At 37.2% G+C, this 72,089-nt stretch overlaps 5 protein-coding genes across 7 annotated transcripts in view; 2 read left to right on the top strand and 3 right to left on the bottom strand.

Annotated features, from left to right (window-relative positions):
* Positions 1 to 133, top strand: part of LOC140957199 (calmodulin-7-like) — a 3,770-nt gene extending 3,637 nt beyond the window's left edge. Inside the window, exon 3 of the mRNA XM_073414337.1 lies at positions 1 to 133. This exon is cut by the window's left edge and continues 134 nt beyond it. The gene's annotated coding sequence lies outside the window, so the exon portion shown is untranslated.
* A 17,744-nt stretch (positions 134 to 17,877) lies between these two features.
* LOC140957498 (protein NRT1/ PTR FAMILY 4.3-like) lies at positions 17,878 to 20,589 on the top strand. Its single transcript, XM_073414793.1, has 5 exons — positions 17,878 to 18,144; positions 18,260 to 18,477; positions 18,568 to 18,990; positions 19,445 to 19,569; positions 19,644 to 20,589. Exons 1-5 carry the CDS (start codon positions 18,069 to 18,071, stop codon positions 20,461 to 20,463), a joined length of 1,662 nt encoding a protein of 553 aa, XP_073270894.1. The 5' UTR covers positions 17,878 to 18,068; the 3' UTR covers positions 20,464 to 20,589.
* A 650-nt stretch (positions 20,590 to 21,239) lies between these two features.
* LOC140957233 (uncharacterized) lies at positions 21,240 to 23,094 on the bottom strand. Its single transcript, XM_073414364.1, has 3 exons — positions 23,043 to 23,094; positions 22,466 to 22,580; positions 21,240 to 22,251 (listed from the first exon to the last, which is right to left on the bottom strand). The coding sequence occupies exons 1-3, from the start codon at positions 23,092 to 23,094 to the stop codon at positions 21,240 to 21,242; spliced, it is 1,179 nt and encodes a 392-aa protein (XP_073270465.1).
* A 13,360-nt stretch (positions 23,095 to 36,454) lies between these two features.
* LOC140957535 (CBL-interacting serine/threonine-protein kinase 3-like) lies at positions 36,455 to 40,098 on the bottom strand. 3 transcript variants are annotated; one of them, XM_073414848.1, is made up of 15 exons: positions 39,873 to 40,098; positions 39,283 to 39,467; positions 39,137 to 39,199; positions 38,909 to 38,980; positions 38,546 to 38,653; positions 38,316 to 38,396; positions 38,129 to 38,182; positions 37,892 to 38,017; positions 37,727 to 37,816; positions 37,515 to 37,637; positions 37,318 to 37,428; positions 37,110 to 37,223; positions 36,952 to 37,008; positions 36,784 to 36,858; positions 36,511 to 36,699 (listed from the first exon to the last, which is right to left on the bottom strand). In XM_073414848.1, exons 2-15 carry the CDS (start codon positions 39,451 to 39,453, stop codon positions 36,625 to 36,627), a joined length of 1,320 nt encoding a protein of 439 aa, XP_073270949.1. In that variant the 5' UTR covers positions 39,454 to 39,467; positions 39,873 to 40,098; the 3' UTR covers positions 36,511 to 36,624. The 3 variants fall into 3 exon arrangements, with proteins under 3 accessions (XP_073270950.1, XP_073270949.1, XP_073270948.1); XM_073414847.1 differs by having other exon boundaries at positions 39,283 to 39,584; positions 39,873 to 40,074; XM_073414849.1 differs by lacking the exon at positions 38,909 to 38,980 and having other exon boundaries at positions 36,455 to 36,699; positions 39,283 to 39,584; positions 39,873 to 40,080.
* A 22,749-nt stretch (positions 40,099 to 62,847) lies between these two features.
* On the bottom strand, positions 62,848 to 64,954 carry LOC140957227 (uncharacterized). Its single transcript, XM_073414361.1, has 2 exons — positions 63,888 to 64,954; positions 62,848 to 63,760 (listed from the first exon to the last, which is right to left on the bottom strand). Exons 1-2 carry the CDS (start codon positions 64,952 to 64,954, stop codon positions 62,848 to 62,850), a joined length of 1,980 nt encoding a protein of 659 aa, XP_073270462.1.
* Positions 64,955 to 72,089: the final 7,135 nt, after the last annotated feature.

Below are 72,089 nucleotides of genomic sequence, written 5' to 3'. Positions count from 1 at the left end.
TCTTCACAATCGTGGTTTTCTGAGTTTGTAAGGATCTTCACTGCTGAAAACCATGCATATTGTATCAACAGAGAGCTGGGGCTTGTATATGTTTAGAATAAATAATGGCAATAAACAACAGTGGTTTTTCTTTTTTCCTTCTAGAAAACAATACTGTACGTTACACGTTTCATATCAACATCATGATTGTTAAAGCAACCTAAACCAAATCACCATTCACATTCAAGGATTAGAATTACCTCTTGAGAGGTTTGTAAAGAACCACGGTCACGTATTTGGACTGGAACCGATGAGTTAGACCAAGAGCGACAACAGGTTGACCCGACCATCCTCAAACTCTACTACACTATCGAGGTTACAGTACTGTTGCTTTTGTTTGCTTGGAAAAAGCTATAAATCGCTGATGTTTATGAAGGAAGCAACTCATGAACACAAAATGTTAATGGAAGAAATAGATGTATGAGCTAAAATGTGAAATGTTCAGTGACATGGACATCGAGAAGATTACAGAGATAGTCCATCTCATCTGGTTCACTGGGGATACATCTCACTTTAACTTTGCCATCCACAATGAATAACGATATATGCCAGGATCAAGAGAATGGAGTCTGATATTTGGAGTATTTTCCTACATGGATCCATGAAATGTTATAAAAGTTAAAGCCATCTTAAAAGTATCACTACAAAAAAACGCTAATTTAGACGGTACAACAAATTCAGTCGCTAATTTAGTGACGTGAATTTAGAAAACCGTGGGCAAATTAGCTACTGTTTCAATATCCCGTCACTAAAAATAGCGACGAAGTATTCAAACTGTTGTCTTAATTTTGAATTAAATGTCGTCTAAATTTTGAATTTTTTAAATTAAATGTCGTCTTAATTTTGAATTTTTAAATCATATTCAAATTAACAACGTTTTTGAAAAATATGTCGCTAATTAGTGGCATTTTTGAGAAGTCTGTCGCTACTGAAAAAATCATCGCTAATTGGCTATATATACCCCATTTCCCTTTATTTTTTCATCGATTTTCGTTGTTTCTCTTTGGTATAGACAAGTTCTTACTTTTTTCTTCAAATTTCATGATTTTTAATTACTATAACTTGTGTTTTTATNTATATATCTAGTGTATTTTAATTGGATAATGTTAATGTAAATTTACATGTACTATATATGTAGCAAGATATATCTAATTATGTGTATGATTTCAAATACATTATTCATTAACTTGAATATTTATTCAAATATAAATGGTAAAGTATGTTGCACGTGTAACCGTAAAAAATGTCAGAACAAAACTTTTTAATGACGATATAGTTAAAGTACACTTAGCACGATATGGATTTATACCTGATTATTATTGTTGATATTATCATGGGATGAGTACGCTCATCCATCATATCAAAATATTAATCTTGATGCTCCGTTTTCTTTGTACCGTGTTTTGAACGTTATAAATGATTGCACCTGATGATTCTATTGTGCTCGATAATAATTTTCAAGAAAATTTTAATTTCGAAGAAAATTTTGAAAATAAAAATGACAACTTTGATGAAGAACACTGACCATCAAACCATGTTGATGAGGCTTCAGAAAGTCCTAATAGCTAAATAAAATCATTGTATGAGATGATCAAATCAGCTGAGAAGGAAATCTAAGATGAAATCCACACGGTCACTCTTTGTTGTCCATTTTGACGAGTTTATTAAAGATGAAGTATGAGTATAATATGTCACAAAGGAATTTCAATGACGTGTGTCAATTAATGTCAGAGATATGTCATGCTAATAACTAAGTTCCTGAGAGTTTTTACGCTACGAAGAAACTTATTAAAGAACTTGGACTGCCCGTCGAGAAGATTGATGCATGTAACAATAATGTCATGATCTATTGGGGTGTAGACAATGCTTTGAATGAGTGTAAGATATGTTAACATCCGCTATAAACCCAGTAGACGTAGATGTCAGAATGCAAATAAGCAAATTCTATACAAGAAGATGTATTACTTTCCAATCACCCATAGTCTACAAAGGTTATAATATGTTTCAACTGCTACAACCACACATATGCAGTGACACCACAAACACCATTATGATGGTGAAACAATGACACACCCATTGATTCACTAGTGTGGTGTCATTTGATGCCATACACCATCTTTTGCATCAGATATTCAAAACGTGATATTATGACTATCGACTAATGAATTCCAACCTCTTGGTCAAAATGGTCAACAATATTCATCGTGGCCTATGATTCTGACGTCATTGGAAACTTAATTTCGGTTGTTTGACAAACTAAGTGTTTAATTTATTGGACTAAACTGATCAAGAAGTTTGAAGTAACTGAACTACATAAATCAACTGACAGTTGCCTAACTGAAGATTAATGTGCAGTTTATCGTAGGCAACTGAAACCAGCTGAACTGAACTTACGAAGTCAACTGACTGATTAGTTGGAAACTGATCAGTTGATATATTCAGTTGCGAGCTTACCAGCGATTGCTTATCAGTTGATCATTAAGCTGTACACGTCATCAGTTGGAGAAAAGGACATCCAACCGACAACAGTACAAAGCAGACTGCAACTCATAGTGGAATGCCGCATTTCAGAGCTTACAGTGTACGAATGTCAGAGGAATTTTGACGTGGCAATCAACAGGTATAAAGATTCAAATTATATTTAATGTTACCATTGAAGAGAAGCCTAGAAATAGGTGAGAAGAGCAGTTGAGAAATATATCTATCGATCGATCTGTCTATTCTCTTAAGCTTTCTGTTACCCTGCTGAATTTATTGCTCTTACTCAAGAATAAAAAAGATCACACTTATCAGATATATGTGTAGCATTTGAGGCTACCTTTTGAGCTTATAAGCACAAACTATTTTGTTGTTTATTTGATCTTTAACTAGGTCAGTTGTGCTAAGTTCAGTCGAAGAACTGTGAGATATTTCGTAAACTAAGAGTTTCAGTTTTGGCAGTGTTAAGTCCAAACTGAAGTGGGTATGTACAAGTTGTGTATCGATCAAAGTCTTTTAGTGCATATCCTATCATTGTGATAGAAGGGGTGATGTAGGAGCATTTGAAGTCTCTGAACATCCATAAATCTTTGTGTGTTCTTACTTCAGTTATTTATCCTATTTTTCAGTCAGTTTATTTCCGCAACTGTTATCAGTTAAACTAATTGTCATTGACTGACGAGATTCCTAGTTTCAGTTTGTCACAAAACTGACACTTCATTCGAAAAGATTATAAAATCTTGAGTGTTTATTCAACCTCCTTTTCTAAACGCATCTTAACCAATCAACCGATCTTAACAAGTGGTATCAGAGCCAGGTTGAATCTTGTCTCAGAATACTCTTATTCACAAAACTGATCAACATGTCTTCATTTAAAAAAATACCGATGTTTTCCCGAGAAGACTTTGACGACTTAAAAATCAGAATGCAGGCTCATTTAGCTCCATAAGATGACGACATGTGGTATGTCATTACTGAAGGTCCCATGAAGATCCTAAAAGCAAATACAGAAGTTGCCATTACTGATGAGACACCTCATCGCATAGAAAAGCCCAGAGATGAATGGACAACTGAGGATAAGAGGAAAGCCAACCTAGACAATGTGGAAAAGGATATCTTATACAAAACGCTGGATAAATTTACTTTCAGCAAAATCAAAATGTGCAAAACTGCCAAAGAGATATGGGAGAAACTGATTCAACTGTGTGAAAAAAACGAGCAAACAAAAGAGAACATGCTATCAGTTGCTGTTCAGAAATTTGACAATATCAAGATGAAGGCTGGAGAATCCATGCACGAGTATGATGAGAGGATCAATGGTATTATCAATGAGCTGAATGAATTTGGAAAAGTGTATTCGAACAAAGAAGTGGCACTGAAGGTGGTCAGAGGTCTTCCCAAGGAATGGGATGTCAAGACCATGGCAATGAGAGAGTCAAAAGATCTTAACAAGATCAAACTTCATGAATTGTTTGCTGATCTAAAGGCTTACGAGTTTGAACTACAAACCAGAGAAGGAAAACCTTCAATACCAGCTGCCACAACTGCTTTAACTGCTGTCAGACTAGAAACAACTGGTTCAGTTGACAAATTTGCTGATCAACTGAGCAATGATGCTATGTCATTGTTTGTCAAGAAATTGGAAGGTTTATGAGGAAGAATCAAGGAAACTTCCAGAAGCAATATGAGAAAAATCAGTCCAAAGAAGAATCCTATGCTTGCTACAACTGTGGCAAATCTGGTCATTTCATAGCAGACTGTCCTAAGCCAAAGAAGTACAGTCGAGGATCAACTGAAAAGGGAAAGAAGCCCTATGAGCACAAATGAAGGACCAAGGATGACAAGAAATCATCCAAAAAGAAACATGAAGTGCTTTTGGCTGAAGAGAGCAAATCTAAGTGGGCAGAAACTGACAGTGACGAGTCATAACCAGAAAGCCCAATCAGTTCAAGTGAAGATGAGGAGGAAGTCAAGTGCTTAATGACAGATGATGCTGAACTGGAGTCAGTAAGTGAACAGGTATTTTACTTCAGCTCTACTGATTCCACTCGTGAGGAACTCATTACCACATTACATGACATGATAAATGAGTATCACAAACTTGCTCGATCATTTCAGAAGGTTAGAACTTAGCAAATTGATCCCATGACAACAAAACAGAAATTGATAAGTCAGTTGAACTGTTGAGTCTAAAAAGAGAGATTGCACAGCAAAAAGCTGAAATGATTGAAAATCAAGCTTTGATATGTCAGTTAAAAACAAAAATTTCAAAATATACTGAACTGATTCAATCTTAGAACAAGTCTTCAATTGCATTGACTGAAAATGCAGAATTCACAAAAATCAGTTGCTGATAAAATTGGTTTAGGCTTTAACAGTCATGATGAAAATTCTGCAAGTGATACATAGCCAAGGTTGAATGAAAACAAAGGAAAGTACATTACCTTTTGTAAAATCAACTATGGTAAATGAATTCTCAGAACCAAGTAAACCAGCTGTTCAATTGACTGAAAGTAAGAAAAAAGGCAAATGGTATGGAATTGGATATAGATATGAGAGTTCAATTGATTCAAAAAACTGGTCACCTAAACGATTCAGTCCAAAAATCAGTACTCAAGGAATGAATATTACAATTACTACAAATGTAAGCCAGTTCAGAAACGATATCAAAAGAGCAGTCAGTTGAAAAAAGATACAAATCATACTGTTTTTTCCTCACATCACACACACATTGCCAAGAATTCGAGAAAACCCATTTGGAACACAACAATTGGGAAGTCAGTTAGACTGGTCCAAGTATGGGTTCCTAAAGGACTAATCTGTTTAGGAACCAAATGAATATGGGTACCAAAATTATATACTGTGTGTGATTGCAGGTAACAGGTTCAAACAAAGAATCAACTTGGTATCTAGACAGTGGCTGTTCGCGGCATATGACAAGAGACGCAAATTTGCTATCTCAACTGATCAAATATACTGGAACAAACATTAGTTTTGGAGACGACACCAAAGGTAAAACTGTGGGTAAGTGTAAGCTTATTCATGGTAACTTTACAATTAAAGATGTTTTGCTAGTTGAGAATTTGAAGTATAACTTGATAAGCATCAGTCAGTTATGAGACAATAATTTCTTAGTTCAGTTTGACAGACACACTTGTTCGGTCAGAGACTCAACTGATGAGGTCATCTTAACTGGAAATCGTTGTTGAAGCACTTACAAAGTCAGTTGGACTGAACAACCTTATGCACCAGTTTGTTTCATTGCTTCCAAGTCTTTTAAAAACTGGTTATGGCATAAGAGGTTGAACCACTTAAACTTTAAATCTATTTTCTATCTGAGTAACCATGATCTTGTAACTGGTTTGCCCAAAATAGATTTTTCAAAAGAAAAAGTTTGTTCAGCATGTCAGTTTGGTAAACAAGTAAGATCTTCATTCAAAAACAGAGGTTGTAAATCATCTTCCCGATGCTTAGAACTGTTACATATGGATCTTTTTGGTCCAATATCAGTCATGTGTTTAGGGGGAATGAAATACACCTTAGTGGTTGTGGATGATTTTTCAAGATTTAGTTGGGTTATTTTTCTCAAATCTAAAGACCAATCTGCTGCACAACTGATTAAGCTCTTCAAAAGACTATTAAATGAAAAATCAGTTGGGATTAATCGAATAAGGTCTGACAGAGGGACTTAATTCATCAATCAAAATCTTTTAACTCTTTTAAAAAATACTGGAATCAAGCATGAGCTCTCAGCAGCTAGAACACCTCAGCAAAATGGTGTAGCTGAGAGAAGAAATCGGACCCTTAAAGAAGCTGCTAGAACAATGCTTGCTGATTCTGGTATTTCTCATATATTTTGGGCTGAAGGAGTAAACACTGCATGTTACACTCAGAACAGATCAATGATTAATAAGAATCATGTGAAAATACCATATGAGATCTGACATGGAAGAAAAAGTGGGGTTTCTTATTTCAAAATATTTGGCTGCAGATGTTTTATTCTTGATAATGGTAAGAATAATTTAAAAGCCTTTGATGCAAAATCTGCAGAGGGAATATTTTTTTGGATATTCTTCAGTTAGCAAAGTATATAGAGTTTTTAATAAAAGCTCTTTAAATGTTGAAGAATCTATTTATGTTGTTTTTGATGAAACTGTGCTAACTAATAAGCCAACTGATCCAGTTGAGCTAGTTGATCGTTTTACAGAGATCAGTTTGGGGGATGATAATGAAGAATAAAATCATATCAAAAGAAATATCTTTCAAACACCTGAACCAGAAATACTAGATCAATCAGTTGAACAGGAACCTGCTCCTGATAATCAGTTGGTGGAGCAATCAGATGATATTTTGTTACCAACTGATACAACTCCAACTGAAACTGAAAACATTCAGTTGCCAACAGAAACACTTGCTGATATGAAACAGCAAATACTGAACTCAGATGGAAGAAATCACATCCTCTAGAATTGGTGATAGATAATCCATCTGACCCAGTAAGAACAAGAAATCAAATGCTTGATTTGTTCATTCATTCTGCTTTTGTCTCACAACTGGAACCAAAGAAAACTGACGAAGCTCTTGTCGATCCTAACTAGATAAATGCAATGCAAGATGAGCTAAATCAGTTTACCCATAACAATGTATGGAACTTAGTTCCAAGACTAGTGTGTAAAACAATTATACGTACAAAATGGGTATTCAAAAATAAACTGAACGAAGATGGTTCAGTTGCACGCAACAAAGCAAGACTTGTAGCACAAGGATATAGGCAGGAAGAAGGAATTGACTATGATGAAACGTATGCACCAGTTGCAAAATTGGAAGCAATCAGAATGTTCCTTGCCTATGCATCATTCAAGAACTTTAAAATTTATCAGATGGACGTAAAGGGTGCATTTCTGAATGGTCAGTTGCAGAAAGAAGTTTATGTTGAACAACCACCAGGTTTTATCAATCACTCTTTTCCTGATCATGTCTATCATTTGAACAAAGCTTTATATGGTCTTAAACAAGCTCCAAGAGCTTGGTATGAGACACTTTCAAAACTCTTAACTGATCATAATTTTACTGTTGGATCAGTTGACAAGATTTTGTTCAAATTTTCTAAGAATGATCACATTTTACTTGTGCAAAAATATATGTTAATGATATTATATTTGGGTCAACTAACCCCAAATTATGTGAGAAATTTGCCAAGTTAACATGACAAATTTGAGATGAGTATGATGGGTGAACTGACATTCTTTCTCGGACTACAAGTGAAGCAACTGGACAATGGTATTTTTATCAGTCAGACCAAATACACGAAGGAATTGCTCAAAAAATTTGGCATGGAAACATGTTCAGCTGTCAGCACTCCCATGAGTTCATCAGTCAAACTGGACAATGATCAAGGGGGAATATCAATTGAGACGACACTCTACATAGGTTTAATAGGTTCATTATTGTACTTAACTGCTAATCGTCCTGATATTGTATTTGCTGTTTGCATGTGTGCTAGATTTCAAGTAAATCCTAAGCAATCGCAATTTTCAGTTGCCAAAAGAATTTTAAAATATCTAAAAGGCACTCAAAATGTGGGATTATGGTACGCTTAAAACTCTTCTTTCAATTTAGTTGGATATTCAGATGCAGACTATGTNTGGTACGCTAAAGACTCTTCTTTCAATTTAGTTGGATATTCAGATGCAGAATATGTAGGATGTAAGCTAGATCGTAAAAGCACCAGTGGATCTTGTCAGTTTCTAGGAGACAGACTGATCTTATGGTTCAGCAAGAAGCAAACATCCATTGCCACTTCCACAACTGAAGCAGAATACCTTGCTGTTGGAAGCTGTTGTGCCAAACTGCTCTGGATTCAGCAACAACTGATAGATTATGGAGTTGATGCTAAAGAATCTCCAATATTTTGTGATAATAATACAAGCACGATTGCAATAACTTACAACCCAGTTCTTCACTCAAGGACCAAGCACATTGATGTCGGGCATCACTTCATCAGAGATCATGCTTTGAAGAAAGCTATCAGACTGGAATATGTGTCAACTGAACAACAAGCTGCTGACATCTTCACCAAACCATTGCCAGAGACTAAGTTTTCTCACTTTAACAATATACTTGGTTTAATTGATTTATTTTAATTATATCAGTTTTATTATTGCTTTGTCAATTGTTGTTCATACAGTTTGTCATTTGTTATTTAAATGTTTATCAACTGATGTTAGTTGGAAAATTATTATATANTTATTTAAATGTTTATCAACTGATGTTAGTTGGACAATTATTATATACAGTTCGTTAACTATTTATTAACTGATGAAAATTAAGTTTTGCAGAAGATGAAGAGACTCAAGTCAATTGAATCTTCTTTTGACTTACTAAGACTAAGTTTTTCTTACCATTTCTCTTAATTATATGCATTTATTGAGGGGAAATATCGATTTGAAAAGTTAACTGAGAAGACAATAGTCAGTTGGTCTTCAACTGAACTGACTGATTTTTTAACTGGTCATTCAGCTGCTGATCTAACCGATCTTCTCCGATAAGCTAACTAATAAATCGAATAATATTCTATATTAAATGATGTGGCTGTTTGTCAAAGCATTAATTGATTTCTTTCAACTAATAGTATCTTGGAACGCGAACCCACGTAATCCATGAATTCTCTACATATGTTTTTTCCACACGCACACACGTTTTTAATTCAAATTTTCCTGGATTGACACGTGTCCAATAATTTGAACAGTCACTTACATCAGTACTATACCCGCTCCACTTCAGTTTTTCTCCTTACGCTTACTTCAAATTTACAGAGCAAAAACAAATTAAAGTTTTCTTTCTCGCAGAAAAACATTCAATCAAACGGCAAATCAGATCCCAGCTCATGTCATGAACGCAATGGCAATCAACTTTGATTCAGTTATAACTGTATCAGATGAAGCTGTGAAGAACATCTTCATCAAACTGGGAGCAGTTGGTCTGAAACAATTTTTGGAATTATCTTCCCAAGAAATCTATACTAAAGAGATTCAGGATCTCTATGCCAACATCTATGTCACTACAACCGGCAGTATCTCAGCTATTGTAAATGGTCAGCTGCTGATCATTGACGAGGATTTCTTCTGCAACATATTTCAACTGCCTTCTGATGGGCTAGTTAATCTCACTGAAGTAAAGGCATCTGACATTAAGGAGATGCAAACCCTTCTTTCTGTTGATGGTCGAAAAATCAAAGTTTCCGATCCCAAGAAGGAGCTGAAACCAGAGGTACAATTGCTGGTATATATTGTAGCCAAAGGGCTTTTAGCAAAGGCTGGATCCTTTGCTTCACTTACTTTTGAAAAATTTCAAGCTATGACTGCTATCATGGCTGGCCGGAGACTGAACTGGAAGAATATAATTTTCAACATCTTAAGGAATATGTTTCAAGTGTCCAAGCAATCAAAGGGTTATGCGGTGCAGCTCAGCTATTTGCTGAAATTTAAAGGGCTGGAGACTGATGACTCTGAAAAATCATCAAAACTGAAAATCTTCAATGCCAAGAATGTCCAGCCACCAAAGCAGAAACCGGACATGTCTCCTGAGCAGTTCTTGAAGGTAAAGAAGGAGATTGGGACACAGGAGTCTCCCAAGTAAGTTCAGAAAAATAAGACTCTTAAGAAGAAGACGATCAAGCGCAAGTTGATTATCAGTGAAACTGACTCTGAGAAGACTCCATCTCCGAAGGTCATCAAGAAGCCAATAACTTTGAAGACAAAACCTGCTACTGTAGTTGGGACCACACCAACTGAAAGAACGATGTAGTCGGAGGCTCAACAGCCTATCAAGGCTATCCCTCTAAAAGCTATTTCAACTGAATCCTCAACTGAGGATCAGTTACCTCTGTCTGCTGTTCTACCAAAGAAGAAGGTCACCGAATAAGGTGAGAAGAAGAAACTTGATGGAGTTAAGGCTCCATTGATCACTGTCATTGGCTACACATCTCTACCTCTTACCAGACCAAAGGGGCTAGTGATCAGAGAATTAATTGATGCGACTACTTCTGGGTTGAGCATTCCTCATGCCCTGACTAACTCAAAAGTCAAGGGCAAAATACAAGAAGAGCCCAGGCCAACCAATGCCATCCAAACGCACATTGATCTTATTTGGCTAGAGATCAATGAATTTTCAGCAAACAAATTCAAGACTTATCATGAATGGGTAAATTCAAAACGGAAGTCTTTGCCAAGGAGCTACAGTAGAAGTCAAAACTGAAGAAATTTGTTGATTTGGAAAATGTTGTTATGAAGGTAGTCAAGGCATCTACCATTGTTCAAGCTCTGGAGCGAAAGAACTATTTCTTCAATCAACTGAGAGCAAAGAAGCTACAGAAAATAGTTGCTCAACTGCTACTAAACTATGGTCCTACCAGTCCAATTGCATACAATGACATAGCTGTGCATGACCAACTGGACTCGGATCTTCTCTCATTACAGATGAAGATCAAAAGTTGGGAAATGGATCCAGAACTGATCATTCCAGAAGCCTCTCAAGATTTATCATAAGAAGATCCAGCTGAAGAATCAGTTCAAGAGCCCTCCAAGGACACAGTTGCTGAATCTTCTCAACAAAAAACTGAATGGCCAGCTGAACAGGCAGCTTTTGAACCAACTGAAGAGGCTCAGATGCACTCAGTTACAACTGAAGAAGAGCCAGCTGAATAGCCAGTTAATCAACCGACTGAAGAGCCAGTTACTCAACAAAATGAAGAGCCTTCTACTACTCTTGTTCTTCCATCTGTCTCTTCTCCTCCCCAGGAATATACAACTGAAAATATTTCAAAAATGGTGACGCATGAAACCGAAGCAACTTACGGCACTATGGTTGTCTTTACTCAACAGGAACAGGTGCCGATTCCAGAAACTTCCAGAACCATGTCTCCTGGTATTTCAGATACTGATGCCCTATTTGAAGAAATTCATAATGTTCAGACCAACATCGTCAGTATGATGAATTCTATTTCTGAAATAAAGTCAACTCAACTTGCACACTCTTTGAAGTTAACTCTAACAATGAGTTTACCACAAACAGACTACATCTCATCAATCAGACCGTGTCTTCTCTTCTTCTCCAGATGGAAGAAATCAAGAAAGAAAGACTGTCGACTGAATCTCATTTTCAAACTCAAGCATTAGTCGGCAGACGCTTTGATTTTCTTGAAAGCAAAGTCACCAAAAGGATTGATATGCTGCAAGACATTGTGATGAATAATATGACATATATCACAGTGGATGTTCGAATTTTATCCAAAAAAGTTGATGTGCTTGACAAAAAGAGCAAAATATGAGAGATAGAAGAGTTCAAAGATCAGAAAGACAAAAGAAAGAAGAAGAAATGAAGATCAACTGACTATAGTTATTGGTTGAAGACTATGGCAGGAAATCTTTAGTTCCTGATTTTCTCTTTTTTTGTACGAATCTGTACATTAGAAAAATTATTTTATCTACAATAAGTTCGAAAATATTTTTGAGTTCAGTTGATCAGTTCATACTTTACAAGTTTTGTCAAACATCAAAAATGAGGAAATTGTTGGAAACTTAATTTCGGTTGTTTGACAAACTAAGTGTTTAATTTATTTGACAAAAATGATCAAGAAGTTTGAAGTAAACAAATTACATAAATCAACTGACAGTTGTCTAACTGAAGATTAATGCGCAGTTTATCGAAGGCAACTGAAACCAGCTAAACTGAACTTACGAAGTCGACTTACTAATCAGTTGATATATTCAGTTGTGAGCTTACCAGCGATTGCTTATCAGCTGATCATTTAGCTGTACACGTCATCAGTTGGAGAAAAGGACATCCAACCGACAACAGTACAAAGCAGACTACAACTGATAGTGGAACGCCGCATTTCAAAGCTTACAGTGTACAAATGTCAGAGGAATATTGACGTGGCAATCAACGGGTATAAAGATTCAAATTATACTTAATGTTACCGTTGAAAAGAAGCCTATAAATATTTGAGAAGAGAAGTTGAGAAATATATCTATCGATCGATCTATCTATTTTCTTAAGCTTGATGTTACCCTGCTGAATTTATCGCTCTTACTCAAGAATCAAAAAGCTCACACTTATCAGATATATTTGTAGAATTTGAGGCTACCTTTCGAGTTTATAAGCACAAACTGCTTTGTTGTTTATTTGATCTTTAACTAGGTTAGTTGTGCTAAGTTCAGTCGAAGAACTGTGAGATATTTTGTAAACTAAGAGTTTCAGCTTTGGCAGTGTTAAGTCCAAACTGAAGTGGGTCTGTACAAGTTTTGTATCGATCAAAGTCTTTTCGTGCATATCATATCCTTGTGATAGAAGGGGTGACGTAGGAGCATTTGAAGTCTCCGAACATCCATAAATCTTTGTGTGTTCTTACTTTAGTTATTTATTCTATCTTTCAGTCAGTTTATTTCCGCAACTGTTATCAGTGAAACTTATTGTCGTTGACTGACGAGATTCCTAGTTTTAGTTTGTCACAAAACTGACACTTCATTCGAAAAGATTATAAAATCGTGAGTGTTTATTTAACCCTCCTTCTAAACACATCTCAACTAATCAACTGATCCTAACACCATATAACCTTCCCCCTTGGATGTGTATAAAAGAAGAGTACATGTTCTTTATTGTGATTGCACCTGGTTCGAGTAACCCAAAAGATAAACTTGATGTCTTCTTTCAGCTACTGATTGCAGAACTTCAATCAATTTGGTCTAATATTGCTGATACATACGACATTCACACCAAGAAAATTTCACTCTCAAATTTGCGTTGATCTGGACAATAAGCGATTTCCTAGCGTAGGCGATGTTATCAGGCTGGAGCACAGCTGGAAAACAAGCATGTCCTCACTGCATGTCATATTTAGAGGCGTTCACTCTGGTAGGACCTCATGGTTCGACAATCAAAGTAAGTTCCTATCTGAAGATCACCCACTACATCGCAATAGGCACGTGTTCGTTCGCGGTAGAAGATTGTTGCATTTCACCCCTAATGTTAAACGAGGTGATGGATTACTTACTGAGTTGGGCGATTTTGGGTTTAGGCCTTCATATGAGGTTTAATATGATACAAGAAATAAAAATTGGGTAACTTGATGAAATGTTAATGGAGAAGAAGTATTTTTAACATTACTTCAGTGATTCATTAATGGCAAGGGAAAAAACTAGGCAAGTACAATTTTAGGACGTCTAAAAGAGGTTTGCTAATAGAAAAAAATATAAAATTGGTACTTGGCAAGCATTGTTTCAATGAAGTACATGGATAAAGGCAATATAAGAAAGTACATCATGGATATGTCTCATCTTGCTTCAAGGTTAAAAGCATGAAGCTTGATCTCTCTGAAGACTTGCTGGTGCATTTGGTTTTGATATATCTTCCTTCACAGTTCAATCAGTTTAAGATGAGCTATAACTGTCCGAAAGAGACTTGGTCTTTGAATGAACTCATCTCACACTATGTTCAGGAAGAGAAAATGTTGAAGCAAGACAAGACAAAAAATGCCCATTATACCTTTACATTAAAGGATAAAGGAAAGAAAAGGAAGCTACATATACATAGCCTCCGAAGAAACAAAAGAAGAATCCTGGTGATTTTCAAATTACTAGTTGTTTCTTCTATGGAAATGATGTGCATATAAAGAAGGAATGCACAAATTATCACGCTTGGTGTGCTAAGAAATATATTCTTCTTAATATGATTTGTTTTGAGGTTAATTTAACTTCAATACCTAGAGACACTTGGTGAATAGATTCTGGTGCGACAACTCATATCAGTGTTTCTATTCCCTAGATTACTGAAACCAAGTGATGCTGAAAGATTCATCTATGTTGGTGATAACAAAAAAGTTGAAGTTAAGAAAATAGGAAAATTAGATTATTGGTAAATCTGGACTTTATTTGGATCTTTTTGAAACATTTGTTGTACCGTATTTTATATGGAATTTGATTTCATTTATGCAATAGACAAATTCGATTATTCTTATTCATTTGAAAATGAATATTCAATTTGTTTTATGATTCAAAATTGGTTGGTTCTAGTTCTTTATCAGGATACGATAATCTTTATTATTTGGATGTTATTGCTTCAAGCAGTCATCTTCACGGTGGTACTTCAAATTTCATCAAATGATCATCGCGTTTGGTTTTGAGATGAATTTGGTCGATGATTATGTGTACCATAAATTTTGTGAGAGTAAACATATTTTTTCGATTCTATATGTTGATGATATCCTACTTTCTAACAACGATATAAAGTTGTTGCATGACACCAATAAATTTCCAACTAAGAATTTTGAGATGACATATATTGGTGATGCATCTTTTATACTAAGTATCCATATACATCGTAATCTCTCTCGATCTATGTAATATCCAAGCCTGGTGATCGGTACGGTTTAAGATTTCGTATGTTTATTGACTCCTTGGTTAAGTTTAAGTATAGTTTTGATGTTAAGAGTTAAGATTTATGATTTATAGTATTGTTGTTATAGATGATGTGTGGTGATACTGTAGTGTTGTTGCGATTAAATTCATGATAATTTGTATGTTGAGCCAATTGGTATGAGGCCAATTGGAGTGGTTAGACAAGACATAGAGGCGTANAAATGTTTTATTGGATTGATAGATACATAGTCAGAGATTGCATGCAATAAGTTGATCAACGACCATAGGCTTATATCCCTCAGAGTTATCGATTCATATCGATGGGATAGAGGCACAGAGACAGAGATACTATATAGATATCAATCCAACAGAGAAAAGAGAAATACCATCGTTATTGTTATTCATTCTATGATATTCGTGTTTCAGAGTTGATGGTATTTTAATGTTTTCAAAGCCACGTTTTACAGAGTATGGTATATGTACATTGCTATGTAAGAGTTCCACTTGCTGAGTTTCATACTCATTTCAGTTATTCATGTGATGCAGATAAGAGTGACGGGCCGGGACGTTGATTGGAGCCGAGGTCATATGTATGAAAGATGGAAGGAAGAAAGATATTATGATATACATGATCAAAGTGACATTTTGTATTTTGTTGTATCATTTTATTGATCATGTTTTTATACTTTTGGTTATATATTGAAAATGTATTTTGAATACTACCTTCTTCCCTTCAAAGAAAAATTTTAATTCCGCTGTTATTTTATTAAAATCGGGTCAGAGTGTTACAATCTATTCTTGGATTATCTCAGAAATTATATATCAAGAAAGTTCTCAAGCGATATGTGATGCAAGATTGTAAACCAATGGATAATCATGTGGCTAAGGGACCCAAATTTAGTCTCAAACAATACCCCAAGACTGATTTTGAAGAAACGAAAATACAGAAGATTCTATATGCAATTGCAGTGAGGATTCTGATGTATGCTCAAGTTTGTACACGTCCAGAATAATGTACGTGACAGAAATGTTGGGACGATATTTAAGTAATCCAAGAGTAGGACATTGGGGAAAAAGGACATGCAAAAGATTCTCTATGCATTTGCAATAAGGAGTCTAGTATATGATCAGGTTTGTACACATCCAGATATTACGTACGTGACATAAATGTTGGGAAGATATCTAAGTAATCCAGGAGTAGAACATTAGAAAACAGTCAATAGAGTTTTACGGTATTTACAGAGAACAAAAGATTACATGCTCATATATCGGAGGTTGGATCATCTTGAGGTCATTGTGTATACCGATTCCGATTTTGCTAAATGCCAAGATAGTATGAAATCTATGTCAGGCTACATATACCTCATTGTTGGAGGTGTAATTTCCCGAAAGATTGCAAAACAGAGTCTCATAGCCTCTTCCACTATGACAACTGAGTTTGTAGAGTGTTATGAGGCAACCAATCAGGTGATATCGCTGCAAAATTTTGTCACAAGGCTACACATTATTAATTGAGTGTTATGTCAATCGAGGATACTGAGTTTTAGTGAGAGTTTGTTATTTTAAATTTTTTTCAATTGTAGACATTTTCAGTTACAATTATATAAAATTATTTTATGTAGAAATAAATTTCAAGTTAAATCACACTATGATTATGGTTTAAAGTTTGATCTCAATGAGTTTTAAAGAGGACCAGTTGAAAATAAGCATATTAGAATCACATTGCATGAAATTTCTATGCTACACATTTACTTCATAATCCATGTTATTCATTTGTGTAGGCATATGTGACCATTGATGGGTCGAGTTACCTTACGTGTGGTGAATACTGCTTTGATCCTATGTTGATATGATTCATAGACCGGATTGATTATAGATATATTTCGAGAATGACAACAGTTTTGAGCTCAAAAATTTATTTTTCATAAAACATAATTATAAGGTTACACATATAACACAAGTGTGAGATTGTTGGATCAATTATATTTATATGAGCTTTTATGTGAATAATTATGTGTTGTGAGTTTTCGATTAAGTTAAGTCCAAAATAAAACGATCAACTAATGTTTCGGGTTATTGGGCTTTAATGTAACTAATATGTTGTAGATCTTTAATGTGTATAGACGAAAGTATAATTTTTATGATGAACTAAAACAATAATATCATAAGATAATGATATACATAATCAATATATGGTTCATGGTCTCCGGATCATACATTATCACATTTCTTATTATCTACCTCCATTATAAAAAAATTATTCTGAAGAGAAACTGAATGATTCTCTTTAAAAAAAGAACGCGTAGATCTTGAAGAGATTTTCACCAACACTATTATTCTTGGTGCTCTAGACCCGACTAAAAGTTTGGATACGAAATGTAAAAGTGATTTTCTCAGAAAAATATTTATTTATAAAAATGTAGGTTTCGATGAGATGTCACTGTGTACACTAATGTGTGCACCGATGAGATGTCAGTCACATATTGAATTATAATTTTAATATATTTTATTACATCCACTAGGCGAGCACCGATGAGGAGTCACTCATCTATTGGATAAACTATTTTGATATATTTTATTATATCTAATAGTTGTATGTCACCTTATCGGTGTGTATATATATATATATGTATTCAAATAAAGTTAGAAAATGTGGACTTTTTTCCACAAATGAAAAGGCTCTTTTTTCCCCTCATTTATATCCAGATATTGTTTTTTTTCCCCTTAAAGATCACTTCGAAAATCAAACTGATTAAAGTAATTTTACAAGTTATACGTATTCAAGTGAGTTTTTGTATCAGACTGACCATAAGTTTAATTTAATCAAAGGAGACAATTTTATTCAGTCTTTGACTTCCAACGGATATCTTTTGGACAACAAATGAACTTACACAAAATTGAAAACAGAAACAAGAATGGGAAACAATACAAATGAAGGGATATTCGTGCAATGTAGATAACTTTAATTGACATTTCAACCAGTGTCATGTTCGGGCAAGACAGAAACAGTAATCTTGTCTCGGAAAATAAGATATAGTGTTTATAAATATAAATACACACACACACACACACACACAAAATATTCACACGAAACCATTTATTCAACAAGAATTTAGAATTCACAACTTAAGCTCCATGGATTTTCTATACAAACTGAATTACAACAAGTCCAGAAGACGAGGAGGATTCAGGGCTTGCATTTTCGTTTTCGGTAAGTTATTGCTTTATTCTTTTGCTGAAAAACTGTACAAAGATTTTGAGTAAGATCAATCAACGGACACTTTTATGTTCTTTTATGAAAATAGAAATTTTGCAATTTGGTGCAGTTTTAGGAGCCTTGGAAAACATAGGATTTGTGGCAAACATGTCCATTATGGTACTATACTTCCACCATGTTATGTCCTTTGGTATTTCGACCTCGGCCAACACGCTCACCAACTTTTTAGGTTCAACTTTCTTTCTCACCATTGTGGGAGGTTTCATCTCAGACACTTATCTGAATCGACTGTACACATGCCTGATTTTTGGATTTCTTGAAATTACGGTAAAAAAAAAAAATTTATCACTCAATAATTCCTCAAGAAAAATGCACCCCTAAATTTCTTGTCAGATTATTCTTGTTTTTGGTCCACAGGGACTGCTCCTAATTACAATCCAGGCGTACTACAAGAATTCACAAGCTGATTCCGGAGAAAAATCGAGCTGTGTCAAAGGTGGTGAAGCGTTCATGTTTTATACTTCTGTGTGCTTGCTAGCTTTAGGATCTGGTGGAGTGAAGGGGTCTATTGCTGCACTTGGGGCGGATCAGTTCGATCGGACGGACCCAGAATGGGCAAGGTCCGTTGCAAGCTATTTCAACTATTATCAGTTTAGTGTTACCATTGGATCACTATTAGCAGTTACAGCAGTTGTGTGGATTGCTCTGAATAAAGGTTGGCACTGGGCTTTCTTCACTGGTTTAGTAACGGCGCTCATTGGTTTCATCGTTCTTGCACTTGGAAAGCCTTTCTATATGTCCCAACCGTTAGCAAGCAGCTCCATTGTTAAGATATCACAGGTCCGAATCAATTCCACTCAACCCAAAAATTTACTTGCGTGTAGCAAGACAAACTCCAAGGAAACAGGGGTGCAAGACAAATTTAGGCACATTAAGTGTTGTAGAGGTGAGGTGCAAGTGCGTTCTAGAGGATAATATATCAAAATCTAAAAAAAGAAACAAAATTTTCCAGAAATACCAAAAAAATTGCTTTATAAACTATGATGAACTATGACAATAAGTTATCATTGATTAAAAAGTGAAAAAGTATTTCACTTCGGATTTCCCAACTGCCTTAAGTGCACATCGAAACTTTTAACGTGTACAGAGGCTCGTGCCTCATGGCCAAGGCACACACGCTCAGGTAAAGGGCCAAACTTTAGCTTCTGTCTAGGCTCAATGGTAGAGAATCACTGCACCTTCGAGCCTAGGAGCTCATCAAATTTTTGTTGATTATGATTCTGGTGTATTTTAGGTCATTATTGCTGCGATTCAGAATAGGAATCTGAAATTACCCGAAAACCCTGGCATTTTGCATGAGATTGCCAAGAAAGAAAGAGATATTTCTGAAGAAAAACTTCTACACACTAGACAATTCAGGTACACTCAACTTTTTACATAGATTCCTCATAGAGGTTTTGGTTCGCTTCACTGATAATGGTGTTAAAAATCAGGTTCCTAGACAAAGCTGCTGTTCTCTGGGACGGAGTGAATACTCAGCCAAGGAGAGTTTGCACGGTTACACAAGTTGAGGAAGTCAAGAAACTGATAAGGATGCTGCCTATCTTTTCCAGTACAGTTATAATGAACACATGCCTGGCACAACTGCAGACTTTCTCTGTACTCCAAGGGTACATAATGGAACCTCATTTGGCCACATTAAATATCCCAAATCCTTCCATACCGGTAATTCCGATAATGTTCATGGTTATTCTACTTCCACTCTATGAATTTTTCTTCATCCCATTAGCCCGAAGATTGACAGGCCATCCAACTGGGATAACTCAGCTCCAACGTGTAGGCGTTGGGCTTGTTCTCTCAGTCCTTTCAATGGGAATTGCCGGTTTGGTTGAGGTAAAAAGAAGGGATCAAGCTCTCAAGAATCCATTAAAGCCCATTAGTCTTTTCTGGCTTTCCTTTCAATATGGAATCTTCGGGATAGCAGACATGTTTGTAATGGTTGGACTGATGGAATTCTTCTATAAAGAAGCTCCATCCGGAATGAGGTCTCTTTCCACTTCTTTTTCGTTGCTATCACTATCTTTTGGGTATTTCTTTAGCAGTATATTTGTTACCATCATCAATGCCATAACAGAGAAGGTTGCAGCAAGTAAACAAGGCTGGCTGGAAGCAAAAGAATTGAACCATAACAAGTTGGATTATTTTTACTGGTTTTTAGCCATCCTTAGTAGCCTCAATTTTGCTATCTATCTACTATGGGCATCATGGTACAAGTACAGATCAGATGTTAAAGAAACAGATGAACAGTATTGATCATGTGTTCAGAAGTAAGGATATCCATGAGTTCTTGAACTCTGCCAGAAAATGTTTAATCCAATTTGGGGCAGCTGCAGCTGAAAGATGGAGTTTCCTTTCTTCTATTTTCTTCAATTATGTTAATAATCTACGGGAAAAAAAAACAATATATGGGAAGGCTAATCATATGACATCAAGGAACAACAAGTACCAGATAATCAATAAAAAAATCAGATGAAAAAGTAACGAGGTAACAACTCCTATAAACTGTTTTGCCCCAATCTAAGGTTTAAAAGAACGAGTAGTCATCAGAAACCTCATACAACACAAAGAGTTCATCCACTGCACAAAATTTGATCCTCTAATTAATAGCTACATACCTGATAACAGTTTCCAAGGCCGTGTAAGCCTTGGTAATGGTTTTTTTTTTTTTCCATTTTGTACCAAATGCTAATTCGTGGTTTCTCGCCAACTTCCAGAACCATCTATAATATACACAAATTTTGGTAGTTCTGTATGAAACAAGTTTAAAATCCAGCTTGTGTTGCTCCAACAGAAACAATTAACAATGATTTCAGATGTACTCTCTGCCGAGCTGCCATGCCAAATAGCTTGCTTTTGCAATCAGACCAACACTGTATCACTCTCTGATTGCCACGAAAATCGCATTCAATAGTGCTAAGTCAATCCCTTTACTTTGCTCTTTGCAATTGCGAGTGTTCGTGCTAAAATTTTAGGAAAAGAATAGGTCTGTTCTCCAAATGATACGATGTCAGAAAATAATAATCATAACATCAAATCCTATGACGGGTGAAAAAAACGCCAACACAAGAAAAATCGCCATCGATGACCCACATATCTAAATGTTCAAGTTGCCTTTGTATTATATCCAACTTTGTTTCAGATGACCAGTATACGAATTTATTTTCTGTCCTAAATGATGTGGTTGAGTTAGCATGAACAATTCCTAAACTCAAGCCAAGGTGCAACGCATCGATGTCATCAAACTTGATTCTCTGCTGCTCCAGTAATTTCTCGACCATATCTAACATAATTCTGTCATGAGTCACTGAGTCCTTTAATAACGCATCAAACAGCGAAACAATCTTGTCTACAAAATCGTCAAACCAAATCTTCAAAGTCAAGGACGAGCTCCTGACAAAAAGAAGTCCAGTGGTCTTACCAATAAAAACATCATTTGCGCTGACAAATGAATCATAAAATGAATCACCGGTACGAGGAAGCATATTTTCTTCGAGCACCCAGATATTATAACCAAGATCCAAACTCTTTCTAGTCACATAAGCACTCACTAAAATCTCTTTGACAAGTTCGGCCGTTGAATCCTGAAATGTGATAGACTTGGCAAGGTTGTTAACCTCAGAAAAGTGGCTTGCATCAATCACTGGATGACCCCTTCTTGCAAGATCTAGCAAGACATGAGACATTGGGCCAACAAATACATAATTTCGAACATCCAGCTTCTCAAAGTGGCCGACCATATTCCTGATAACCGCCTCGTGTACTCTATATAGACTTACTAATATAAAAGATTTATCATTCTGAACAGATTGAAGGATAGGACCAAGATTGCGGGAACTATCCACAATTCTATTAGTAAGCACCTTTCTAAAGCAGAAATCATACCACTTTAGCTCATTCAGCGGATATAGCTTCAACAAGCTAAAATCACTATAATTTTCATCCACTAAGTAAGAATCTGGCCCCGCTGTTTTCCAATAATTGACACCTGGATCCCTATGAGAGATGCTCAGTGCTCTCTCATGAAGAAAATTTGTATAAATACTGAAGTACCCATGAGACTAATTAAATTTAAGAAACCAGGGAGTCCAAATTTTCTCTCCCAACTTTTTGTACCAACTGGTTGTCACCTGATTCAGCAATAATGAAAATTAAGGACAGAGAAATGAAGGAAAAAAAAAAAGCACAGTGATTAATATAAAAGGTTACCATTCCCTCCAAAAACGGTTTCATGGTTTTTGATTTTTGTGCGTCATACCACAGACGGAACTCTTTCCAAGGTCTTGGGAAAAGAAGCTGGCCCCAAGTGCCAACCAGCTGATACAAGAAAATACAAGTCCCATCATCCAATTGCATTTTGTTTCCATGTTTACCTGACCAAAGAACCATAACACGTCAGGTAAAAACTCTAACCACCACCCATACTACAAACATATTCACGGGCATAATAAGAGGCGCGGAGGACAGATGAGGCCCCTAAGAATCATTAAGTGCATTACTCATCTGATCTGTTTCTTAAAGAGGGTAACATACAATATGGACCAATGAAGGCACCGTCATGCATTGAAAACGAATTTAAAAAATCCCAGTAAGAGGATATATATTTGGAATTTTGATCTAATTATAATAGCTAAATCAGCTTCAGATGACGAAGACTGTAAACACTATTTTTAATTTGCCTACAGTTCTAGTGGAGAAACAATATATTTAAGTTACAGCATTCTAATTCTGTTAAACTTTCTGATCCGCTAAACTACCAAAACCCACTTTAAGTTAATGTCCTAATAAGAAACCGCAAAAGATATTAAACAGGATAGACATTACCTGGCACAAACCTAGGCCGCTGCAGCGATGCACCGTAAATCTAAGGACTAAAATTGGAGGCATTATAGTAATAATTCATAATCACAGCCTAAGAAACCTATCACGAGAAACAAATACAAAATATATCATTACGACGCAACTTCGATCAAATACATAAATGACAGCAAAATGACGCGTACAATAAATAAACAGTCAGCAAGCAGGTCAAATAGAAAACCTATAGTAGAGTGGCGAAACCTCCAGATCATCTTCAACAACAAAAGCAAACTCTTGATTGGAGATGGGCCACCAGGCTTCAATCCATTGCGCCTGAAGCCCAGTATTTGCCGTTCGATAATGCATCAACTTTTCTCCACAACTCCAATCAAACCCATCGACAAAATCGAGAATCTTCCGGGAATGGTTCAATTTTCGGTCCAAATTCACAGACCCATTAGAGGAATCTTGCAGAAAATGATCGACGAATATGTGCAAGTGAACTTTATCGTTGATATCGTAGTGGCTTTGGAGAGGGAGGTGAGGCAGCGGGAGAGAGATTCCAGACGGTCGAAGGTGAGGACTTTGATGATAAAGGTGAAGTTCTGGTTCGGGTTCAGGTTTGGGCTTGGGTTTTGACGCAGCAGCTGTTGGATTTGGGGCTTGGGATTTGAGGGGGAGAGAGAGAAGATGAATAACATCAAGAGGGAAACGAGGAGAAGCATGAGTAGCAGAGGGATCGATTTGCGCTTGTGGGGAGCAGGCGCCATTGCAGCCAGCAGTTCTGCGAGTGAGAATGAATAGAGGAGAAGCAAATGGGTTGGAGAAACACGTTTTACAAAAGTGTTACAAGTTTTTTACTTGACATAGTTTAATTTCACAGTTAATATTATTTTATCTATTTTTTTTTATCAATCTATCATTCTCATTAAATATATTAAATAATTTTTTATTCTATTAAAACATTTATTAAATAAAAAAATTTATTGTAAAATTTAATTTTTCAAAAAAAATTTTTATCTATGTAAAAATACAAATATATATAAGCTTAAATATATAAAACGGACGCTGCACAAGGTTTATTACGAAGTATATTATAATCATGTCCGTTTGTGACATAATTTAACCTAAAAATTTATTTTTCATAGTTGAGTCTCTAGAACAACTTTTTTTCTTTTTGTGAAAAGAAATTTCTGACATATATGTTTTCCACATAATCAAATATCAAAGTATTCAAAGAAGATTTTCATAATATATATTGATTCATATTATATTTTCGAAAATTTTCATTATCATGTTAATATAGAATTAGTAATTTTATAGTTAGCGATATTTATTATTTCCTTTGTTTAAAATCTAAATAATATTTCACATTAATTTATTATTTTTAATATTTGTTTCAGGATGACTGTAACTAGGTCTGGTCTATAAGATTTCAGTGTCGTGCATTTACAAAAGACACATATTTCGAATGCAATTTCTTATGAAATTGTTGAAGATATAGGCTGCGTTTGGTTGCAGGATAAAATAAACTAATGATTAGTATGTAAATGATAAAGAAAATGATTGTCGTAGATATGTAATATATGGTAGTACATTTGGTAAGATTTTTAAGTGTAGGATAATTTTGAAATTTTTGATGAAAGAACAAAATTGCCCTTCCTCTTTTTTTTTCTTCTTCCACTCCGGCGGCGGCGGTCCGGCGACGGCGTCGGTCCGACGACGGCGGTAAGTCGGCGGTCCGACGGCGGCGATGGCGTTCCGGCGAAGGTCCGGCGGTGCGGTCCGGCCAATGTCCGGCGGCGGCGGGCCGGCAACAGCGACGGTGGCGGAGGTCCGGCGAGGGCGGCGATGGCGTTCCGGCGAAGGTCCGGCGGTGCGGTCCGGCGTATGTCCGGCGGCGACGGTCCGGCAACGGCGACGGTGGCGGAGGGCGACGATGGCGTTCCGGCGAAGGTCCGCGGCGGCGGTCCGGCAACGGTGACGGTGGCGGAGGTCCGGCGAGGGCGGCGACGGCGGTCCGGCAGCCGAGGTGGTTCAATAGCGGTGAAGGAAGAAGGGTAAAATTGGAAAGAGAGTAGGGGTAGAGGAGGGATTAATAATCCTACGGAGTAAGGAGGTATTATTTTATCACACGTAATACCACCTAATCACTCATAAGAAGGATTGAGCTGGTTAAATAAAAATCGTACCAAGCGCAGGATTAGGTGTGATAAAATAATCTATCACACCTAATCCGCCCAACCAAACGCTGCGATAGTGTACGTGTTAAGCTTTAATAGAATCTTATTTGAATGTTGTGTAATGATTTGAGTTCAATTATCAATAAAATATCATTCAAACATGATTATAGTCTCATTACTTAAACATGATTATTAGTAGCCGGTTTGGAAAGATCGAATAGCAGTTCAGAACCACCGGTCGGTTCAAATCTCCCGAAGGTGAGTTCAAAGCTTCCGAACCCATGCAGCCTGCAAAGTAGTAACACATCCAATGAACTTTGGATACGTAAGAGTTCGATTCTTTTGAACCCAAGAATGGACCTTCTGATCTCCATCGTCCGGTGAGGTGTCAAAGCCAGTATGACNAATTTTAATTTTTCCGCAAATTTTCAAGTAAGGATTTCTAGGCCTTTACAGACACATGCGCCTAGAAGCCAGTTCAGATCTTCCAAATCCACCTATAAATAGGTCAAGAAGGATTAATTTTCTCCTACCATTTACAAGCTTCACCCTCAAATTCTAGTGTTTTGTGATAATTTCTAGCTATTTCTGAAGGCTCGACAGGTTGCAAACTTTCTTGGAGTGGTCGGAAACATAAAATTGAACCCAAAAAGCTATCGTCCACGAAAGATTGACTACGGACGAAGGTATGATCCAAGGGCCTTAATTATAATTAGGGGATAGAGTTTTAAATTATAGGCATGAATATAGAGTAATAACAATTTTTTGGTTATGATGTTTAGGCTTGGAGCGTAGGAATTTCCAACGATAGTAGAGGTCCGTAAGTACTGAATGAAATATCAAGTTGAGTATGAATTCTTACGTGTGGTATTTTACTTCTTATATTAATCACGTTTACTCTCAGTTATATATGTGACATTTCCATATTATGTTGATATTGAATATCCTTTGAGATAAGCTTTGATCTAGTAAGGGCCACTCAACTCTGATTCTTGGACAATTGGGTACTGGGAGCCACCCACTGATGCTATGACGTAGAATGATACGCAATCAAGCGCCTCTAAATTGAGCATTGATTCCAATTTGATCCTTAATCATCAGTTTGTTATTCATGCATGTAAATATAGGTTTGTATATTCATCCATTACGTACTAGGTGATTAGGTCGCTCACGTCCTTGATTTTATCTTATACACCATATTCCCACGGGGACGAGACAGGTCTCGGGTTGGGCGAGTCAAGTGGACAGAGCAATGTTTAGAGGAGATCGATGCTTCCAAAGAAGGTTTTCAGCAGCTTTTATTTTCGAGTTTATCAACAAACATCTATTTGGTTGTATAACACTTTAATCAGGTTTTACCAATGTTGTAGCAGAGATATTACAAATTATTTTACGATTTCCACTTATTACAAATTTTAATATCTGATTACTCTGATGATGATTATATTTGATTTATTTAAGCTTTATTATCGCATGATATTTATTTTAGTGTAGATGTTTCGGGTAAATGCGCTACATATAGATGGTATCAGAGTATGCAAAAATTTTTGGGATATAGATTACTATTTTGGGATTTAGAACTTTCCTTGGTTTCCTTTCAGATGTCAGGATGAGGAAACTGCGGAGAGGGCAGCAGTCGTGGTAGTGTTAGACATGGTCGTCAAGAAGACGAGATTGTTTGTAGCGCCCTTACCCGAGCCACTACTAAACAGACTAATAAGCATGCAGCATTAAATCTTATTAACAACAATTAAACATCGGAAATCAAATAATTTAATCATCTTAACAACTCAAACGAAAACAGAACAATAACAGCAGTCTTAAACATTAATACAACCATATCGAAAACATAATTCTGAACAAGAAAAGATAAACCACATAAAACCTCCACTTGATCACCACCGAAAACCCAACTTCTCTAGCCACTGCCTTGGTCGTCCGAACCGTCCAACTTAAAACCTGCCCCGTGGAATGGGGTGCCCAAGATGAAAATAAGGACGTGAGCGATAATCGCCCAATACGGGAATGTACGAGTATACAAACTGATATGATGCATGCAAAAATACAATATGCTCGGATATCAAGGATCAAGTCAAGAATCTCATGCTCAGTCTAGAGACCCCTGAGTGTGTAGTCTCTGATCTGCTCTAGGCATGGTTTGGCTCCCACACTCATCATCAAGACGTGGACCTACAATGTCCAGGTTATCAGAGCTCACGGGTCCCATCGGACAATGTAGCTCTCGATGTCCCATCGTCCACAATACAGAATAGGGGCTGAGCGGCCCCAACAAACGAGGTATATCTCAAAAGATATTAGGCTCAACATGATATGTCATGCATAATATGCCAAAACAGTAAAACATGTATCATGCAACAGATAAATATGCAGCATATAAGTGTGTATAATATGCTTGGATATCTCAGTCAATACATCATGTAGCTCACTAAAACAATCTAACAGAAAGCTCTGAACCTAGACAATACCAACAATATGAAATCACTGTCAAATCAGATCCTGAAATACCAAACATGCTTCAAAGTTCTTCCTAAAGGCTTTAGGATTATATCTGTGTCCGTTGTCAGCCCGCTGATGATGTCTCGATCTTAGTTCACCGACCCTTCCTCGAATCGACACTAGCTCCGAAACATCCCGACACAAAAGTGCCCTAGAAACTGGCTAGAAAACCTAAGGTATAAGGCTAGAAATCTCTCTAAATGATGTGGTGTAGGAAACAAAAGAAATCAACTTTCATTTATAGGCTGCATCCGGACTATTTTAGAAATCCGAATCAATCTTATCTGCCACATGTTAGAATCTCACTTGTCTAGTTGGATTTCTCGGGATAATGTAATCTGAATTAGATCAAGTTGTCTATTTTAAATTCGGTGTATCCCAACAGCTTGATCCCGAATTATCAATTCCTTAATAATGTTTAATTATCAACCTTTTTAATCATATTTTAATTAATAATTCATTCAAAATAAAGATTCGGGTCATTACATTGTTCATGATAGTGAGGGCTCAAGAGGGCACCACCAAGAGCATCACCATCACGAGCTTAGGGAGAACCAACGCCAAGACCGTGTCAATGTCACATAATTTGTGAAAGTTGGATCTCCACCACTTATCAGTGAGTAAGGTGTAGATCTGGCTGATGTATGGCTGGAACTTATAGAGCAGTGTTTTCACACAGTCGGCTACTCTGATCCAGCAGCAACATGGAGATGCAAACTTCATGATTCAGGGGAAGGCCATAAAGTGGTGGAAGGTCACCTCGGCTACTCTGATCCAGCAGCAACATGGACAATTAAAATGGGAGCACTTCCGCCTTTCTGGCCACTACTTTGACCGTAATGGAAACATTTAAGATATATGAATCACTAATATATGAGTACAATAATGGTTGAATCAAGCATTTTTAATAATAAATTTAGCATTTAGATGTGATATAATAATCATCCGGCCTCCAAAAATTGTCACTAAATAATATCTAAGTAAAATTTGGGTGAAATCAAACACTTTGAGTGAGTAATTTGAGTATTTAAACGTGAGGACACCAACGACCATCCAAACTTCAGAAATTCGGAACGAATTAGTATGTATGAATTAGCAATACCTATTACGTGAAGATGTCTAGAGCATCTGTATTCATTATAATTGAATGCAAGTGAAAAGATCGAGCGAGCAAGCTCTGTTTACATGCACGTACATTTATCTACTAAGAAGCTAACTATCTTCTAACTGTCATCTAACAAGCTAACTGACTATTAACTTATATCTGATATACCCCCCTCAAGATGTACTATAAATGTTTTTGATAAACATCTTGGAGAGTAAATTCGAAAGGATAGTAGATGGTAAGGGCTTTGTAAACATGTCCGCAAGTTGTGAGTTGGAACGAATTGGTAGCAACTTGATGGAGCCATCTAGAACTTTAGCGCGAATGAAATGACAATCTATTTCGATGTGTTTGGTCCTTTCGTGAAAAACTTGATTAGATGCAAGATGGATTGCTGATCGATGATTAAAAAACAAGGTTCATGTGGAAGGCGTCGAGATATGAAAGTCACGTAGTAATTGAGTGAGCCATATAATTTCACTGGTGGTGCTGGCTAAGGCGTGATATTCGGCTTCAGTGGATGATCTGGAGATTGTGGCTTGTTTCTTTGTTTTCCAAGAGATCAGGGCATCACCAAGAAAGACACAGTAGCCTGTCACAGACTTCCGTGTATCAGCACAAGCTGCCCAGTCAGCGTCAGAGAATGCACACAGTTGAGTGGATGAACAAACAGAGAAAAATATGCCTTGGTCAGAGGCTGACTTGAGGTAACGTAAAATGTGTTGCACAGCTCGTAGATGACTTGTACGAGGCTTAGATACATACCGACTAAGTTTGTGGACTGCAAAAGTAATGTCTGGACGTGATAATGTGAGATAAAGAAGTCGCCCAATGAGACGACGATACTGTGAGATATCCTCCAGCAGCTCACCATCACTGGTGTTTAGATGAATGTGTGGTTCCATTGGTGCTGAAGCCGGCTTACTTGCTAGAAATCCGGTATCCTCTAATAGCTTTAGAGTGTATTGTCTTTGTGAAAGACATATACCTTGTTGGGATCGTGCTATTTCTAGACCAAGGAAGTATTTAACTGAACCTAAGTCTTTGAGCTTGAACTGTCCTTGAATGAATATTTTTAAAGATTGTAAAAGATGTGGAGATGGCCCGGCAAGAATAATGTCGTCCACATATACAAGCAAGGCAATGAATGAGGATCCTGCCCCTTTAGTAAACAGTGTATGATCGGATTGAGATTGAACAAATCTGGATTTAAGTAAAGCTTGGGAAAACTTGGTATACCATTGCCGAGAAGCTTGACGAAGACCATAGATTGATTTATGAAGTTTGCATACAAGTTTTTGAGACGAATGGCTGTGTGGAACTTGTTTAGTGTATCCAAGTTGTAAATCCATGTATACTTCCTCCGATAGGTCACCATTGAGAAATGCATTGTTCACGTCCAATTGAACAAGATTCCAATTGTGACTAGCCGCAAGTGCTAACAAGACTTTGACAGTGGCTAATTTGGCCACGGGCGAAAATGTTTCAAAAAAATCTACACCCTCCTGTTGAGTGAAACCTTTGGCTACAAGTTGAGCCTTGTGTCTTTCCACCGAACCATTTGATGAATATTTAATCTTGTAAACCCATCGACAGCCGATGGAATGCTTTCCAGCGGGTAATGGAACAACTGACCATGTTTGGTTAGCTTCCATAGCATCTAGCTCTTCACTCATTGCTTTCTGCCATTGAGGAAGCTTAACAGCTTGATGAAAAAATTGTGGTTCAAACTGTGAAGATACATTGAGCACCAGCTGGCGATATGGATGAGATAGCGAGTCATAAGATATGCAAGAGCTCAAAGAATATGATGACTTAGAATGTGAAGAAGTGTTCAACTTCATTAAGTTGCAATGATAATCACGGAGATATGATGGAGGTTGTGTATATCTGGATGATGATCGATGAGGTACTTTCACTGACTGTTCAAGAAGTGGAATATGTGAAGAAGAATCAGTGCTCGAATCAGGTAAGAGTTGAGCTTCAGCTGATGTTGGAATGGCTGTGTCAATGTTCGGTGGGTTCATTGACAATGGCAGAACCACGCTAGGGAATGGATCAATGTTGACTGTTGAAGTAATTGACAGAAATGAAAATATGTCTTCATGAAATATAACATCACGGGACACATAGATTTCTTGTCTCTTGATATCAAGTAGCTTGTAACCTTTAATACCTGGGGGATAACCCAAGAAGACACAAGCACGAGCTCGGGGTGACAGTTTATCACGATGAGCAGCAAGAGTGGACGCAAATGCGAGGCAACCAAAGTTGCGCAATGATGAGTAATCAAAAGGTTTCTGGTATAGAAACTCATAGGATGACTTATTTTGAGTTGTGGGGGACGGTACCCGATTGATCAAGTAGGTTGCTGTCAATACACACTCTCCCCAAAGTTTATCAAGTACATGTGATTGAAAGAATATGGCTCGAGCAAAATTAAGTAGATGCTGAGGTTTCCTTTCTACTACTGAGTTTTGTTGTGGTGTTTGCACACACGAGAACTGATGTAAGATGCCTTTTTCAAGGAATAATTCTGTGAATGCAAGCTCTTTTGCATTATCAGTGCGGAAGGCTTTGATCTTCTTAAGGAACTGAGTTTCAACCATGATGCAGAATTTTGACACAAATTTATATGCATCTGATTTGTGTGGAAGTAGAAAAACCCATGTGAATCGGGTACAATCATCTACCAAAGTTAAGAAATAACGTTGATTATTTTGTGTTGAAACGTGGTATGGTCCCCATACGTCGCAATGCACAAGATCAAAAGATGAATCAGACATGTTATTGTGAGCTATAAAAGGTAGTCTCCTTTGTTTAGCTAATGGACAAACGAAGCAAGGTTTACACTTATCAAGACTATGTGTGTTGTATTGTAAGCGATCCTTTAAGGTATCCATGACTCTAACAGACGCATGTCCGAGGCGACTGTGCCATGTTTCCACCGATATCTGATTTATTGCATCCTGCCGAAAAATTGAACTTGTATCAAGTACATAGAGCCCTTCTATTTTCTTACCCTTGCCAATCGTCTTCCTCGTCATTGCCTCCTGAATAATGAAAGAATTATGATAAAAACTGATCATTGCCTTGGCTGTAGTTAGAAGAGAACTGACAGATAATAGATTGAACTTGAAGTCCGGTATGAACATAACGTCCTCAAGAAGTAAAGAATCACCAAGTTTAATGGTGCCACTGAACTTAACTTTAATTGTTGTGTGGTTAGGCAGAGTAACTGTGGACCCAATAACTGGTTGAAGTTTTGTAAACAAATGGGCACTGGAACAAATGTGTCTGGATGCTCCAGAGTCAACTACCCAATACGAAGGAGAAGACAATTCATTCGAAGTATGTGTAGATAAACAAATACCTGTGGTATGAGCATTATCAGAGTCACTGGCATGAGCATTGTTCTTGTCAATCGAAGAAAGATGCTGATCAAACAACACCTTTAACTGGTTCAATTGAGTGGCATTAAAACTCTTAAACAAATTCTGAGATGAGCTATCATTGGCACTAGTATCACTTGAGGAATCATATGGTCCAGAAACTTGGTTTGCAGTGACCATATTTGGTCGAGGAATGGTGTTTCCTCGAGACTTAAACCCAGGGGGATACCCATGTATTTTATAACAAGTGTCCACTGTATGTCCATTGACATTACACTTAGTACAAAAAGGTCTTTCTCGGTGAAATCTTGGTGACCCTCGTACATGAGCTTGTTTTTGTGATTGATCGTTCTTTATTGCAAATGCCATGTTTCCTGGAGGATTATGGGCTGGAAATTGAGATCCAATGGCTCTTTGACGCTCTTCTTGAACCACCAACGAGAAAACACGATTAATAGGAGGAAGTGGATCCATTAACAGAACTTGACTTCGGATTTGAGCAAAAGAATCATTAAGGCCCATGAGAAATGTCATGACATAGTCCATCTGAAAATGTGTGTCCATCTTCTTAACTCCCTCACAATTGCAACGACCACAGCTACACATTGGGCGGAAATTATTCAATTCTTCCCAAAGTGCTTTAAGCTTCGTGAAATAGACGCTTACCGATTGTTGTTCTTGACGCACATTGACTAATTCACGCCTGAGTTGAAAAATTCTGGGCCCATTGCTCTGTCGAAATCGCACTTTGAGATCATCCCAGATGCTAGCTGCAGACTCAGAGAAAAGAACGCTTGCAGAGATATCTTTGGAAACAGAATTCAGGATCCAAGAAATTACAATGTTGTTGTTTCGAGTCCAAAAATTCAGGAGATTTGAATCTTCCTCCAATGGTTTGACGATCGTTCCATCGACAAAACCGAATTTGTGTTTGACAGAAAGTGCAATCTTCATGGATCTGCTCCAGGATAAATAATTGTCTCCCGTAAGAGATTGTGGGACCAGCACGAGACCTGGATTATCTGAGTGATGCAAGAAGTATGGTCTCATAGGATCGTCAATGGCGGACTGACCAATTGAGCGAGAAGACTCTGATGGGATTCCAGGAGCCATAGATCATTCAGCTTGAAATCGCCGAAGAAGAAAAAAAATCAGCATAATCAGAAATTAAGCGCCGATATCGATCGAGAAATTTTGTGCGAAAGGTTCCGCTCTGATACCATATTACGTGAAGATGTCTAGAGCATCTGTATTCATTATCATTGAATGCAAGTGAAAAGATCGAGAGAGCAAGCTCTGTTTACATGCACGTACATTTATCTACTAAGATGCTAACTATCTTCTAACTGTCATCTAACAAGCCATTAACTTATATCTGATAATACCTGAGTAGAATTTGGGTAAAACCACTTTCAACGAGTAAATTAAATATTTAGATGTGGGATACGAACAAGTAGCCTCTAGAAATTTGCAGGCACTAATGTACGGAACACTAATATCTAAGTAGACTTTAGGTTTAATCTTTGAAAGAGTAAATTGAATATGCTCGCAATTTGAATTTTTTGCTTGTTTTATTTTATTTATTTTATTTGTTTAATTTAATTTTAATTAATTTATCTTATTCTCGTCGATCAAGCACTAATCCCGAATTTTCTGTTCAATAATGACATGAGGAATTTCATACTTTCACTTTGCAGAAATTTCATGCAAAGCTTTCAGATTTTGGCCTTGGACGAAAGGGTCCCACTGGCGATGGAAGTCACGTTTCAACCAGAGATGTTGGTGTTGGATCTCGATTTTCTACACGCCCAAACGCAGCGGAAGTTTTAAAATTTTTTATTATATTTTGACAATCAAAATATATTTGATTTGGACGCTCGTATGGTTTTACGATTAAACATTCATAGGGAGTTAGAATATTATACCTTTGTGAATTAAATCACTTGGCTCCAACTAATCCGGTATAAACGGATTAGCTCTTGATGAATCCCTACGAACTTTCTTCAAAAACTCCTTTTTTAATTCTTCTAATCAGGTCCACGACCAGAAAATTTGTTCCTCTTCCAATTTGCACTAGAAAATTGGAAGAAGTTTTGCGTTGAGATTAATTAAAACAAGAGACGGCTCAACTTTTGAAAAACAAGGAGGCCGAAAATATTTGGAGGATGAAGAGGCTGATTTTCGAAAATTGCTTATGGTGGTCGAAATTCTTTTGAGAGGAGAGGAGAGGTTTTTAGAAAAATTATGAATGAATTCTTATCAACCATAAGCCTAATACACATATATATAAGCTTAGGGCCCATTAATAAATTAATTACTTAATGGGCTTAATCAATTAATTATTCTAGTCCAACTAGTTTAATTAATTAATTAATCTTTTAAAGTTCAATTAAAAACCTTAATAATTTGTATGTTGGTCTTGTACTCTTACAAGCCCATAATACATACACCCATTACATTTAATTTAAATCATTTATAAATTCAACATTTGAATTTATTATAAATTCAACTACTTGAATTTATTCTCTCAACGGGAATAAATGATCCAGTACTTGTGTGACCCTCAATGGTTCAGGGATACAGCTAGCCGTGGGTTCACAACTCTTTGTGATTCAGAATAACACTTATTCTTATTCGAGCTTACCCTAGTTAGCCCCATTCTTTTCATCAACACCTTGATCAAGAATGTCAGAACTCATTTCTGATTGCACCCATCGGATCATGGTAAGAGCGTCTAGTAGCATCGCCCCATGATCCCCTAGGTATAGCTGATAGTGCCTACAAGAACCAGTCGATTATGATTAACGTACAGTACGGTCCCTTCATCTCATATATCCCGATCGAATCTGCAACCATTGGTTCATCGAGGGTTGCATATTAATTCGATAACTATGTGATAACTTTAATAGTGGCATCGCGTGTACTATTGGAGAACTCTTTCTCTAACGTACATCTCATACTCTGGCCAGAGATTCCATGCACTATAATTTCATCAGATCACATAGGATATCCACACCCGCAGGTGAGCGGTGAATCCCCGACTACAATGCACTGGCTCCTATATGTTTCGCAACTGTACCCAACCTCGCCACCTGATGACTCTCCTGGAGCCAGTAAACGAGTCAAAGCACAGCCCTAGCCTATAGAGCCTCAGTGTTGTCCCGGGTCGTAACGCCTAATGGTGTACAATCATAACCACGGACTTATCCTCTTGATGAATGATAACCACTTGGAAAGTCCGAGGGAGGGTTGTTCGGTATAATCATCATATGACTACCCATCTGCATGTTTGGACATCTCTATGCCCTTACCAAGAAACGCAGTACACAACATCACAGATGCTATTCTCGAGCTCAAGCGACCTTTTATCCCTATTTTAGGCGGCTGAATCGACTAGGAACAAATTTAGAATATGCAGTGTTTACAAATGAGTTTCAACATCGAATTACGATTCATTTGTATTAAAGCATAATCAAGGACTTTATCTATGCTGCTTGCATGGGTATACAGATAAAGTACAACAAAACCATTAAAAATTAAATTATATTAAAATAAAGATCGTTTATTACAACTGAGTCAATAAATTTCCTAGCCAACAGTTGGCTTACAGGGCATCTACTTTAACATTTGGTACATTAGGCTACGCAGCACCCGAATAATTGGCTATAGGTTTTTTCCATCATTTTCTCAGACCTTCTGTGTTGAGTCAACAATTTGCTTTAAATTAGACTGAACTTAGCCAAGATTTCCATGTTCGTTTCAATATCACAGGACATTTGTCTCCCAAGACTGATGTTTACAGTTGGGGTTGTTCTGCTAGAGCAGCTATCAGGTAAACGAGCACAAGGCGATGAGACCATCGGAGGTACGTACTTTAGTAGATTGAGCTAAGACATTTATAGGTGACTCAAGGCAATTTTCAAGAATAATGGATACAAGATTAAGGTTTAGTACTATTAAAAGAAGAGAGCGCAGGCTGCATCTTACCTAGCATTACAGTGCCTATATAATGACCCTCAGGAAAGGCCTTCTACGGATGAGGTTCTATTCGAGCTACAACAGGTTAAAGTTATACAACACTCACAACTAGGCACGATGGATCTTCGTGTTAAGGAGCGTTACGAGTAACAAATGAACGCCCCTCGTTTTTTTTCCTTTTTTGGATGTTCAGTATTGGTTTTGATGTTTCATGAACTACCAGCTATGCTGTTTTGGTTGCATAGGAAATGCAGTTATTTAGCTTCAGAAAATGTCGCCAGTTATACTCACAAAATTTAGTATATCATGTAAATTTAGCTTCCAAAAATACGTTAACTCGCATCCTTTAATAAAACGCTCCATTTTGCAACCCCCTTTGTGGTTTACAAGGAATATATATTACAATCAGGACATACTCGTCTCACGTGAATCAGGAATACCTCTAATCTGTTTCTCGGGTGTCCTCTTCTGTTTTCCAAACCACGTCCTCAAGACAGGTTGACAGATTTTTATAGAACTGCATTCAGGAGACACCACGGTAATTTTACACGGATACAGAAGGTGCTCTTTCCAAGAAATTCGACAGCAAAACTGAGCGTACCTTGTGGAACTCCAAAGTATCTCCTTTCGCCTTTCTTACCTCGACCATGTGGAAAGAAGGGGCAACTTGAAATACCTAAGCACAATGCTTGTGTTATGAACACAGAAATATCTGAAAGCTGGATTTTTTATTCTCGTATGAAATGCAATGTAAAGCGACTGCAAATACCTCAGTAGCGACATTGAGGTTGCCTTTTCTTCCTGATTTTATATTTTGAAGGCTCATCTGAGAGTGGTAGAGAGAATGGGCCCAAAAAAGTAGCAGAAAGATCAATGAAATTTGAAAACTTTAAACTGGAACAGGTACCAAGGAAAATTCAGTAATACCTTGTAATTCTTCTTGTGAACATCAAAACCAAGAGGCTTAACAGCTTGTTCGATTTTCTTGATTATCTCGTTGGCTGGACGCTTAGAAGTGAAACTTGTTTCCCTCATGAACTTCTGTACCATTGCCATGCCAACAAAAGATTATGTATGACGATTCTATCACATTATATATTTGTATAATTTGTGAAGAGGAAACAAGAATGCCAACCTGTTCTATATCGAATAGATTCCTAAGATTGAGGCCTTTTGACATGGAAATTAATGCAAACGCATTCATAGCAGCTGGCTGCTCCTCCTTTTTCTCTATTTCTAGATATTCCTGCAAATAAGAAATTCAATCATCAGTTTTTCCGAATTTGAATTTCTTGTTTGGCCGCGATGTAGTCTATGTTTGAAAAATCTTACTTCAGAATTATTAGAAGAAACTCCAACATCATCCAAGTTCATATCTTCGGCCTCATAAAAAACAGATGCTTTGTAATCTTTCTTAAACCACTCATCTTCCAGAATTTCGGAGGGAGTAATTCGCTGCAAAGCAAAAGACGATATAAAACTTGCGAGAATTCTACATACTTGCATGTATTGAAGTCATAAGATGACTTTTTCATTGACCATACTTTCTCTGGATTTGGTTCAAGAATCCGAGTGATTAATTTGATGGCACCACTGGAAAACCAGGAAGGGCGAGTGAATTTTGCAGAAGATATCTGGATATGTTACGGTCAAAATGGTGAGAACTTTACAGACAAGGGAAAAAGATGCACTAAAAAAACAGCACTCACTTTTGAATATAGTTCCGTTAGATTACAATCATTGAAAGGCAAGTAACCTGCAAGCAATACAAAGAGTATGACTCCACAAGACCACATGTCTGCAGTTGCTCCATCGTAGCCTCGATCATTCAGAACCTATGAAGATATTATCCCTCCCATTTCTCAGAGCATATCAGAGAAAAAAAAACAAAAGATTTATTTAAATAGAATCCAGGCTATGAGAGTATTGTGACTTTCTAATTTTACCTCCGGAGCAACATAATTTGGAGTTCCGCATGTTGTATGCAACAAACCGTCATCCTGTCAAATTAATCATTTTGTGTATTTGAATAATGCTTCCGTTATATGGTGCAAATGTACAGCGTAAAGCATAAACGAGTGGCAGACAATGGTAGTAAGTGACAAAAATAATCCTCCAGGGTCTCATATTCACCCTGATTTGCTGGGATAGAGCACTTAGTCCAAAATCAGAAACTTTAAGGTTTCCTTCAGTATCCAGTAGTAAGTTCTCCAGCTGCACCATTTAGGGAAGAAGAAAGCATAAGCTTGAATTTTCTCATGCAGGGTCTGAAATCTGAAGTCACTTGTCCAGTTAAATGTTGATAAAATATTCCGAGAGAGATGCAAAAAGGAAAGATATTCTAAAAAGCAAAGTCACCTTACCTTGAGGTCTCTGTGAAAGACTCCTCTGCTATGGCAATAATCAACAGCATTAATGAGCTGCTGAAAATATTTTCTAGCTTCATCTTCTTGCATTCGACCATGTTTCACCTTCACCAATTACAAACACAATATATCAGACAGGTTAAACAAATTATTCTGATAAATTTGACGGATGAAACGAGTGGAACAAGGGTAACTCAAAAATTCAAAATCTAACTAGCCTCTTAGATGGGAGAGCCCCTCAAACTTTTAAGTCGTGGATCCGACATGGGATTATTACATAGAAGCAAGATTTTCTACGATATAGTTTCATAAGAAGGTGAAAATGCCAAGATACGTTTGTGTAGGAAGTTTGCATCTTACAATTGTATCAAAGAGCTCCCCTCCTGTGACAAATTCCATGATTATGAATATCTTGGTCTTGCTCGCCATAACCTGACGAAAGGCAAGAATATCAGGCTAGCAGGCAACACTAGACCTTCCCGAGGAGAGGTCACTTTAAGGCTATGCATTTCTTGCAAATTTTCAGTAAAAAGTAGTCACTGATTGCAAATTCTAAGTCATAGTTAGAGATAGAGAGATGGGATTGACCTCATACAAACGAATTACATTCGGATGTTTTATCAACTTCATCGTCGCTATCTCCCGTTTGATCTGCCAAATTTTTGCATAACTATTTGTTATCAGGCTAATACAGCAAGAAGAACAACTTATTTAAGAAGTCATGATTCAATAACCTGTTCAGCCATTTTGTGCTCGAGGACCATATCCTTATTAAGAATCTTTAGAGCCACGGATTGTCCAGTCTCGGAGTTCTTAGCGAGTTTCACTTTTGCAAACGAACCCCGGCCAATTGTCTTGCCAACCTCATATTTGCCAATTCTGCGCCCAACTTTGGATTGCTTCATTCTTGATTGACTTTCTATTGAATTTGCAAAAACAGCATCCAATTTCATTTTTATGGCCATCAATTAGTTCACTTTATCAAGAAGACTTGTACACTTACTGAATCAAACACTACTTTCAATGGGGATCATGACTAAAGAAAGAGAACAGATAATTTTTATTTTTTTTAAATAAAAACAGGATCATCCAGACATGCACCTAAAAAACAAAAAAATTAACATTTATCCAAATTTAAACTCCACTCATAAAGCTCACAACTTTTTCCAACCAAACTCGAACAATTAATTTCTGCACCCACCTTCATAATTTACGCAAACACAAGTGAACCAACAAAAGCCAAGAAAATGTCGGAGATAACAAAAAATTTCCGAACAGGTAAGTTAGTCTCCATAGGACAGTTCGCTTCCAGAAAATCACTTACAAGAAAGCTGGATGCTTCAAAGAACCGACAGGTTAAGATTGAGCGTGAGAATCGAAGCGATCAAGTTGGCCTCAAAGAGCCCACAAGTTCTCCATAGAATATATAACAAATTAATAACAGATGGGAACATTTGTCGCGGCTTCGATGAGTTTCTAGTGATGGTGATGGTTTCATAGGTTTGCGGGAGGATTCATGTTCTTACTTCTTCAGGTTCAATCAGGGTGAAAACTTGACACGGTTGCTACACGGAGTAGGGATGGGGCCAGGCACATGGCTCGAAAATTTAGACAAAAGGACAGAGATCATGTACGATAGGTAAAAAAGCATTGGACCCATTTAAGGTTATTTTATTTTTAAATTTTAGTTAATTATTTTCTTGAAAAAAATTGACATGCTGAAATATTTTTCAAATATACTTGAAGAAATGATTTTTTTTAAAAAAATAATTGATTAAAATAATTTTACAAATTTTTTATTTTTTTAATGGAGGCGATATATCAAATATACTAGAGAATGTCAATTTTTTTTTAAAAAAAAGTGATCAAAGTTATATTGCAAATTTTTTTTTATACTTTGTGCTAATTTTAAGATATGATGTATAAATGATGGAAAATGTTATAGGTATAAATTAGTTTATAAAATAAATTTGAAATTATAAAATTATTTATATATTTTATTTGAAACAAATCTTTTCAAAATACATTTAAGATAATTTTAAATGTAATTTATAATTTAATATATAACTTAATTTATATATTTAGCATAACTCATAAATGATAGTGACTCGCAACATTTTTGATCGTTCAATTGTTGCAGCGTACACCAATCACGTGTACGTGAAGTTTACACTCATGAATTACTCTATATATATGATGGCTTGGAATGTGAAGCGTGTACGTACTACGTACAGTAATTTCTCATTTATCCAAAACATTTTAGAGATTAATCTATATTTTTTTATATATTTTATGTCTATCTTTATACACAAAAAACTCATGTGAAACGCTTTCACGGATCAATTTTGTGAAACGAATATTCTATATGGGTCATCTATGAAAAAGTATTTCTTTTTATGTCAAATATATTAATATTTATTGAAAATATGAATATGATTGATCCGTCTCACGAATAAAGATATGTAAGACCGTCTTATTAAAAACTTACTCAACTTTATATATATCTATATATATTAGTTTTCAATTGTTTATTTATGTAGCGACCCTTGTGATATTGTATTTGATTTAATTTAATGGCCTCAAATTGGTTATGTGCAATGGCCCTTCCATTTAGTGAAGTTTTGGATTGTGTTTAATTTTAATGGAAATTCGAGTTAATCAGTGCATTGTTTTCCTTGCTTAATTGATATCTTAGATTTAGTGAAGTTTTGGGTTGTGTTTAATTTTGTGGGGGGAAATGGAGGTATATATTAAAAATATTGATTTGGATGAATTGATGTTACAATTGTCAATTACGATACAATAATTAATACAATAAATTAAACTTTATAAGATACTAAAAACAATACACACTGATCTTACAAATATCGTGGTTGTATCATGAGAAACAATCGTCTAAAGTGAATCTCGGAACACCGTAAGAAGGGACTGATATGTTTTAAGAAAACGGTAGTACCTATCATTGTCCGTACACAAAAGACAATAACAACCTCTCTTGGGGTGAGCAAACGTCCAGTATAGAACAACCCTAATACATACAACATATATTTATAAAAAGATATATGATATATAATGCATGCATGTTGTGAAGGTATTATGTCAATTGATCATCCACTGAACATATATCAAAATCAATCGAATCATTATCAAAACATTAGAGCTCGAGCAGGCACACCAGGCTCACTCAACTATCCATATGATAGCGTCGACGAAGTGCCATCAAATCCTCAATCTCAACCATCAATTGTAGGGGCCACAAATAAATATGTTTTTGACGGGCCACATAATACCACACATAGCGTTGTGTTCACAAAATCCAGAATAAATATCAAATCCAATCATATCAGGGTATTCAATGATCATAGCTCAATGTACATGTCACACACACACACACACACACACACACATATATGATGCAATCCGGGTGAAATGGATGAGCCGAGTCCGGTGCTCCGCGGGATCTGCTATCAAGATAATGAAGGAAATAAGAGCAAGGGAGAATATTTCTGTGATGAAGATATATCTCTGTAATATGGCTCCAGCTGTAACCTGCACACAAGGAAAGAAACTCGTGAATGGGCGCCGGAGGGGTGTTCGGCGTGGCCACTCCGATGCTTAAGTCAGTGAGTGACTCAACAAAAGACCAATGTAACCAAGTGATGGTTGTGATATTGGTGTAAGAGTGTATGCAATAAAATGAATGAATTCCTAAATGCAAAGAGATAACCTGGTATTTATAGTATGAGAAGTAATGATGACCTCGTTCTTCGTTCTACCTACTAATTATAGTAGGGCGGCTGATTGTACCCTATATCCTGACATGTCAAATCTCATATTAGTCAAATCTCGCCAGTCTGATTTTGTCAACCACCTAGTATCATAGATAGGACGGCCACCTACACCCAACCCTACTGGCATACTTGAGTGTGGTACTCATATCGAGGTGGCCTGGGTAGAAAGTCTCTCGGAAGCTTGCATGAGAGCTCGGACATCCAATAGCCCGGGGAGAAGACGTCCCGGACGTTTAACTGCTCGGTCTCTAGTGATCCTTTTCATAGATTCTCCCCAACTTGAGCTATCCATCCAGTGTCCTGGGTCGTCCGTGACCCAGGCACAATCCATACCCCTGACCCGAGCACAACCTATGACCCGAGCTATCCAGGAGTATCAATATATATAATAATAAAATATTTATTTTATATATCGATCTACTAATCATGAATGTCATATATTTCAAGTCAATTAATATAAGATACATGACATATTTTCATTCAAATAAATCAATCACATATAACACATACCTTATCTTTGTTGTTTGACTGTGGAATCAGTTGGCACAACAAGTGATCTACAATGAACACTAAAAATCCAGTCAATTATGCAATTTGTCTTTAGTCCAATACCTGAAATAGAGCGTCACTAATAACTACAAGAATTAGGAGCCAAATCCGACAGCAACCAATATCATTCTAATCCATGCATGGTCATAAAGACTAGCTTATTTAGGCATTTAATTACTAGTTTAAATGGACTGACTTTCAAAAGTCTTAATTCCTATAACGACCCATTAATTATATTAAGCTAACAACTGTACAAGAAAAATATAACAATAAGAAAAAATATGATAAATGATAATTAAATTAGGGTCAAAGAATATCAAATAATGGATCTTACTTCTTGAAAGGGAATGAAGAACACCGAGCTACCTTTTATTTCGCTCCTGTGGCTATCGCGATGGAGAGCAGAATATATAAAATGAATATAAGGCAAAAATTTAAGGCGGTTCATTGTTGTCAAATTGCTATAATATAGTACAAGAGAATCACAACAACATGCATAACAAGACAAAGAAATTGCTATCAGACTGATATATATTAATTAGAGACTGAACTTTGCATTTCTTCCAAATATTCACAACTTTGCCATTGTTCTAGCTTTTCTACTCACATGCGTATATATGTATTAATATTCTTACTACATAAATGTCTAAATATGTGAAAATTTAATGGACTATTTTAAAAATTAGTCTGTTATTTTCGTACAGGAATCCATATAATACCTAGTATCAGTCAATCTTTTATATTTTCTCACTTTATTTTCAATTAGGTTTATATTATGAGTTGTTTTTCGACTCATAGTTACATAATTAACGTTAATCAGGTCATGTGGTTTCACAAACTATACGTCTAAATGAAGGAACTAAAGGAGAAAATACAAGAGTTTCATTTGATCTCGTTTTTCTCTCTATGGGGCACACCCGTTCTATTTGTGAAGAAAAAAGCTGGAATTCTCTCGTTGTGGATTGATTACAAGGAATTAAACAGAGTCACTATCAATAACAAGTACCCACTTCTCATAATAGATGATCTATTCGACCAACTGCGAAAGGCTACTATTTTCTCAAAGATTGACTTAAGTTTAGGTTACCATCAATTGAAAATGATGATTAAAAAAAATAGCATTTCGGATCAGGTACAGACACTATGAATTTCTGGTAATGTCATTTGGGCTTACCAATGCTCCAACTACTTTTATGGATCTAATGAACTGAATTTTTAAACCATTTTTAGACAAGTTTGTGATTATGTTAATAAATGACATCCTTATTTGTTCGCAAAATGTAGAGAAGGGCAGCGAGATTATTTGAGGATTTTGTTGAAAGATAAGCATCTATATGAAAAATGGAACAAGTGTGAGTTTTGGCTCGAGTTGGTGACATTCTTGGGGCATGTGTGTTGGAACATTTCATGTTCGCAATCTTGATTTTGATGTTAACAAAACTTTTTATTTTGTTACTAATGATTTACGAAGTGCGCAGGATGCTGAAACTGATCAGGCTTCGAACTGATCAGTTAACCGAACCAAAACTGAAGCTTTCGAGAAACAAACTGAAAGTGTCAACTGATTGTCCAAACTGAATCAGTCCAACTGAAGTATCAAAGACCATTTCAACTGATTGTCCAGCTGATAGGCAGTTCAGCAGAAGACCTTCAAAAGCCTGACCAGCTGATGAAGTGCTCAACTGATGAAGAGCCCAGCTGACCAGTTTAACTGACGAGTCAACTTATTTCACCAGCCCAACTGAATATCAGTTCAGAGGATCAGTTAGGAGCATCAGTTAAGAATCAATCAGTTGCATATCAAGACAAGCTTACCTAAGTGGATTCCAGCTACGCACAACGATACAAAAGCAATTGTACGATCAAGGCACAATAATGGACGTTGCAGCAACACTTAAAGACAAAATGTTCCAGAATGGCTGTCGAAAAAGTCGAGACACAAATTTCAAGGAATGCATTCAAGCTGCAACAGATACAATTATTAAGTCTCACTGTACGATCAGCTTCCCGCTTATAAATAGAAGATCAGTGAAGACCAACAACATAGAAGAACAATTGTGTGTGAAGAAGAGAGGAAACACTTCAACGTGTTATCAGCTTAGTATGGAAGCCCTATTTACCTCAGTGTGTGAGAACACCTTCATGTGGTATTCATTGTTCAGTTCTCACACACGCACACACAACCACTCACAAATATAGAGAGTTGAGCTTATAGAATAGCTGACTGGATCTTGCACAAAGACAATAACTAGTGTATGTAATCTTTGACACACAGACGTTAAACAAGTGTTGGTTGGAAGGTACTGCCTTCAGTATAGACTAGGAGCTCAGTTAAGACAGTAGAGTAAATCCTAAGCTGAGTGGGTTTGTACAAGGGTTTGTACAAATCAAAGTCTTCTAGTAGATCCTATCCGAGGTGGTAGAAGGGGTGACGTAGGAGTAGTTGAAGTCTCCGAACATTCATAAACATATCGTGTTATTTTTTTTTGACTGCTTGTTTTTGTTTTTACCTATTTTGATCAGTTCAGCTGATATCAGTTCAGTTCTCTTCATAACTAAACTGATATAATTTCAGTTATTTAGTTGCACATGGTATAAAACCTATCAGTTTTCTTAACGAAGGATTACTTCAAGTATTTTTTCGCTTGGTTTAATACCAAATTTGATCTAATTCATCGATGTAAACATTCTTAGAACACGAGCTATTGCAACTCATTGATTTATTTTGTTGAAAGCACCTCACTGGTGCCGAGTACACGATCCATCAATTGGTATCATAGTTAGCTGTTCTAAGAAGGACATTTGAAAGATGATGTTTTAAAATTTGTTTTAAAATGATATTTAAAATGGATTTCAAAATCCTCTTTAAAATTTTATATGAGTTTACCGGGGGGAAGGAGAAGATTTTGGCTCAGCAACTAACATTGTAGCCACTTCTCTCGACTCCTTAATTTTAATGATATAGCAGCCTGCAGGGTGTTGAGTCCTAGCTGACAGCGGATTAGCTAAACTGATTCAGTGGACAAGATTTCAGATGTCAGCCTACCAGTTTAGTTGATCAATAAACAAAGCCCAACTATGTTGAGATGTTGGATGATTAAAGTGGAGCTTAATCACCAGCAGTATACCGCCGCTTCATTGCCGTATCAGATCAGAGTAGATGATAAATGTGGTTCAACATCAGTTGAGTCCAGTTTTGAGTCATCTCGACCAGTTAGCCAGCAAAGAGATCAAGTTCAAGTCAAATTAGCTGCTCTTCTAGCAAAGAGACTTAAGATCGATGCAGCATTTAAATCATTCAAGGCGACTAGTTGTTAGTATATCCAGTTCTCTTATGTAGAAACTAACTGATATTTGATGTTATTTAAAGTTTGCTATTGTAGTAACAATTTCCCTTACACTTGTTGGTGTACGTAAATATATGATACAAGAGACATGTATTTGATTAAATAAACATCATGTTTATTCAGTTACCTTTCATGTAACTGAACTGCTATCTTAAGATTTGTTGTCTAAACTACTTCAATGATGCTAAAACTTCATTAAACGCGTAAACGATTATATTTTTGTGGGGGAGTTTTTTTAATTCAGTTTCTGAGGGGAGAGTTTTCTTTAAAATTATCCCTCGAACTGAAAAATGTTTTAAAATCATTTTGAATTCAGTTCTTGAGGGGGAAAATCTCTTTTAAAATCTCTTTTAATTGTTTTAAATGTTTTTGATTCTCACAAAGGAGAAAATCAGTTAAATTTTAAAATTTTATTTTAAAATCGCTTTAATAGCTCAAGTTTTGTGATCATAAAGGGAGAGATTGTTGGAACATTTCATGTTCTCAATCTTGATTTTGATGTTAACAAAATTTGTTATTTTGTTACTAATGATTTATCGAAGTGCGCAGGATGCTTAAACTAATCAGGCTTCGAACTGATCAGTTAACCAAGCCAAAACTGAAGCATTCGAGAAGCAAACTGAAAGTGCCAACTCATTGACCAAACTGAATCAGTCTAACTGAAATATCAAAGACCAGTTCAATTGATTGTCAAACTGACAAGCAGTTCAGCAGAAGACCTTCAAAATCCCGGTCAGCTGATGAAGTGCTCAACTGATGAAGAGCCCAGCTGACCAGTTCAACTGAAATATTGAAATCAGTTCAATTGACTAGTCAAATGATTTTACCAGCCCAACTGAATATCAGTTCAGATCATCAGTTAGGAGCATCCGTTAGGAATCAATCAGTTGCAGATCAAGAAAAGCTTACCTAAGTGGATTTCAGCTACGCACAACGATACAAAAGCAACTGTACGATCAAGGTACAATAATGGACGTTGCAGCAACACTTAAGACAAAATGTTCCAGAATGGCTGTCGGAAAAGTCGAGAAACAAATTTCAAGGAATGCATTCAAGCTGCAAGGGATACAATTATTGAGTCTCACTGTACGATCAGCTTCCCGCCTATAAATAGAAGATCAATGAAGACCAACAATATAGAAGAAAAAGTTTGTGTGAAGAAGAGAAGAAACACTTCAACGTGTTATCAGCTTAATAGAAGCCATATTTCCCTCAGTATATGAGAACACTTTCGTGTGGTATTCATTGGTCGGTTCTCACACACGCACACACAACTACTCACAAATACAGAGAGTTGAGCTTATATAATAGCTGAGTGGGTCTTGCACAAATACAATAAACTTGTGTATGTAGTCTTTGACACACAGACATTAAACAAGTGTTGGCTGAAAGGTGTTGTCTTCAGTCTAGACTAGGAGTTCAGTTAAGCCAGTAGCGTAAGTCTTAAGCTGAGTGAGTTTGTACAAGGGTTTGTATAAATTGAAGTTTTCTAGTTGATCCTAACCGAGGTGGTAGAAAGGGTGACGTAGGAGCAGTTGAAGTCTCCGAACATCCATAAACATATCTTGTGTTATTTCTATTTGACTGCTTGTTTTTGTTCTTAACTGTTTTAATTAGTTGAGTTCTATCCATAACTGAACTGATATAAGCTCTAACTGATTTCCCTTATTTCAGTTATTCAGTTGCACAGGATATAAAATCTATCAGTTTTCTTAACGAAAGATTACTTCAAGTATTTTCCGCTTTGTTTAATACCAAACTTGATCTAATTCATCGGTGTAAACATTCTTAAAACACGAGCTATTACAGCTCATTGATTTATTGTGTTGAAGGCACCTCACTGGTGCCGAGCACACGATCCATCTATGTGATTTCAAAAGATGGGGTAGCAGTAGACCCAATCAAAATTGAAGCCATCAATAACTGGCCTAGACCAACCAACATTTCAGAATATTACAATTCTTCCTCCCTTCAATAAATTTTGTCATTTAAATTTTATTTACCTTGTAGTTGAAGATATTTTTTCGTATTTCCTCTTCACGTTCCCATGTCGCCTCTTCATGGTTATGGTTACGCCATAATACATTCACTAAATGAATTTCCTTGTTTTGCTGCAACTTCAACTTTTGATCAAGTATTTTCACCATTCGTTCTTCATACGATAGATTAGAGGAAAGTTCAAGTGGTTCATGATGGAGGACATGCGATGGATTTCTATATAATTTCATAACATCGAAACATGAAAGACATTGTGGACATTGATAGAATAGGTGGTGATGCAACTTGATACGCTCGTTCCCCAATCTTTAATAGAATTTCAAACAGACCTATAAATCTAGGGCTCATCTTTCTTTTCTTTCCAAATCGTAGAATACCTCTTCATAGGGAATATTTTGACAAGCATGTGATCTTCCACTAGAAACTCTAACTCCCTAAGACGAAGATCACCTATGCTCTGTTGTATACTTTGTGTCGTTTGCATTATGCAATGTATTTTATAACTAATTCCACTATTTGGAAATTATGCAAGTTATATGGTGTAATAGGCTAATGACTAATTGTATGACATTGACTACGGTTGTGATTGTGGCACAATGACCACGAACATTGAATACATGATCACATACGAGTTGCTTATGAATACCATAAAACGTATCTATTGTTTATATGTCACGCCCCGAAACTCAGACACCGGCGTTGTTCAACAATCATACAATCGAAAAACAACTAGCTTCGTAGTACGGTATAGACCGAAAGTCGGTTTATTTCTTAAATCCCAAACAAATCTCATTGTTTTTACAACCAAAAGAAATAGCAATACGGAAGCGTTTTACAATTAAATAACATAAAATTTGAAATATCTATCTACTACTGATCTTGCACATCACCAGCCCCAAAATTGTTCTGACTCTTCTTCCTCAACTTGTTCTTCGGTTTTATCTGGGAGGGGAGAGTAAAAGGGGTGAGTATTTTGGGAAATACTCAGCAAGTGGGCGCCAAATCGAGCACAATATAACAACATGCATAAAATTTCCAAACACAATTCATATAAAAAAAGACTCATATCACATACAAAACATAGACCAGACACTGAGATTCTTCTATTATCCATGGTCTACTAACGTCAGTCCCTAATTTTTACTCCTTTAAGGATAAGAGGCCATATAACATTTACAATCCCACAGTGTAAGGGCCATAAACATATCGTGTTGGGATTCTCACCCATATCTAGTAGAATCCTCACGATGCCCAAAACCATACCGTGACTATGCCAAGAAAGGGAGTAGAACAAGAACATGCGCTCGACCGAAAAAAAACGAAAATGCATAAACAAAAATTCAAACTTTAAAACAAGCCCACTTACTGTATTCTTGATTGCTAAAAAAACGTGGAGGGTTGCTGCGCTGGGCGATCAGACTTCCTTCCGGGTCTGGACTGCTGCAGAGCTTCGCTACTCGACAAAACTTGGAGATGAAAATTTCGAAAATTTTGGAGCACTTTGAGAGCAAATTTTGAAATTTTTTTCTGGAATGAGGAGTGAATTTCGAAAAGACTTAGGGGGTATTTATAGGTACTGTGTAAGGACCGTGTATCGTATTATCGTAAATCAGACTTTGATTATCGATAATTTATGAGATCATTATGTTGTTAGAAAAATTATGTTTTCATAATGAAAGATTATAATAGTAATTGAATTGTGTTTGAAGAATATGCTAAACTGCAATAGAAAAGTGACACATGTTGCTGTTTTTAGCATAATGATATGAGTATTAGTCCAAATGAAATGAAACCAAGTTCATTAAAAAGCTAATACATAGTACTAGAATTTTCATGTTTTGAGTTTTGTCCAAATCCATTTGAAAACAGGGACAAAATCATCCCGAAGTGTATCATGTGTATTGAAGTTCCTACACTGACACATTTTAGGAGAATAAGCATAACTTTCGCGTTCGATATCAAATTTAGTGAGGTCAGTGGCAAATGAAATTCAAGACATATATCTACAACTTTCATGTTGACCATTTTTGCTAATTCAAAATCTAGTGTTTCGGACAGAACATGGCGCGCTAGGGCGCCATTTCATTTCCGCCCCAACGCGGCATTGACATGCATTCCGGACAAAATGCAATGCGATAGGGCCCAAATTCTTGACCGCCCCAGCGCCCACACCTCAGCTGCATGAGATTTAAGGTTGATAAGAATGAATTGCCGAGAAGTTTCTTTTATTTCCTCTGAAACTTTTGAAGGAGAAACGTTGGAATTCACGTTCTATCGTACGAATCTACCTCGAAACTCAAAAAAAATTATATATTTGGAATCCTCGCATCGAGAATGTTCTTTTGAGGTAAATTTCTTCTTGATTCAGAATTTTTATTTCTTGAATCACTGAAATAGCATGTATTTGAAGTTAATTTCAATATATGCAATAGAATAACTGACAAGAAACTAATTTTCAAAGTCGAAATTGAATTATGTTATGATTTCAAATTGATATAAATTTTCAAAGTTTCAAAGGATTTTGGAACTTGAATTGTTACTTTTAACTGAATTCATTGACTGATATGAATATGCTGATGATGTAGATAGATTTTTTGTACCGAAATCATAAAGCTACATTGATTGGAGACGAAGAATTGAGGTATGTTGCGACCGAGTAACGTACGACAGGTATCTGTGTCAAATGATATATGTTTGATTGGTTTGACTGAGATTATTTGTCTATATGCCTTATTTGTTGAGTTGATGTGACATACATGACATTGATGATTGGATATCGATGTATAAAATAAATATTTTTTTAACACACATCATTTTATGCATACATCGATACATGACATGCACGTTGAGCTATGATCCTTGGATACCTCTATATCATTGGATTTTATTCTGGGGTTTGTGAGCACGATGCTATGTTTGGAATTATGTGGCCCTTAAAACATATTCATTCGTGGCCCCGATGATTGATTGATTGAGATTTGGGATTTGATGACGATATGCCGACGCTATCCTACGATTATCCCTTATACTTGATTGAGGCCGGTGTGCCAGCTCGATCATTGATTTGATAGCGATTCGATTGGTTCTAATATATGCTCAGTGAATGGACAGTTGACATGATATCTGTTAGAGTAAGTGCCCGTCGAGCCAAGTGTTGGCCGAGTGTTCACATTGAAACTCTATATATAAACAATATTTATTTTAATAATATTTGAAATTATTGTTTTGGCACATCTTTATCTGTATACCCATGCTAGTTGCATAGATAAAGCCCTTGAATATACAAATAGTAGAAAGAATATGAGATGCTCATATGATGAGTATCATGAAACTCATATTTATAATACTGTATATTCTAAACGGTTCCTAGTCGATTCAGCCGCCGCTAAGAAGGATATAGGCCGCTCGAGTTTGAGACTAGTATCTGCGATGTGAGTACCATGTTTCTTTGGTAGGGGACATTGTGATATTCAAGCATCCAGATAGGTGCTCCATGTAGAGTACACTGAACAACCCTCCATAAAGTACTTTCCAAGTGGTTCTCACTTATCGAGTGGAAACGTCCTAGTTTATGGTTGTACACCATTAGTCCTTATGACCCGGGACAACATTGAGACTCTATATGCTAGCATTGCACTTTGACTTGTTTACCGACTCTCATGGGGTCATCAGGTGGCAAGGTTGGGTGTTCTGTCGAAACATATAGGAGTCGATGCATTGTAGTCGGGGATTCACCGCTTACCTTCGGGTATGGATATCCTATGTGTATGTAGTATGAAATCTCTGATCAGAGTGTTGATGGTAATTATGAAACGGGTTTCATAGATTACACCATCGATACAACTACGAAATGACACATAGTATCGATTCTTTGAAAGCTCTCGATACACCAATAGTTGTCGAATCGGTCGGGATATATAAGTTGAAGAGACCGTAATGTACGCTAATCATAAAAGATTGGTTCTTGCAGGCACTATCTTTTGATACCTAGGGAATCATGTAATCGATGCTGCTAGGCGTTTAACATGATTGGTTGAGTACTATCAAACTTGAGTTCTGACGTTCTTATTATCAAGGAGTTGATAAGTAAGAATGGAGCAACTGGGGTATGCTCATATAAGGACATGTTTAGTCCCAAATCACATTGAGATGTGAACCCACGACTAGTTGTATCATTGAACCATTGAGGACAACACAAGTGCTAACTTCTAGATCCCGTTGAGAAGTAAAATAGTTCAATGTGTTGAACTGCTTATAAAAGAGTTTATAAGCGTAAATAAAATAGAAGTACGACTTCTACATGAAGATTATGGGGAATGTAACTTTTAATTTGTGGAAGTGTTCCTAAATTAAAAGTTGGCCAATTAAATAATGTATTTGAAAATTGTGATTTTCATAAACATTTTATGGACTAAATTAAATTAATTCAAGTGTTGAATTAATTAAATTACATTGGGCCTTGTAGAACCCAATTAGAAATAATTATTTAACTAGTGGACTTGAGTAAATTCAAGAAAAGTTTAAATGGTCTCAAATGTGTTTGAGATATTTAAATAAAAGTTCACGGGCGTTGTAATTGTTACAAACCCAAAAAGAAAAGCATGCAAGGGAGGCGAAGGGTTGGAGACAACTTTTTCATAAAACAAAGCATGGCATGCTCATGCACTTTATCACTTTTTCAAGCACCAAGAAAAATTCTTCCTCCCTTCTCTCCTATGCTTTGGCCGAAAATTTAAGATCTTCTTCCCTTTCATTTTTGCTTCTTCAATTGTTGAAGATTGCATACTCTTCTCAAAGAAAAATCCTCTAATTTTTCTAGTGCAAAATTAGAGGGGATCTTTCTTGTTGGTGGTGGGCTTAATTTTTAAGCAAGGTGTGCTCTTAGAACCTTGAAGATTTGTCTTGTCATTGAAGAGCTTAGTTGTTTGACAACTAAGTTGGAGCCATCATCAATCTTTTAAGATTGATATGTAATTTACTAAAACACTCTATGAATGTCATTTTGTGTTTTATTGTATTTGCTACACACTATAGTGTTTGAGGTGCTCGGTTTTTTGTATGAAAAATATTTTTGAAACTTCCGTTGCGCAAGCGGGCACTTTAATCGATCCCCTTTCAATATCTCCACCACACACATGCATTGCATAACATATATTATTGTGTAGATACATGTTGTATATATTATGGTTGTTCCATACGGAGCTTTTGCTTACCCCAATGGGGGCTGTTGTTGTCTTTGTGTGTGGACAATGGCAGTTACTCCAGGTTATCAGGAGACAGGAGATGGTATTTCTGGAGGGAGTCACAGCTGAGTTGAGGTTTAGTGGTCTATCCCAGTGTATATATGTATCTATATACCGGCGCATGTCCCGAGGATATGAGTCGTTGTATGTAGTTGATTGTGATTATGTGTGTGTATATTTTATGACGTAATATGTTTAAATGAAACATAATTATATACTATTTTGAGTATTATAATTAATGTTGACACGTTTTGGGCTCATTGTAAAGAAAAATTTTACCCATTTTCCGCTGTAATTAATTAACCCTAATCAAATTGTATTTTAATCACGATTAGGAGTCAAGGACCCCACAGGTTATGGTATCAGAGCATAGATGGGAATGCTCGGTTAAGTTTTGTGTAAACTTGAATAGGCACAAATGAATTGTGTGTTTGTGTGTGATCTACTTGTATTACTTGCTCCTACTTGATTTAGTCTGAGTGAGTTGTTGATGAGATTGATGATTTGATCTGATTTGATGATGTGTAATTGAGATTTATATGTGATATTCATACTATATTTTGTAGATGAATCCCACGAATGAAACTGTTATGAGTAGTAGTACTGAGAGGATAGTTGGACAATTCGAAAAAATTTCCATTGATTTGGTTATGGCTCAATTCCAGGATCTGAAACCCCCGAGGTTCTTTGGCACCGAGAGTGCAGAAAGAGCAGAGGCATGGTTGAAGGATATCGAGTACTTGTTTAATATTGTTGAATATTCCAAGCGTCGAAGAATGAAATTTGCCTTGTATCAATTAAAGGACCGAGCAAAATCTTGGTGGGAAGCTGCTGAGATTTGGTTGAAAGAGGCCGGTGTTGAAGTCACATGGGATGTCTTCAAGGCCCAATTTCTTGAGCAGTATTCTCCTCCTTCTTATTACACTGCCCAGGAAAATGATTTCAATAGTCTGCAGCAGGGAACGATGATCGTTGCAGAATATGCTTCGAAATTTTCTACCTTGTTGAAATATGTGTCTCATGTAACTGCAAATGCAAAAGCGAAATATAACAAGTTTGTGAATGATTTACATCCTGCTATATATACTTTTGTCATTTCTAGTTTGCTTACTTGCTACGCAGAGGCAGTTGAAAGATCCAAGGCCGCCGAAAGCTGGATTAAGGAAAAGAAGTCCTCAGTACACTCCTCCAGCTCAAGTGTCAGTTCAGCAGCCTACCTTACGTCCTAAAGGTAAAAAGTTTAAAAAGATTGGTTCCACTACTTCCTCATCTTCTTCTGGTTCCAGTGGATCCCAGCGAGGGAATCCTGTTATTACTCTTTATTGTAGCCATTGTGGAGGCAAGCATACTATTGAGCAGTGTCGGGGTATGTTTGGTACTTGTTATCATTGTGGGCAGGAAGGACATTTCTCTCGTATATGTCCGAACAGGGGTATGATTTCGTCCCAACCCCAGCCAAGATTTCGAGGTGACCCTAGTATGATGATACCTGCTGTTCCTAGTCCTTCTTTCTAGCAGTCGAATGTTTCACGATACCGAAGACCTGGTAGCCAGACTGTCCAAGGCCCTCCCCAAGTTAGAGTGTATGCCATGATTGAGGATCGGGCAAAAGAAGCTCGTGGTGGTGTTATTGCAGGTATTTGCATGCTTTGCAATTATCATGCACGTGTTTTATTTGATACACGAGCATCTCACTCATTCATATCTAATGCATTTATTGCATCTTATGACATTATGTGTACTCCATTGTATGATACGTTATCGATAGCCACGCTAGCAAGAAATATTATTCTGTCTGAGCAAGTTGTGCATAATTGTATATTGATATATGAGGATAATGTGATATTTCTTAATCTGATTGTCTTTGCAATGCACGACTTTGATTGTATTGTTGGAATGGATATCTTGACAACCAATTGAACTACTGTTAATAGTTTTCATGGAGCGGTTCGATTTCGACCTGTTGATGGACCCAAATGAAATTTTTATGACAAGGTTTCCCAAGCGAAAATTCCTTTGGTATCTTCCTTGGAAATGTCCTGACTTTTGATTAGCAAGGATAAGGGTTATCTTATCTATGCCTTGATGTCTCGAAAAAAGAGCCCTCTTTATCTGATATTCATGTTGCGAAAGATTTCTCCTTACCAGCCCTTGACATATGAACAACAAAACATGTCCTTAACGGGATGGCTTAAAAACCAGTAGGTTCCCAATTTTAAAGGGATGTATTTCCCGATGAGATTCCTGATTTTTATCCTCATCGAGAAGTAGAATTTAGTATTGATCTTGTGCCGGGGACTGTGCCTATATCTAAAGCTCCTTATCGCATGGCACCTTTAGAATTGAAAGTATTGAAAGAACAATTGCAGGATCTTCTCGATAAGGGATATACTCGACCGAGTGTATTACCTTGGGAAGCTCCACTTTTTTTTGTTCGAAAGAAAGACGGTACTATGCAAATGTGTATTGATTATAGGCAATTGAATCGAGCTACTGTGGAAAATAAGTATCAACTTCCTCGTATTGATGACTTATTTAATCAGCTTCAGGGTACGTCTGTATACTCTAAGATTGATCTTCGCTCTGGTTATCATCAAGTACAAGTTCGAGAAGAAGATGTACCTAAAATTGATTTTCATACCAGGTATGGCCACTATGAGTTTTTGGTTATGCTTTTCGGTCTCACTAATGCTCCTGCTTTTTTCATGGATATAATGAATCGTGTCTTTCGAGATTTTCTTGACCTATTCGTTATTGTATTTATTTGTGATATTCTTGTATATTCGAAATCAAAAAAAGAGAATGCTGAACATTTGAGACTTGTACTTCAAACTCTTTGTAATGGTCATTTATATGCTAAATTGTCCAAATATGAATTCTGGATGTACAAAATAGTAGTTTTAGGCCACGTCATGTCGAGAAATGGCATATCTGTTGATCCTGCTAAGGTTGAAGCTGTATTAAATTGACCGAGGCCTACGAATGTCCCTGAGATCCGTAGCTTCATCGGTTTAGCTGGTTATTATCGTCGTTTTATTGAAGGATTTTCAAAAATAGCTAAACCTATTACTCAATGACACATAAGAATTAGAAATTCATTTGGTCAGATGAATGTGAAGCTAATTGTCTTGAATTGAAGACGAAATTGACGACAACACCTGTACTTACTATTCTCTCAGGTACCGAAGGATTTGTGGTGTGTACAGATGCATCTGGTAAGGGTTTGGGATGTGTTCTGATGCAACATGGCAAAGTGGTTGCTTATGCGTCTCGTCAATTGAAATCTCATGAAACTCGTTACCCTATTCATGATCTGGAATTGGCCGCCATTGTATTTGCTCTGAATAATTGGCGCCATTATTTATACAGAGAAAAGTTTGTTATTTATTCATATCATAAAAGTCTGAAATATCTCTTTTCTCAATCTGATTTGAATATGAGGCAACGCAGATGGATGGATCTCCTGAAGGATTTTTATTGTGAGATTCAGTATCACCTGGGATCGGTGAACGTTACTGCGGATGACCTCAGTCGTAAAGTTCATGACTCTGTTTTAGCCTCTGTTAGTGTCGCCAAAGTACAGAGGATATATGTACTTCTGGTTGGACTTTTCACTCGAATTGGAATTCTGTCACTGTCTCAGGATTGCAAATTGAGCCTAATTTGATATCGAAAATACAAAATGCCCAACGAAATGATGCTCAGATTCAAAAGTCTAAAGAACTTGTATCTCCAAGACATCCTTCTGGATTTCAAATTGCTTTTGATGGTTCTTTACGACTTAATGGTCGATTGGTAGTCCCTGATAATTATGGTTTGAAATCTGTCCTTCTTCGTGAAGCACATTGTAACAATTACAGTATTCACCCTAGAGGTCGAAAAATGTATTTGACATTGAGACCTCAATTCTGGTGGAGACGTATGAAGCAGGACATTGCTGAATTTATTTCGAAATGTCTTGTTTGTCAGCAAGTGAAAGCCGAGACAATGAAACCTGGAGGATTACTTCATAGTCTTCAAATCCCAAAATGGAATTGGGAACATATTGCTATGGACTTTGTAACTCATTTACCTCGTTCGCTTAAGGGCTGTGATGCTATTTGGGTTATTATCAGTCTGGCTTTCGAAATCTGCACATTTTATTCCGTATGAGTAGACTTATCCATATAATAAAATAGTCTGGTTATACATCGAGAATATTGTGAGACTGCACGGTGTGCCAGTCTCGATTGTATCTGATCGTGATCCCAGATTTGCTTCTAAATTCTGGGGTAGTTTTCAAGAAGCAATGGGTACGCGTTTAGCTATGAGTACTGCTTATCATCCTCAAACTAATGGCCAAACTGAGCGTACAATTCAAACGTTAGAAAATATGTTATGTGTGGTTGTGATGGATTTTAGAATGGGATGGCAAGATGTCTTACTATTGGTAAAATTTTCTTATAATAATAACTTCCAAACGAGTATTGGTATGGCACCATTTGAAGCCTTATATGGGAGATGTAGGTCACTGTTATTCTGGGATGAAATTGATGAAAGACAACTGACTAGACATGAAATGATACAGGAAATGAATGATAAGGTTCAGTTGATTCGACAGCGAATGAAAGCTGATCAGGATCGTCAAACGAGTTATGCTAATAAACGAAGACGACCCTTAGAATTCCAGAAAGCTGATAAAATGTTTTTGAAAATATCTCCCTTTCGAGGCATTGTTCGATTTGGCATGCGAGAGAGATTATATCCTCGATATGTTGGTCCATACGAGATCCTTGATCGAGTTGGGGATTTTGCTTATCGGTTGGCATTGCCACCAACTTCATATGACATTCATCATGTATTTCATGTTTCTATGTTGAGAAAATATGAACCAGATCCATCACATATGCTTCAACTTAATGAGGTTGAACTTGATCCTTCTCTTTCCTATGTTGAGCAACCTGTTCGCATTATGGATCGGAAGGAGAAAATATTGCGTAACAAAGTGATCCCATTAGTACGCGAACAATGGACGTGACATGGTGTGGAAGAGTCAACATGAGAATTAGAAAGCAAGATGCGAGAATCATATCCGCACTTATTTGATTCGATTCCATTTGTTCCATTGTATTCAATGTATAATGATCCATTTAATGATTTTAGTTTTGATATGTACTATAACTAGTGACATATTATATGTTTTTCAATGTTATATATATATGGACACTTAAGATTTCGAGGACGAAATCTTTTAAGCGGGGGAGAAATGTAAGGATCATATATCGTATTATCATAAATCGGACTTTGATTATCGATAATTTATGAGGACGTTATGTTGTTAGAGAAATTATGTTTTGATAATGAATTATGATAGTAGTAATTGAATTGTGTTTGAAGAATATGCTAAACCGTAATAGAAAAGTGACACATGTTCCGGTTTTTAGCATAATGATATGAGTATTAGTCCAAATGAAATGAAACTAATTTCATTAAAAAGCTAATACATAGTACTAGAATTTTCATGTTTTAAGTTTTGTCCAAATCCATTTGTAAATATGGGCAAAATCATCTCGAAGTGTATCGTGTCTATAGAAGTTCTTGCACTGACACATTTTGGGAGAATGAGCATAACTTTCGCGTCCAATATCCAAATTGAGTGAGGTTGGTGGCAAACAAAATCCAAGACATAGATATACAACTTTCATGTTGACCACTTTTGCTAATTTGAAATCTAGTATTTCGGACAGAACATGGCATGCTAGGGCACCATTTCATTTCCGCCCCAGTGCGGCATTGACATGCATTCCGGACAGAACGCAATGTGCTAGGGCGCAAATTCTTTACCGCCCCAACACGGAACGATAAATTGGCGCGCTATGGCGTAAGTTCTTGACAGCCCCAGCGCCCACACCTCAGCTGCACGAGATTTAAGGTTGATAAGAACGAATCGACGAGAAGTTTCTTTCCTTTTCTCTGAAACTTTTGAAGGAGAAACGTTGGAATTCACGTTCTATCGTACGAATCTACTAGAAACGTTAACGAAACTCGAAATAAATTATCTATTCGAAATCATCACATTGAGAGCGTTCTTTTGAGGTAAATTTTTTCTCGATTCAGAACTTTTTTTTCTTGAATCGCTGAAATAGCATGTATTTGAAGTTGATTTCAATATATGCAATAGAATAACCGACAAGAAACTAATTTTCAAAATCGAAATTGAATTATGTTATGATTTCAAATTGATATGAATTTTTAAAGTTTCAAAGGATTTTGGGACTTGAATTGTTGCTTTTAAATGAATTCATTGACTGAAATGAATATGTTGATGATGTATATAGATTTTCTGTACCCAAATCTTAAAGCTACATTGACTGGAGACGAAAAATTGAGGTATGTTGCGACCGAGTAACGTACGACAGGTATCTGTGTCAAATTATATATGCTTGATTGGTTTGACTGAGATTATGTGTCTATATTTCTTATTTGTTGAGTTGATGTGGCATACATGACATTGATGATTGGATATAGATGTACAAAATAAATATTTTGTTAACACAAATCATTTTATGCATATATCAATACATGACATGCACGTTGAGCTATGATCTTTGGATACCTCTATATCATTGGATTTGATTCTGGGGTTTGTGAGCACGATGCTATGTTTGGAATTATGTGGCCCTTAAAACATAGTCATTCGTGGCCTCGATGATTGATTGATTGAGATTTGGGATTTGATGGCGCTTTGCCGACGCTATCATACGATTATCCCTTATACTTGATTGAGGCCGGTGTGCCAGCTCGAGCATTGATTTGATAGCGATTCGATTGGTTCTGATATATGCTCAATGGATAGACATTTGACATGATATCTCCACGACATACATGCATTGCATAACATATATTATTATGTAGACACATGTTGTATATATTATGGTTGTTTCATACGTAGCTTTTGCTTACCCCCAATGGGGGCTGTTGTTGTCTTTGTATGTGGACAATGGTAGGTACTCCAGGTTATCAGGAGACCGGAGATGGTATTTCTGGAGGGAGTCACAGCTGAGTTGAGGTTTAGTGGTCTATCCAAGTGTATATATGTATCTATATACCGGGGCATGTCCCGAGGATATGAGTCGTTGTATGTAGTTGATTGTGATTATGTGTGGGCATATTTTATGACGTAATTTGTTTAGACGAAACATAATTATATACTATTTTGAGTATTATAAAAAAATTTGACACGTTTTGAGCTCATTGTTAAGAAAAATTTTACCCGTTATCCATTGTAATTAATTAAACCTAATCAAATTGTATTGTAATCACGATTAGGAGTTAAGGGTCCCACATTTTAGGTGAGAATCCTACCATAAACCGATTGATTTTCCTTCCAAAATTGCGAGATAATTATTCCTTAATTATCGATATATATTCCATACTTAAATTGTGCCATAAATAATAAAAACGTGTATATACTTTGAAATTTCGAATTTTTGGCTTCTGGACTGGTTGGCTGCACGTAGACTGCTTTCTCGTATAGGTTCGTGATGTATCTGGAATGTATTACAAATTTGCTAGCTTCCTTGTTGAGAAAGCTGCCTTGTATGCAATAATATCTTCTAAATATGTTTATATCCATCATAATTTCGAAATTAATGTGTATATTTTGCACTGGATTTCGAAACTAAGGTGATTATTGGCTAGGAAAGATTTTTGAATACCATGTATTATTCATTATTTTCAAAATCTCTATTATTTACAATTTCGAAAATAATATCCTATACATGTCTATTAAAACTAAAGTTTTTACAACTCCCCAAATTTGTGGGTTATCATATCCCTCCCACCTTATTGGAAGTTTCGTCCTCGAAACTTGAGTTGGCTTGGTCTCCAAATAGTTAAGGATATTCCTTTCGCATCTTCTCCTCAACTTCCCAAGTTACTTCTTGCTCCGTGTGGTTAGACCATTGTACTTTGACGTATGGAATGGTACGTCGTATAAGAACTTGTTCCTTGGTGTCCACAATTCTGATAGGGACTTCTTCGTACTTCAACTCTTCTCCCAGGTTTCTTTCAATTAGGAGTGGTTCTATTTCTAACACGTGGCTTGGGTCTGGAATGTACTTTCCTCAGTTGGGACACATGAAACACGTTGTGGATCCTTGACATATTCGGTGGTAAGGCCAGTTTGTATGCCAGCGTGCCCACTTTCTCTAAGATTTCAAAGGGTCCTACATATCGAGGGTTCAAATTCCCAGCTCTACTGAATCGGACAACCCCTCTCATGGGCGAGACTTTCGCATAGGCCTTCTCGCCAACATTGAATTCCACCGGCCTTTTATTCAGATCCGCCCAGCTCTTCTGTCGGTCTTGAGCTGCCTTGAGCTTTTCTCGGACAATTCTAACCTTGTCCACGGTCACCTGTACTAGCTTGGGTCCCAGCACGACTTTTTCTCCCACTTCATCCCAATACAGGGGTGATCGAAATTTCCTTCCATACAGAGCTTCATATGATGCCATTCCAATGCTGCTGTGATAGTTGTTGTCGTATGCAAACTCAATTAAGGGTAAATGAGTGCTCTAATTACTACTGAATTCAAGGGCGCATGCTCGCAGCATATCTTCTAGGGTTTTATGGTTCTCTCAATTTGTCCATCGGCCTGAGGATGATAGGCCGTACTAAGGGTCACTTTCATTCCCATGGCTTCTTGAAAGCTCTTCCAAAAGCGCGAGACGAACGTCGGATCTTTATAAGATAGGATGCCCACTGGCACTCCATGCAGCCGCACAATGTTGTCCATGAACAGTGAAGCCAGCTTGTCGAGATTGTAATTCATGCAGACGGGTAGGAAATGTGCAGATTTTGTGAGTTTGTCTACAATCACCCATATCCCGTCATGACTTTGCCTTGACTTGGGTAGTCCTACCACAAAGTCCATGAAAATATGCACCCATTTCCACTCGGGGATTTCCAAAGGTTGCAGTAATCCTCCAAGTCGCTGGTGTTCAGCCTTGACCTGCTGACATACCTGACATTTGGAGACGAATTCAGCTACATCTCTTTTCATGCCATTCCACCAAAAATTGTTCTTGAGATCTCTATACATTTTTGTACTGCCTGGATGGACTGGGGATTTTGACTTGTGTGCTTCTGTCATTATCTTTTGGCGAAGGTTATCGCTGTCGGGCACGCACAGTCACCCTTTCATCCACATAATTCCTTTGTCATCGATCTGATGATCTTGATATTTTCCATTTCTGACTTGATCTTTAAGTTTGGTCAGTATCGGGTTTTGATCTTGGTTCCACTTGACGGTGTCCTGCAGACATGGCTGGGCTGAGAGGGAAGCTAGCGTCACTTTGTATGTGGCCTTCCGACTTAACGCGTCAGCCACTTAGTTTGCTTTACCTGAATGGTAGCTTATGGTCAAGTCATAATCTTTCAGAAGTTTGATCAATTGCTTTTGTCTCATATTCAGCTCCTTCTGGGTGAACAAGTACTTGAGACTCTGATGGTCTGTGAAGATTTCACATTTAGCACCATAGAGGTAGTGCCTCCAAATCTTTAAGACAAAGACAACCTCTGCTAGTTCAAGATCATGTGTAGGGTAGTTTTGCTCGTGTGGTTTCAACTGCTTTGATGCGTTGGCAATCACCTTTTCTTCTTGCATGAGTACGCATCCTAGGCCTTCCTTAGATGCGTGGGCCTTCTTTAGTTTATCTAGCAATTCTTGGAGTTTTTCTTTCAGCTCCTTGAGTTCGGCTGGTGTCATTCTGTAATGTGCCTTAGATATTGGTGCAACATAGGGAATCAGGTTGATCTCAAACTCAAATTCGCGGTTCGGGACCGTCCTAGAGAGTTCTTCTGGAAAAACATCTGGGAACTCTCCCACTATAGGGATGTCCTCCATTTTCAGCTCGACTTCTTCTTTTACTTTGCTGACCATTGCTAGGTAGATGTCTTCTCCGGATTTCATGGCCCTCCATGCTTGGGAAGCGTAAATCAGTGACTTTCCTTCCTTGGATTCACCATGACACACGACTTCCTCCTGACCTGGGGTTCGGAGTTTGACTATCTTTCCTTTACAATCTACTATCGCATTGTTCATTGCTAACCAATCCATCCCTAAGATGATGTCGAAATCGACCATGATCAATTGTATCAAGTCGGCTCTAAAAGTCTGATTACCGATAATGATTTTGCAATCTCTGTAAATTTCGTGAGTTTCAATGGCCCTACTTGTAGGTGTGGCTATTCGAAAGGGCTCAGTTAATTTCTCGGGCTTACATCCTAACTTCTTAGTAAATCTATTAGAAATAAAGAAATGTGTAGCACCATAGTCAAATAACGCATAAGCAGGCACTTTTTGAATTAGGATGGTAGCTGACACGACTTCATTGACGCCGTCTGCATCTTCTTGAGTCATGGCAACACCCTGGCGTTAGGTTTGTTCTCCCTCGGCTTGTTAGGGTCTGCTCCCATGCTTGGCCCAGTTCCTTTATTGGGCCCTGTTGCTTGGTTGACGGCGGTAGGACACTCTGCAATTCTGTGGCCCAGTTTCCCGCATCCAAATCATACGCCGCTGGCTCTTCGGCATTCCCCGGTGTGTCTGAAACTGCATTTTGGACATGGCTTGAGTCCTTGGTAGTTTGTGGCAGGGTTTGCCCTATGGGAGGTCCACCTGACTGATTGGGCCTTTTTAACTTTTGTCCTTCTTGAGATGGTTGGCTGTGAATAGGACGTTTGTTCCTGTTTTCACCTTCTCTTCGGTGAATGTCAGCTTCGGCTCGAATAGCCGCGCCCATCAGGTCTGAAAATTTGGCGGGTTGGTAGACTGCTAAAGCTGATTGAATTCGGCTGTTCAACCCCTTCTTAAAGCGGTGTAATTTCAAAACTTCATCCACCTTGATTGTTGGAGCATAAGATCCCAGGGCATTGAACTGTGAAGTGTATTCCACAACTGAAATATCCGTAGCTTGAGCGAAATTTTCAAACCCACTCAGTTTCTGCAGTCTAATTATAGCTGGGTAATACTGTTTCAGAAAGGCATCTCGAAAGTGCTGCCATGTGACTTGTCCAGTAGTGGTCATGGCTGACGAGACTGTTTCCCACCACCTGCCTGCTTTATCTTCTAAGAAAGGCACTATCACGTCGACCTTAAGTCCCTCAGGGACTTCCAGTAATCGCAGCTGGGTTTCTACACTTTTCAGCCAGCTCTGGCTAACTTCAAGGTCGGCAGCTCCACTGAAGGTTGGATACCTGTTCTTGCGAAGTGATTCATTGTGGAACTTGATTCCGTGCTGTGGTGGAGGTGGAGGCGGCTGGTTGGTGTTTGGGTTTACTAACTCTTGCAGTGTTGTCGCCACGATCGACGTGGCTATGGCCATCAAATCTGCCTGGTTAAGACTGGACCCCGGCAGTGGTCCGTTGTCTTCCTCGTTGACATGGTTGTTGTTTGCATAGCGGGGGTTGTGGTTTTGTCTCGAGGGTCTACCGGCCATTTCTTACAATTCAAAGGTTTCTAAGAATTTGATGCGCATATCGATAGGATTGAATAAATAAATTATGATGGAAACAACTGAAATCAATGAATAAATAAACATAAGTTTATTGATTTCTGAATATAGAGGAACATAAACAACTGAATGAAAACAAATCGTACTGAAGAAATAACGTAGCAACAATGAGAAAGTAAACTTTTAGTAAAAAAAACAGTCAACTTAGACACTCTACTCCACTATCTCTCCATCTCCGATGGCTTCTATGGGCTCCGCCTCTATCTCTACAGGCTCTTCCTTCTCTGGCTCCTCTTCCTGCAGTAGCTCTATAATCTGCGTGAGCTGAGCATTCTCCCACGTGAGTTGTGTCACCTGCGCCTTCAACTCCTGTATCTCTTCATCAGCCTCGCTCAATAGCTGGCTAGAATGCTGCTGGTACTGCTGGCACTCCATCTTCTTCTGCTTCACCTGGCTCCTTATAGTCTCAACCTGCTCGGTTAGACGGTAGCTCACATCCGCAAGGCTACTCATAGCATGACATGCTTCCTCCACTCTCTTCTTACTCGTAGCATTCTGCTGCCTTTCTTCCTCCAGTTCCTTGTGGTATCGCTCGATGTCCTGTCGCAGCCTTTCCTCTCGATAATGGCCTCGGTCTATGTCACTCCTTAAATCCATATTGTCTCCTCTCACTAGTTCACTCTGGTAGATTGCCTTGTTCAGCTGGACTCATATCTCTTGTTTCTTAGTAGCCGGGGTCTCGATCTCACGTCTCCTCTCACTCAATATGCCTCTAAGTCACTTAAATTTGCGGGACTGATAGTCAAAGGCAAGCTGCTTCATACGGATGACAGCTTGAGCACGGGTGCGGAGTCGCAGGGGAGTCGATGGAGCTGTTTCCTGAATTAAAAAATGGAAATGCTCAGAANATATAAAGGAAAGTTTAGAGATAGACACATGGGTTCGAAGCGTATCTCGAGAGAATTCCAGAACAATCAACAGAATCGAATTCGAAATTTTCTATGAAAAGTTATGGGGTCTAAAAATATTTCCTAAAACGGCAAAAACTCAGTTTCGGAGGCCTATACGAAAGAATTTCACGATTTGGACCCCTATCTCACGACGAAGTGGTGATTTTCGCTCGTTGAACCGTTTCGGAGGGGTAGCATCAGCATCGATCAAAAAATCCAAAGGAATTTTTTTTTTGTACAAATTTTTCCCTTTACCCAACCGGATTATGAACCTGGCGGCTCTAATACCACTTAAATGTCGCGCCTCGAAACTCAAGGTTGACACCGGCGTTGTTCAACAATCACATAATTGAAAAACAACTAACCTCGTAGTACAGTATAGACTGAAAGCCGGTTTATTTCATAAATCCCAAACAAATCCCATTGTTTTTACAACTAAACGAAGAAGTGTTTTACAATTAAATAACATAAAATTCGAAATATATGTCTACTACTGATCTTGCACATCACCAGCCCCAAACTTGTTCTGACTCTTCTTCCTCAACATGTTCTTCGGTTTTATCTTGGAGGGGAGAGTAAGGGGGAGAGTATTTTGGGAAATACTCAGCAAGTGGGCGCAGAATCGAGCACAATATAACAACATGCATAAAATTTCGAAGCACAATTCATATACAACAAGACTCATATCACATGCATAACATAGACCAGGCACTGAGACTCCTCTACTATCCATGGTTTACTGACGTCAGTTCCTAATTTTTACTCCTCTAAGGGGGCAAAACCATATAACGGTTACAATCCCACCGTGCAAGGGCCATAAACATATCGTATTGGGATTCTCACCTATATCTAGTCGAATCCTCACAGTGCCCAAAACCATACCGTGACTATGCCAAGAAAAGGAATAGAACAAGAACATGCGCTCGACCGAAAAAAAGAACAAAAATGCATAAACGAAAATTCAAACCTTAAAACAAGCCAACTTACCATATTCTTGACTGCTAAAAAAACGTGGAGGATTGATGCGCTGGGCGATCGGACTTTCTTCCGGGTCTGGACTGCTGCAGAGCTTCGCTACTCGATAGAACTTGGAGATGAAAATTTCGAAAAATTTGGAGCACTTTGAGAGCAAATTTCTAATTTTTTTTTTTGCTGGAATGAGGGGTGAATTTCGAAATGGCTTAGTGGATATTTATAGATGATGGGTGAAAATCCTACCATAAACCGATTGATTTTCCTTCCAAAATCGCGAGATAATTATTCCTTAGTTATCGAAATATATAATCCATACTTAAATTGTGCCATAAATAATAAAAACGTATATATATATATATTGAAATTTCAAATTTTTGGCTTCTGGACTGGTTGGCTGAACGTAGACTGCTTTCTCGTACAAATTTGTGATATATATGGACTGTATTACAAATTTGCTAGCTTCCTTGTTGAGAAAGCTGCCTTGTATGCAATAATATCTTCTAAATATGTTGATATCCATCATAATTTCGAAATTAATGTGTATATTTTGCACTGGGTTTCGAAATTAAGGTAATTATTGGCTGGGAAAGGTTTTTGAATACCATGTATTATTCATTATTTTCAAAATCTCTATTATTTACAATTTCGAAAATAATATCCTATACATGTCTATTAAAATTAAAGATTTTACGACTCCCCATAATTTATGGGTTATCACATTATAACTATAGATTGAACAAGTTTTAAGTTACATTGTATACATCACGAAATTAGTAACTACGTTCATTCTATTTATATTTTTATATAAAAATCCAAACTTACTGAGTTTTGTAAACTTGTATAGCCCATGTATTGCAGGATAAGATAATAAGGATATCTCGAGCATGAGTTCATCAATGGATGCTCGTCACGTGTCTTGCCTCACAATAACCTGGATATGGCTTCATATGACTTCTGTTTAGTTCGTTTCGTGCCTTATGCGTAGAATATGGAGCTATATATAAATATTTGTTTGGAAATGGACATGTGGTGAATTTGACGCAATGCTATGTAGAATAGTTGCCATATAAACTAGTAGTTTAATTTTTTATATGTTCGGGTGTTAGGATAGGTTGAATAGTTGAGATATGTTTAGAAGGGAGGGTTGAATAAACACTCACGATTTTATAATCTTTTCGAATGAAGTGTCAATTTTGTGACAAACTGAAACTAGGAATCTCGTCAGTCAATGACAATCAGTTTAACTGATAACAGTTGCGGAAATAAACTGACTAAAAGATAGAATAAATAACTGAAGTAAGCACACACAAAGATTTATGGATGTTCGGAGACTTCAAATGCTCCTACGTCACCCTTTCTATCACAAGGATAGGATATGCACTAAAATGTTGGATCTCGGTTTCTACACGCCCAAACGCAGTGGAAGTTTTAAAATTTTTTATTTTATTTTGACAATCAAAATATATTTGTTTGGGCGTTCGTATGGTTTTCAAAATCAAAACATTCATAGGGTGTTAGAATTGTTATACCTTTGGTAAATAAATCACGAGGCTCCAACTATTCCGAGGTTAGCGGAGATAGCTCTTCGTGAATCCCTACGAACATTCTTCAGATCTGCTTTCTTTAATCCCCCTATCAAGTCCACGACTAGATCGTTTGATCCTCTTCCAAATTGCACTAGAAAATTTGGAAGAAGTTTTACGTTAAGATCAAAATTTGAGAGGACTCAAATTTCTTTTTCTTTAAAAAATGGCCAAAAAATTGGAGGATTTTGAGATGTGATTCACGTGAATCACTCTTGGAATCTTAGTGGAGGCTAGGTCAATTTTTCCTTTTATTTCCTTAAAAACAATAGCCTTGACCTAAATTTCATAATTAACATTAATGGGCTTATTAATTAATTGGGCTAGTCCAACTAGTTTAATTAATTAATCAAAGTCCGTTAATAACTTGAATTATTTAATATGTTGGACTTGTACTTCTACAAGTCTATTAAACATACTCTCTCTATATTTAATTTAATATTTAATCAACTCAGCTTTTGAGCTTAATTCATTAAATTCATTATAAATTCAACATTTGAATTTATTATTTAAATTATAAATTCAACTCCTTGAATTTATATCACATCCAAAATTTAATATCTAATAAACCCAACATTTGAGTTTAATAAATTAAATTCTCAAATTTTATAAATTCAACTACTTGAATTTATTCTCTCAAAATTTAATTATCATAAATTCAACTCCTTGAATTTACTATATAATATAAATTCAACTTCTTGAATTTATTCTCTCAACGGGAACAAACGATCCAGTGCTTGTGTGACCCTCAATGGTTCAGGGATACAACTAGCCGTGGGTTCACAACTCTTTGTGATTCAGGACATAATCCTTTATTCGGGCTTACCCTATTTTGCCCCATTTTTTCATCAACATCTTGATCATGAATGTCAGAACTCATTTCTTATTGCACTCATCGGATCATGGTAAGAGCGTCTAGTAGCATCGCCTCATGATCCCCTAGGTATCACTGATAGTGCCTACAAGAACCAGTCGATTATGATTAACGTACAGTACGGTCCCTTCATCTCATATATCTCGATCGAATCTGCAACCATTAGTTCATCGATGGTTGCATATTAATTCGATAACTATGTGATAACTATAATAGTGGCATCGCGTGTACTATTGGAGAACTCTTTCTCCAACGTACATGTGGGGACCCGGACGCTAACTCGATTATCTTTGGGATTAAATGGATCACTTATATAATATGGTCAAATTTTTTTTTTAAATTGCGCAGCATACAAACAAGTGTATGAATCTATACAACAAGTTATGTAACTTCTTATAGACATACCAGATCAAATGTCGAATCTACATAGGATCCATCATCAAACAAACTCAAGTCAAACTATACAACTAGGGTTTATCAATTCCATATCAACGTTGTATAAACAATCTACAACTAAGCCCGAAATCTCCACGCTATTCTTGATCTCTTAATCTCTTCATGACCCTGATCATATCTCACCTGTTGTCATGCACACATACAGACAATACAACAGCCGGAAACTCCGGTGAGAATAAATCCCAGTATAAAACATGTATACATGCAATACATAAAATCATATGCATAAGCATAAACCATATATCAAGAATATGAATCATAATTTATGACACATTAGTGAAAATACAGATAAAACTCTTGACTCGATTCACATCTAAATCTAGGGATCCCGGTGTGAATAAGACGTAACAATCTCCCACCTACTCTCCCAATCGAGGTGGCGGTACGTCTTATTCCCAGACTTCGGTCCTCTCTATATCGAATATCTACAATAGGAGTCGATCTTCTCCTACGCACATCGATACAACCGAACGTCCAGTAGCTTGGCTGATCTGCCACAGACTCTTCTATCTCAATGCTTTAATATAAAGCTATATAAAGCATAAACACCTATCAAGGTATAACAATCTAGTATGTGATTTTGGGACAACTCAAACCAAATCTGATTCGAGTTATATCTCCCGGTCAAACATTGAATTATACCTTTCTTTTTGTCAATCTGATTCTGTCGAAGTCTCGAACTCAAAGCTGTCAATATCAATCTGAAATGACCTATCGAATAGGCACAATATCAATAATCAACTCAATTCAGATCTGTTCTGCTCAATATTCCATCTAATTCACTATCAATGGCATAACGGTATAGTCTCGATATCCCCGTCAACTCAGAAAATAATAGATATTAATTACAAGCCATAATCAATAGCCAAACTAATCCATAATCTCAGAAATCTGAATAATCTCAATTCAATATCTGAAAAACCATAATAAATTCATAAACAGTCTGTTCTTCAATCTGTTCTCGATTATACGATGTTTAACATGTCAAGAACCTCATATATGAATCATATCTGATTTTGACAATACCATAATTTCATATCATATCAGAAATCAATAAAACTTACGTCCTTGTGTAGCCGTTGTTGAGAGGAGCACAGTACTGTATTCGGATCGCAAATCAGACGGGCGGATCTTGAACAAGCAAATTTCTAAGAAATAAAAGGCGTAAGGATATTTTCTCACTTCTTGCCGCTTGCAATCTGAGGAACTGAGGGATTGCATCTTATATATATGCATGGTAGTGTACGGGTGGCTTCATCTTCTTGCTGCACGTCTCGCGCATATGCGCGACCGTCACCGGCAATGTCTCGCGCTCAGAAACTCTGCTGCTCGCGCATATCTGTCTCGGCGCTCAGAAACTCTGCTGCTCGCGCATATGCGCACCTCACCTCCGTGCATGTGCGCGAGTTTCTCTGGACAAATTTTCGGTCTTCACGCATATGCGCGCATACTCTCGCGCATGTGCGTCCAAATCTCTGGAATAAGCATTTGGCTACTGGACACCCCGCGCATGTGCGCGCAAGGTTCTGTCCCAGCTTCTTGGCTACTGCCCTCCTCGCGCATATGCGAGCCAAATCTCGCGCATATGCGCGAGGTGTCCTCTGCCCTAGCGATTGGCTTCTCGCGCATATGCGCGCATCTTCTCGCGCATGTGCGCGTCAAGCTATGCCCATCCTCCAGGTGCTATCACATACAACCTCAATTAAAGTCTCGGATTGATCCTTCTATAATCATATCAATTCCTCAGGTACTCAATATCAGATTACGATAATCAAATCTCCGATTAACAGTATAAAATCCTCGGGCATTACAGTACATCTCATACTCTGGCCAGAGATTCCATGCACTATTATTACATCAGATCACATAGGATATCCACACCCGTAGGTGAGCGGTGAATCCCCGACTACAATGCACTGGCTCCTATATGTGTCGCAACTATACCCAACCTCGCCACATGATGACTCTCTTGGAGCCGGTAAACGAGTCCAAGCACAGCCCTAGCCTATAGAGCCTCAGTGTTGTCCCGGGTCGTAACGCCTAATGGTGTACAATCATAACCACGGACTTATCCTCTTGATGAATGATAACCACTTGGAAAGTCCGAGGGAGGGTTGTTCGGTATAATCATCATATGACTACCCATCTGCATGTTTGGACATCTCTATGCCCTTACCAAGAAACGCAGTACACAACATCACAGATGCTAGTCTCGAGCTCAAGCGACCTGTTATCCCTATTTTAGGCGGCTGAATCGACTAGGAACAAATTTAGAATATGCA

This window comes from Primulina huaijiensis, chromosome 14, assembly GCF_012295235.1.
Source record: "Primulina huaijiensis isolate GDHJ02 chromosome 14, ASM1229523v2, whole genome shotgun sequence".
In the NCBI taxonomy this organism is placed as follows: Eukaryota; Viridiplantae; Streptophyta; class Magnoliopsida; order Lamiales; family Gesneriaceae; genus Primulina; species Primulina huaijiensis.
This window is presented reverse-complemented; position numbering and strand designations above follow the sequence as displayed.

What these genes read in the sequence shown, in the direction of transcription:
- LOC140957227 (XM_073414361.1), bottom strand. Translation starts at nt 64,954, where the DNA reads ATGGCCGGTAGACCCTCGAGACAAAACCACAACCCCCGCTATGCAAAC. An exon ending in AGAACAAACCTAACGCCAGG is followed by an intron (nt 63,761 to 63,887) that starts GTGTTGCCATGA and finishes TATTTCTAATAG; the next exon opens with ATTTACTAAGAAGTTAGGAT.
- LOC140957233 (XM_073414364.1), bottom strand. Translation starts at nt 23,094, where the DNA reads ATGCCTCCAATTTTAGTCCTTAGATTTACGGTGCATCGCTGCAGCGGC. An exon ending in GCATCGCTGCAGCGGCCTAG is followed by an intron (nt 22,581 to 23,042) that starts GTTTGTGCCAGG and finishes TTCTTTGGTCAG; the next exon opens with GTAAACATGGAAACAAAATG. An exon ending in TGGAAAGAGTTCCGTCTGTG is followed by an intron (nt 22,252 to 22,465) that starts GTATGACGCACA and finishes TGGGTACTTCAG; the next exon opens with TATTTATACAAATTTTCTTC.
- LOC140957535 (XM_073414847.1), bottom strand. Translation starts at nt 39,513, where the DNA reads ATGGCCATAAAAATGAAATTGGATGCTGTTTTTGCAAATTCAATAGAA. An exon ending in AGCACAAAATGGCTGAACAG is followed by an intron (nt 39,200 to 39,282) that starts GTTATTGAATCA and finishes AAAATTTGGCAG; the next exon opens with ATCAAACGGGAGATAGCGAC. An exon ending in TTTCTTCTAATAATTCTGAA is followed by an intron (nt 37,429 to 37,514) that starts GTAAGATTTTTC and finishes TCTTATTTGCAG; the next exon opens with GAATATCTAGAAATAGAGAA.
- LOC140957498 (XM_073414793.1), top strand. Translation starts at nt 18,069, where the DNA reads ATGGATTTTCTATACAAACTGAATTACAACAAGTCCAGAAGACGAGGA. An exon ending in TTGGATTTCTTGAAATTACG is followed by an intron (nt 18,478 to 18,567) that starts GTAAAAAAAAAA and finishes TTTGGTCCACAG; the next exon opens with GGACTGCTCCTAATTACAAT. An exon ending in CCATTGTTAAGATATCACAG is followed by an intron (nt 18,991 to 19,444) that starts GTCCGAATCAAT and finishes GGTGTATTTTAG; the next exon opens with GTCATTATTGCTGCGATTCA.